We start from the raw sequence: 72,089 nt of genomic DNA on the forward strand, positions 1-72,089 counted from the left end.
ATAGAAAAAATGCAGCCCTGCCAATACCTTAATTTTAGCTCAACGAAATCTATTTTTGCTTTCTAACCTCCAGAACTGTAAGATAATATATTTATTTATTTTTATTTATTTATTACCTCAACTCCTTGGTTGCAGCATGTGGGATCTAGTTCCCCAACCAGGGATCAGACCTGGGGCCCCTGCACTGGGGGCATGTACTCTACCCACTGGACCACCAGGGAAGTTCCAGTATATTTGTTTTAAGCTACCAAGTGTGTGATAATTTGTTAGAGCAACAACAGGAAATTAATACAGTGAGTAAAGAGGCTCACTGCAGCATTATTTGTGACCAAAAAAAAAATTATAAGCAAACTTAACACCCATTAATAAAAGCCTGACAAAATATTGCATTGTTATCATGGATGTTGAGGATGTTAGGCTTTCACCAAAGAGCAAGCTGCTCCCCGGGAGGTACTCTCTCTTTCTGTTTTTGGCGGGGGCCTGCCCATCAATTTAAAATAGAAGAGAGGAGGCTGCCCTGGTGGTCCAGTGGTTAAGAATCCACCTCCCAAGGCAGGGGACACAGGTTCAATCCCTGGGGCGGTAAGATTCTACATGCTGCGGTGCAACTAAGCCCATATGCCCTAGAGCCTGTGATCCACTACAAGAGAAGCCACAGTAATGCACCCATGCGCCGCCACAGGAGAGCAGCCCCGGCTCGCCGCAACTCGAGAAAGTCCCAGTACAGCAACTCAGAGCCAGTGCAGCCAAAAATGATTTTTTAAAAAGTTTTAAATAGAAGAGAGGTAAAACATAGCAAAGAGATTCCAGTTAATCGTGAATGCATAACAAGTAGAACACAACATGGAGATTACAGTACTCTGGGCTCACCCAGTCTCATTTCCTTCTTATAATCGACCTGTAAATCCACCCAAGCACTTGTTAAACACTGGAAAATACAGAGAAAAGCTGACTGACTAGAGGAGGAAGAGAAGGAGCAAAAGGACTATCCCTCAGTCCAAGACATGGCAAAGCAGAGCGAAGCCTGGGTACCTCGGGGGCACAGGAGGTTCTCATGCAGGAAGTCGGGGGGGAAGGCGGGACAGGGACAGTCGCCAGGAGGAGGCAATGCCTGAATCCGATCCCACAGGAGGAGTGAGATTCAGCCAGACAAAGAAGACTTGGAAGCCCATCCCAGTAGAGGAAACAGCTTACAAAAGGCCAGTTGGTATGAGGTCCACTGTGGGTGTGTGACCTGGGTGGCATTTGAAAAAACCAGTCAACTTTAAAACCCTACACAAGGACTTTCACATAATTAGCTTTGTTACATTCTCTGAACCTCAGTATCCCCACCTTCATGATAGAATCACAAAATCTTCCTTTCAAGAGAGAATTAACGGATCTGCACAATCCTGGGTGGGAAAAGGAAGACCTGGCTCCCAGACGTCCCTCCCCTGCACTCTGCTCTGCAGGCCGAAGCCACTCCTAGTTCTCTAAAGCCCTGATGCATTAAAGAAAGGAAAAACATTTTATGGTATATTCTATATTTAACAGATCATTCGTTTTAACACATACAAAACACAACGAAATAACATTATGTATTAATTCACAGTTCATGACAGACCATGTGTTCTGGGAATGGAACAGATTTGAAATTTATATAATGAACATTTTCTTCTTTCAATCCTTTCCCTGTATCTGACTCTCTGTAAGGCCTCACGTAGAGGGAACACTTGGGAGCCTGGTGAATAAGATGTTGCAACAGACTGCCGCTGCCAGGCCCTGTTTATATTGACTGGAAGAAAGAAAGCCAAGTTGTGCCTCAAAATCATCTGGGCAGCTTTTAAAATAGGCTCTAGCCTGTGACCCACTTTCTAGATTTCGATTCAATCGGTCTAGAGTGGGGTCCAGGCATTTTTATATATATATATATATATATATATATTTAAAGTTCTTCAAGTGATGCCAGTGTAAAGCCAAGTTCAAAAAATACCATAAATGAAAGTAGGAGAGACTGACTCAGGAACTCCTTAAAGTTTTATCAATTCATTTGCGATATTCAAAGAAAATGGTAAAAACAAAACAAAACACAGATGAACAAATGGGAGCCAAAGGAAGTCTCAATAAAAAGTCTCACGAAGGACAGACAGTGGTACCACAGGGGCACCCTGGGTGCCCAGGGGGTGTTGATCATGGTGCAGGCCTGACCATGAACAGCAATGCATCTTCATGCATTTGCAGATGCATAGTGAGAAGGACTGTGAACACTCTGTTAAAGTTGTCAACTCAGTTTGCAAATATCATGTGGCAACACCCTGACTAAGCAACTGGGAGGTCCCCAGGGTGGATGGAGAGGCAAGCACTGGCCCCTCAACTCCTATGCTGGAGATCCCAGCACTGGATATGTAGTCTAGTTCCAGTCAAAGTTTTCCTATTGAAGGAGTGAAAAAAACAGCAGGGCAGTGGTGACTTCCTCATCTTATTTAGGGCTTCAGACTCCAAACAGCTTCCACTGTGGTGAGTTTCTGGTCTTGACCCATGAGACCCCCTCCATGGCAACCAGGCAGACATCACCGTGCCAACAGAGAGGCAAGATTCTCAGGCTGTGACCAGGATAGTCAATCTACTGCTGAAATACAGACGCGGGCATACAGAACCACGGAAGTTAATATTCTGTGTCAGAGCTCTCAGGCTCTTATACCTGGGGACAGTAATGAAGGGGCCCCTAGGGACTTCCATAGGGTATTCTCTGAGAGCTTAGTTACAAAATCAGTACTTAATGGGAAGAGTCATGGTAAGGAGAATGAATGGCTCTTGAATCAGAGCAAGCCAGACTGTGAAATTACAGAGTAAGAAGTTATCTAATTGGAAGGAGTGGTTGTCAGCCATGGAGCCACAGAAAACCAGGAAGGCACTGTACCTGTGCTTCATAAGCTCCATAGTGGGGACACGGCACCCTGGTCAGGGGTCTCCACCCAACTGTCCTCATCTCCCACTGCCTCCATGTTAGTGTGGCCTCCATTGTGGCTGCTGCTGCTGCTGCTAAGTCGCTTCAGTTGTGTCCGACTCTGTGCGACCCCATGGACGGCAGCCCACCAGGCTCCTCCGTCCCTGGGATTCTCCAGGCAAGAACACTGGAGTGGGTTGCCATTTCCTTCTCCAATGCATGCATGCGTGCTAAGTCGCTTCAGTTGTGTCTGACTCCCATTGTGTCTGGGCTATCACAAAGCCTCCCAACTTGTCTCCCTGCTTCAGCTTTTGCTGCTCCCAGCAAGCACCTAAAGTCACCCTGTCAAAATATGAGGCAGGTCATGCTCTTTTCCCTCAAACCTTTCATTGGCTCCCATCTCAGAGGAAAAGCCAAAGTCCTTACAACAGCCTATATATGGCCATCTATGACCTGAACCCACACCTCTGGGCCTCATCTCCTCCTACGCAGCCCTGTGTTACCTCTACCCCTCACCCCACTTCCCACTCCCACCCCACACTGCCTCCCTTGGTGATCAGTCATCATTTTGACTGTCAAATCCTCAAACATGCTGAGGCCGTTGCATTTGCTGTTGAATTTCTAGAATGTTCCTCCCCTGGGTGTCCCCTGAGCTCACTCTCAAGTCCTTCAGGTCTTTACTTCAGTTTGGGAGGCCTGTCCTGACCTCTTTATATAAAATAACAAATTCTCCCACCTCTCTCTACTTATCCCCACCCCCATCTCAGTTTATTTTTCTCCATGCCACTTGTCATCATCTAAATATACCATATTTCACTGATACATTTGATTATTACGTCTTCCCCACTAGAATGTAAATATGTGAGGGCAGAGATTTTGATTGGTTTTGTTAACTGCTATATTCCTAGTAAGTAAAGTAAAAAAGTAAAGTAAAGTAAGTAAAAAAGTAAAAAATTCCTAAGTAAGTAAAGTCGCTCAGTTGTGTCCGACTCTTTGCGACCCCACGGACTGTAGCCTACCAGGCTCCTCTCTGTCCATCGGATTTTCCAGGCAAGAGTACTGGAGTGGGTTGCCGCTAGAGCCTATCACAATACCTAGAAAATAGGCATTCAGTAAATATTTATTAAACAGTCAGGGTATCTCTATCGTGCCAACAGATTCATCAAGCTTTCCAAAAAGTAAGTGATGATGTTGGGGTGACTATATTTTCACAGCAACCTTTTGATGAGGGTTTGGTTTCCCAGAGTAAAGCAGGAGAGGATATGTAGTCTAGTTCCAGTCAAAGTTTTCCTATTGAAGGATTGAAAAACACAGCAGGGCAGTGGTGACTTCCTCATCTTATTTAGAGCTTCAGACTCCAAACAGCTTCCACTGTGGTGAGTTTCTGGTCTTGACCCATGAGACCCCCTGCCCCAACACTCAGAGGCCAGGAGGCCAGTTTTCCTCTTGATTCTGGAGCTCAGCTTGCGCCTTTGTGTTTAGGCAAACTCTGCCAGTTGTGTTTAGGGAAAACACAAAGCAGCAACCTGGCATTTATGGATTTGACAGTCAAAACAGCGGCTCATCACTGCTTTGGGCTAACTGCACTGCCATTCCCCAGCCCCCTCCTCCTGCGGCCACAGGCTCCTTCCTCCTGGAACCAGAACCCAGGTCTGTCTTTGTGGAAAACGGCCTTCACAAGAAGGCTAACCACTTGTGCTGGTAGTGTGAATGCAGAGGGCTAAGATTTTTTGGCCTTTCCTTTTTTCCTAAATTCAATTAGGTGTAATTCGTGAACCAGGCGAGTCTCACACATCCTTTGTTCTCTAAGCATAGTGCCCCTCCGCCCGCACTTACTGCCTGGGCCCTGCATGCTGCTTGCTGGGCCCCCAGGAGGAGGACAGGGCAGGTCCAGGGGAATGTCACGCCCCCCCTTCCCAGGCTCAAGCACTTGCACCTCTGTGCTCAGATAAGACCGAGCTGTGGGGTTAGGTGATCCCAGAGTCGGGTGCGTGCGTGTGTGCTAAGTCGCCTCAGTCATGGCCGACTCTTTGCAACCTCATGGACCGTAACCCACCAGGCTCCTCTGTGCATGGGGATTCTCCAGGCAAGATTACTGGAGTGGATTGCCATGCCCTCCTCCAGGGACTCTTCCCAACCCAGGGACTGAACCCACATCTCCTGCAGCTACTACGCTGCATGCAGGTTTTTTATTTCTGAGCCACTGGAAGCAGCCTTGGAATCAGGTGACCTGGGTTCAGATCCCAACTCTGTCTCTTTCTGGCTAGTGTAACCGTCACAGAACATCTAGAAGCCTGTATCCTTGTTTGCAAAATGGTTTTGTTTAAGTCAGTTCTATAGATAATGTACTTAATGGCCAGTGAGAGTACCACACCTAGAGCATAACACACACTCTAGATATAAGCAGTAGGAAAAAGAAATCCATCTCAGCCCAGGAGACATGTGTGCTTATTTGCTAAATGTCATCACAAAAGTGACAGGGGTTCAGGGAAGGGACCAGACACAAAGGAGCATTGTGGAAGGTTTCACTGGGCAGGCAGGAAGGCAAGAGAGTAAGCTGGACTGCAGAAAACAAGACTATGGTTTGGCCCTACCTCTCTTCACAGTCTGGCTTACCTAATAGCTTGGTTGGTAAAGAATCCGTCTGCAATATAGGAGACCCGGGTTTGGTTCTTGGGTTGGGAAGATCCCCTGGAGAAGGGATAGGCTACCTACTCCAGTATTCTGGCCTGGAGAATTCCATGCACTGTATAGTCCATGGGGTTGCAAAGAGTTGGACATGACTAAGTGACTTTCACTTCACTTTCTCTCTTTACAGTTTACTTTACCCATGCTGATAACAGTACACTTAGTAATGCTGTTGGATTTCAACAAGGAATATCACAATGAAGGCTAATTTGTCACTATTGTGAGTCCATTGTCCACAGATTGTTCCTTCTACATTTGAACAATCTGCTTCCAGGTCTCCGAGGTGTTGGCACAGAGTTATGGCTCTAATCTTGTTTATATATATATTTTTTTTGACTAGTACCTCTGTCAACTTTAAAATTTATCTTTATTTTTAAAATAAAAAATACATTCAACCTTTCAAAGATATAAAAAGTCATATAATAAAAAAATCTCCCTCCCACCCCTGTCATCCAGTTCCCAGACCCCAAAGCAAACAATGTTATTCTTGTCACCAATTGCTTGTCACTACTTCCAGAAATAATTCTCTTGGCAAAATTCTATATTAGTATATGAAGATATTTCTTTTTTTTTTTTTTAGATGTTTGATACCTATTGTCTTAATCCTTCAGGTAACTGTACAATTTTATCATGGGATCACCTATCAGCATGGGTATCTAAAACATCGAATTTTCTTTCCATGGATTCTAGAATAGAAGCTATTAAAAAGCACCACTTGTTAAGAAGGCTCCCCCCTTCCCCCCAAGGAAGGCTTTGCTTTTCCCATAGGTATTTGGGTTCAGATAAAGGACATGGACTTGGTCTCATGTGGCTGCCTCCTTGTACTAAATATGCAGCTAGCACCTCGCTACTCCAGGTGACTCAAAATGAGTTCATGAACAGAGGCCAGGACATAAGTGATCAAAACTACAGGCTCTGAACATCAACAGATACACTGAAACAATGCAGGATTTAAGCTGAAACTAATTTGCTAGATACTAAACCATACTCCATTTGCGAGATACTAAACCATACTCCAACTTTTAAAAAGCATTTTTCTCCCCAAGTGAACCATTTTGAATTAAAAATGAAAACTTTGCATTTCCTAAAACCATGAGGTTGAACAAAAGCTGAACTACCACGTTGTCTTAACCAAACTTGGTCTACATGGATGTCTTCTTTGATACAGGGCATGGTTGCTCCCAAAGTCATTTGAAGCTATTAAATTCAACTTCCCAGAATGAACACAATGATAGTCATTTAGAAATGTGTCTAAATGTGCATTTCATTAGGTCAGGGCTGAGACACTGACCAAAGAGCATGTTACCCCTCTTCATTCATCCTAGGCCTCAAGTACTTAATTTTAGGGTGTGAACACAGCAGACATCAATAAAACCATTATTAACTTGGTGATTGGTGAACAAAAGCAGAATTCTGAGCTGTCTTCTTCAGATATCTTAGTAAGAGCTACAGGACAATTTTGTAAACATACTGGTATTTAAACTCTTTAAAACCAAGTGGGGATCCTTATGGAAAAGGGTTGTTCTCTAGAGAGCTGAGCCCCTGCCCACCCAGCAGGAAGAATTTACAGTCTGAGAAGCAATGAGTTAGGCTTCTAGGCAGAATATGCAAGGATGCTGTGCTAGGATTCTGGGAACCTGGAGAGGGGTCTAGATCTGAGCCAGAGCTGGATGGGGGAGAGCTGGCCAAGACAGGTACATGGTTACAGTGGGAAGTCCTGTCTGATGGGGACCGGGGTGTGGGTTCCTTATAGCTTATACGAGGTCCCTATAACATCTCATCCCTTCTCACATAATCACAACCTATCATTCTTACTCTTGCCATGCACTGGGCTCAGGGCTCTTTATGTGTCATTCAATTCTTGCAATTTCTGTGAAGCAGTCTACCCTATTCACAGATAGAAAACTGGCTCAGAGAAGTTAAGTGACTACCTCAAGGTCACACAGCATTTGGGAACATTGCTATCATTTACTAAGTACCTACTTCTGGAATTTTTATCACTTCCCATGGTTGTCATTTAGAGAGGGAATACTGCTGAATGGTGAAGGACTGTACATACTGGTTAATCTAATACTCTCAATAATTCAATAAACTCTAAATAGGCCTATCTTACAATGGAGGCTCAGAGATGGGTTGGTGAGTTGCCTGAGGTCATTCAGAGTAGGATATAGGACATGACCCCTGGCTCCAATGCATTCTCTTTCTCACAGATATGCTGGGTCAGCTTCCCCACTATGTTGGCAGAGAAGTCCAGCAACTCAGCAGTTATTAAGTCCTGACAGCTATTTCTTGGAGTAACTGAAAATTCAAACCACTAGAAAAATAAGATCTGATGCATCTGGCCACTTCAAACTTAGAAATCATTTCCACATACACTGATGGGATGCACAGCAAAAGAATGTCATACATCTTGTGTCCTTCTAAGACCCTTTTAAGATAGCTTCACAGGTAATGCTGGCTTCTGACAAGTTCATCCAAGGAAATGGAACTTCCTCAATGGCTCAGCAGGTAAAGAATCTGCCTGCAATGCAAGAGACCCAGGTTTGATCCCTGGGTTGGGAAGATTCCCTGGAGAAGGAAATTGCAACCCACTCCAGTATTCTTGCCTGGAGAATCCCATGGACAGAGGAGCCTGGCAGGCTACAGTCCAAAGAGGCACAAAGAGTTGGACAAGGCTGAGTGACTAAACATGACTTAATAAAACAAGCCACTTTTGGAAGCTCCATCTCTGCCACAGGAATAATGGGATTGGGAAATCAAGACCAAGAAGGAGGAACTCGTGATCCCTAGAAAGGCTTTAGCTATGACTCAATCCTAGATTAACTGCCCACAAAGTCAGAGGCCTGGGACAGAGGCAAATCCCCAAGCTGGGTTTTTCCAGGGGCCTGCCCCCAGACCCATAGCATAGCACCCTTCCCTACTCTGCCTAGAAGTTTACTCCACCACTCCTCAGACTCACCACAACTTAGCACGTGGAAACATCATCTGTTGCTTCTACCTGTGACCAAGGGGAACTTGTCATAGCTGATTCTGACCCTGACCAAGAGGAATTAAATGCTGAACTTCACAGTAGTTCCTGTGGCTTCCTTTCTTCTTTCAAACACCCTTTAAGAGGCCCTCTCCTTCTCATGACCCACCCCCCAATCTTGGGCCACAGGTGATGTCTCCAGCTTGGGTCTGGTTTCTACCACTGGCCTAAGGAAATCTGTGAACTGCAAGATAGCTTGGCCATTTTAGATGTATCAGAAGAGGCTGAGAAAGCTAAGCCACAGGAAAATAAATAAATAAAATAGACCCATAATGATAAGAACCTGACAGATTACAAAGCCCACATGGATGGCAAGCTTAGTTCTAGATGGGAGTTTGGCCCTGTGTGGGATTTGCCAGGTCCCTGTACCCATCGTGACCCTTCACATTTTGGATTAGGCTTGTTGGAGCTGGCTTGCCAGCTGGCAACCAACAGTAACTATTCCCAACAGAGAAAGCACGTGAACTACTTAAGCACCTACTATGTGTGAGGTGCTAGACGTACAGTAGCTACTATTTCAAAACACCTCACTCACAATTTATTGTTATAAGGTCAGTAGTTACTGAAGTTACTAACAGAAGCAGATATTCAGTGGGACTTCCAAATGGCTTACGGATTTAAATTAATCAAACAGTACAGAATTTCATGAACAATTTATATGGCAACTGCAGATGGAAGCTTAAGACAGTGAATTCAGTCTTCTATTTTTCTGTTTAAGTCTTTCACATTAAATAAATGCCTCCTTGATTACTGGAAAAAAAAATAATTATAATATTCCACTGAGGCTGAGAAATAAAGCAACCTTTGTTTATTTTTTAAAAGATAAACATGGCTGATTTGCACTAATCTAATATTTTGAAGGAAATAAAACAATATTCAATATTTTTAGTCTACAAATAAATAATACCCTGTTTTGCTTATTCTGTAAGCCAAAGACAAGTTTGGAAATGAGGATATTGGATAATGCCTATGGATTTAAGAGTATCAACCATGGTATTCAATTCTGAGGAAATAAAAGCATAAATGGAAAAACTGACTTAGTAAATTAATAGAAAAAAATGAACTTAGGAAAGAATGACATTTAAAGGTTTATATATAAACTTGACATGCTTCACTTGAGAGACCAAAACATTTTTCAAGTCCTTAATGATGAGAACAGCAGCAGAATTCAAGACAACTAAAAACTGGCATTTAAGAAACTGCTGTATTGTTATGAATAAATGTAAGACAACAGTACTAGTGAAGCCCAAGAAAATCCCAGTTACAACTCCATTCAAGCCAATGGGCATTGGCTTTCCATTTCACTTTCCAATGTGTTCCCTTATTCCAGGTTTGAAATATACCTTCAGATAAGAGGATCTAGAAGAGTAACAGAGCTCCAGTGCATAGCTGCATTATAGTTACAGCACATAAACAACTACAACTGTTTCTAATTAAAACAGCAAAGCCAGGCTCAAGTGCACACCCTCTTCTAAATACATATTTAATCATAAATTATGAATTATAGAAAAAAAGACAAATAATGGCATGAAGGGCATGATAGTTTATTTTTTAAAAACTGTACCACACTGATCATAATGACCAGCATACACATTATGATGGCTTTTCTCTTGGGTATTAACATTGCAGTATTTTTGTATACTGAAATGTTTCAATAGGACCGAGAACGTTAGAGAGATAAAGATCTTAGATGAAAATGAACACTAATGATCCTGGTGTCCTACCCCATAGAATTAATTTAAACCCCTTATGAATCAGTGGCATTATGATGTTATGTAGTTCTGAAGAATGAAAGTTCTCTTCTAAATAGGCAGCATGAACCTATACCTTCTTGCTCTTTAATCTTTAGCTCTTACAATTTGAACTATGTCCACCCTGGCCAAAGCACAATCATACAAGACACCTCAGATAATTTCCATGCTACCATTGCACAAGTTTAGTGATTTTTACTTAAACAAACAAAAAATCAAACCACTGTCAAAAAAAGGAGGCAAATAAAAATGATTTTCCAATCATTTGAAAAGCATAGTGCTTATTTGTCCAATACAGACTCAAACTTAAATTAAATGCTATCATTATCATCTCTAAACTTCTGCAATAAAATTAACATATATATATATATATATATGGGTTTCATTTATAGAACTGTATCTTGCAATCAACAGGAGAAAGTTATTTTTGTAGAGAACAATATATTTGGTTACAGTTCCACATGTCGGTAGTAGAGACAAAGCCACATGATGTTAAATCTGGCTCTAAGTTACCTAAGGTATAAAATTTTGATCAAATCTGATCTTAAAAATTAAACCCATGTGAGATTACTTTTTAGAGTAAATGTGCTATTGAGAAATCATTTTAATAACCTTCACTTTGTATGACTATCTGCAAATTGACCCTTTTCTTTTAATCAATGTGACTCACCAACATTTCAAACTGACCTCTTTACTTCTATGTTACCACTTGAATACCCAGGGATTTCTGAGGCAGCATAAGTTTGACTTCATTAAAAACAGTAGACACTTTAACCTTTCAGTGACAGTTTTTAAACCTGTAAACTCAAGAATCACATTATTGAGCTCAGCAACTATAAAAACATTGAGATTCTGGTATTTCAAACCAAAATCTCTTTGTGCTTTTTAGATTAAGCTGCTTTTGAATATTTTTGGTATTTATCAGTCATTTGTATTTCCCTTATAGTAATAAAAGAATATACTTAAAGTAATTTTTAAGGTTAAATGTCCTGGGGGCTTATCAATACTTTAAAAAAAATTACTTTTTTCCATCAGCATTTGGAATAGTAGAAATTATTTCTGGTCCCTCATTAGATCAACCAACATTACTTTTCATCACGTATAACACTGAATTTTATAGACATCCCTGAAAAGTTTTTGATTAAGTAAACAAGTGAATCACAGTGGAGTCTCAACCAGTTAACAGTGTAGATCCATTAAAAAACACACACACACTGAATATTAAAAGAAAAATTTCAAGCTAAAAAAGAAGAAAAAGAAAAGAAAACTCTCTTAAGAATTAAAACCGAGTGTGTATTGTCACTGATTCTGTGCTCATGTCCCCAACAGATTAGACCCCTTCTCCGGGTTGTAAGACATGTTCGATTAAATCTCCACGTCAAGTTTCCAGGACACTTGAGTGAAGAGACTAGGCTTACTGCAGCATCTAAGGGAACAGAGTGGCACCATCTTCTTCGCTAACAGACACCCTCTCTGAAGGTGAACATGAGTCTCCCTCCACTGTGCTCGCCAGCATCGATCCCGGAGACAAAACTCGCTGGGCAAACTGATGACAGCTGATCCTCCCACCCTGCCCCCCGTGCCAACAGGAGGTTCCCAGCAGTTTGTCATTATGTGCACTGGCCTTTCACTCTTTCCATCAGAAAAGTTGTGGTTACTTTAAAAAGGGGTAGGGGGGGTGGAGAAATGAAAAACCAAGAGTCTAAAGGCACAAAGTCGCATAGCTGCTCTAGTTGGAGTTTGTAAACAGAGAATAGGCTGAATTTAGGTAATCCCAATCTATGAGAGTAAAAAGGCATCCACAGCAGGCTTTTAACCAGCCAGCTTCTTTGAGACCCTTCATGGGTTTTGAGGTCTACAAAGTATGCACTAAAATACCCATACTTCAAAAAGCAATAAGGCAAATAGTATACTCATTATTCCAAAAGTTACAATGGTAGTGTAGGCATACATAGTATAATTTAGTTACAATGTGTGGTACTGTTTCTATTATATAACCATATTAACTGCTTCTTTCCTACATAATTATATATTCAGCCCAGTTTCAGTTGAACACAAAACCATCCTTGTACCACTGCTGATAGTTGGCAATAGTTCTTTGATAGCAGTTTGTATTCTGCTATAGAAATTATCCTTGAACTGAAAAAAAAAGTCCACAATCCAACGTCCAGTCATTAAACACTATCATATTTGTGAAGAGCCTCTTCCAACTTCTGCGTCACTTTTTGGAAAAATATTATTTGTTGTTGTAAGAAATGCTGCATTTGTGATTTAAAGTCTCTTACTCGAATTTGATGGAAGTGGTGAATTTCAGCCAAAGTAGCAAAAGAAATAGTGTTACAGCGATCCTGAATGCCATCAGCCTTTTGGACTTCCATCTTCCCTTCTTCCACGTGTCGCCTACTCTCCTTTACTTTGGTAAGAGCTCCTGTAGTTTAAAAAAAAAATTAATTAAAAAATACATATAAAAAAATAAAAAATACATATGTATCCCAGTGTTACAGCTACACAGTAAACAGAATGTTGGGCATTATAAATACTTGCCTGAACTATTTTGAAGTCCTTTGGCATTTAAAGGGGTGACTATAATTATTTATTAAAAATGAAGAAATCTGGTAAAGTTTCTGAAAACACCTCCACTGCTACAAATTCACTTATCAAAACTAGCCTTTGCCATTGACCAAATAGTATGTTTCATCTCTTCCAGCAGCAGAGATACTATATACTACAGACAAAAAACTGCAAGGAATTTTTCCTAAAAAGACAAACCAAGAAACTCTGCAATTTTAACATCCTTAAGGGACAAAGTGTAACACCATTCTGTGTGAGTGTGTGTGTGTGTGTCTTAATTGTTCAGTCACATTCGACTCTTGGCAACCCCATGGACTAGTCCGTTAGGCTCCTCTGTCCATGGAATTCTCCAGGCATGAATACTAGAGTGGGTAGCCATTCACTTCTCCAGGGGATCTTTACAACTCAGGGATCAAAACTGGGTCTCCCACATTGCAGTTAAGATTTTTTTTTTACCGTCTGAGCCACCAACACCACTATATACACATATATTAAAAAGAGCATCTCTAAAGTGGAGCATACTGCATTGCATGCCTGATTCTGACTCCACGTTCTATCAGGAGATCCATACCTGTAGCATAATGGCCCTGTGCAGTAAACATATGCCTCCTTCTCTTTACAGGCTGTAAAGATCAGTGAGTGTTGAGTCTGCCCGAATGGTGACCTGGGAATGAAGCCGGAGGCGTCAGCCTCCGGCCAAGAAACATCACCAGAGGATGCAGGCCTGGGGGGCTGGGGGGGGGGGGGGCGTGGCGGAGGATGGTTTCTGTGGCAAGTGCCACACGAGGGCAGATCTTCCCCTAGACGCACAGTCATAAAAAAAAAAGCACAAAAGCCTGAGGATGCATAGGAGGCAGGAAAAATAAAAGACTATTCATGTGTACTTAAAAACGAGTGATGATAAAGTTTAAATCACTTGAGCACAGCCAGCTCAAGAATCCAGATTCCTGACTCCACATGCATCCATTCTACTAAACCATGATGAAAACCATGATGAAACACTTAGGACACCTGGCTTGCTGGTCTGAGGACGTGATGACGCTAATTGGAGGGAAAGGTAGCCTGTTTAGAAAGCTGTGTGGAAGCTGAGCAACTTTGTTGTGGAAATGTTGTTTTAGCCAATGGTGAAATACACAGGGGAAAAGTCCTGTATCTAAATTTCTTCAAATCTACAAAATAGAGTAAACCTACTATTCAATAAAATCCTTAAACACTGTTTTGTTTTGTTTTTGCACAACTCAAAAACCTGAGAAATTAAAACTCATCAACAACAAATGTCACAGATATAAATGTATATATGTTTGTATATTTTCATTTATTTATTCTAAAGAAGATCCTTACCTGAAAAGTGGGAGAGCCCTGGAGCAGAGAGAATACCCTGCTTCCCCCGTGACCACACAGTGGAGATGTCGTCCATGGTAACAAGGCTACAGGAAGACCCCTACCCAATCCCCTAAGTAGCCATCACCTCGAAAATGCAGCCCTGTTAACATTTCCCCCACAGCAGACAAGACTCAAGAAGCAATGCAACCTGCCTGCCTATAGTCTACATTAAACAGAGAACGCTCCTCCTCCTTAGAGACAGAAAAGAATAATTTCTTATAGCTAACTTAGGTTTATTATATTTGTACAAGTGTCATCATTTATATATAAAAATTGAAGTTGAATAAACTAGGAAAGCATCAGACAGAAAACTAAAAAAGAAAAGAAAAAACTACCTAAAAGATGGCTGAGAATATGAAACTATAAAATTTATGTTGAAAATGGTTGAGAGAGAGCATGTTACTGTTTAGTTGCTAAGTCGTGTCCGACTCTTTTTTTGCAACCCTGTGGATTATAGCCTGCCAGGCTCCTTTGTCCGTGAGATTTCCCAGGCAAGAATATTGGAGTGGGTTGCCATTTCCTTCCTCAGGAGATCTTTCTGATCCAGGGAAGGAACCTGCGTATCCTGCTTGGCAGGTGGATTCTTTACCAAGCCACCTGGGAAGCCCAAACAAGGCATCATGAGAGCAGAGTCTCAGGCAATCTGACTGTTCGTGTGATTCAGGGCCGAGGTGCCACTATTGAGCATGGAGGACAGGCATTGGCGCCCTGCCCTGCACCGATCCCTGGGCAGCCGTGAAGCAGCTGGGTACCGGGAATATGCTGCGAGTGTCACTTGTTCTAATCACTAGAGTCCAGCACAGAGGAGCTCAGAAACCTGGCCCTGAGCTCTGCCAGTGTCAATGAACCTGCAGCTCATCAGCCTCCAGATGAGATCACCACCTTTTCAGAAACGACATTCTATGACACACACCTGCAGACATGCATCCATAAAAACCAATTTACAAATGAACAAGCCTGAAGTATGATTCACAACCTGAATCACATCAGAATACATTTTCAAAACTCCTGGACACAGTACAAGTATTAAATCTCTCCAAGGCCTAAAGACCTTTTGGCATTTGTCAACTTGAAGCTTTCTGAGTGTACATACTAAAAAGGAGCTGTGAATTGAAGACTCACTTTTCTCCCAGCTGTGAATTTACTTTGTAAATAACACAGAGCCCTGAACAGCTGGGCTTCTGGGGCAATAATCTCAGCTCATTTACCAACATTCGTGGAGGGCCTGGCTTCCCCAGTGGCTCAGCAGTAAAGAATCCACCTGCAATGCAGAAGCTGCAGGAGACGCTGAGTTAGATCCCTGGGTGGGGAAGATCCCCTGGAGGAGGGCATGGCAACCCACTCCAGTATTCTTGTCTGGAGAATCCCCAAGGACAGGGGAGCCTAGCAGGCTACAGTCGATGGGGTTGTAAAGAGCTGGACATGACTGAGCAACTTAACATACACACACGGACAGCATAGAGCAGGCAAGGGGGACGCACGTGGTGGTGGGGGGGTGGGTCACATCAAGTGTTCAAGTCCCTACCCTCCAGAACTCTCAAGGAAGACAGCTCAAGAAAGCCCACTGAGGACAAGCACACAGCCGTGACGTGAAGTCAAACAGCGCCGCAAAGCACGGAATTCTGCATGGGAGCTGACTATGGCTTCTTCCAAGATAATGTAATCGTGTCACAAGGGAAAACACTTGGAGGACCTGCTTTGTGCCAGGCAGTGCTGAGGACAAAGGGTGCCAGGGTGGGGGCAGGAATAAGCGTAGAGAACAGTAAATGGTAGCTGCCTAAAACAGTCATCATATATTCGAGGCACTTTCTGCATACCAAGTCTAACCCTGCTGCAACTCTGCTACAGACATTACTGCTGTTTTACAAGGGAATTGAGAAAGCCACCCATATTCTTTGAGCCCCAAAGTCAGCAGGAACCCAGTGAGAGGTGGGAGAGATGGGATCTGAATGCAGAACTGACTTCAAAGCAGACACCACAAATATTCAGAAAAGAAACTGGAGCCTGAAGAGGCAAAAAGGCACAGTGGCCTGGTGAGCAGGGTGCTGGGGATAAGGACAGGGGCTCCTGCCCTGCTCCTCTCTCTTTTCACCTTCCTCACTGGTCTCTGGCTTTTATGCTGTCATACACATCAGGAGACCTTGTGAGTATGTAAAATAAACCATATAGGTGTTGAAAATTTCCCTCTGGAATCTTAGTAACCTCATTCAATTCATTAATTGTGCCTGCAAAGCCATTTAATATTTATAAGGTGTCTGATTTTCTTATCTTTGTAGCATACAATTAGGGTGCCACAAAAAAACATTGAAAAGGCAGCACGTATTTCATTATTTTGAAATTTAAACTCAAACTTACATGGGGGGTGGGGGGTTTTGTCTTCCCCCCACCTCCCCCCATCTCACCGACTTAGATCCTATTGGAAAATTATATAAGTCAAGAACTATCACCAAAACTAGTAACATACACTGCCTGGATGGGATTTGCCTTTGTTTGCTCTAGCGCAGTTGGATAGCCCAGCCAAAACTTATTTTGCAAAATAGGAAGAAAAGAACAAACTACTGAAGACAGTAAGTACCCAAAAGGCAATTTCACTTGGAATTTTGGTTTAAGGCACTTAATACAATTCAAATCTATTAGCATAATGCATCAGGATTGCAAGGAGCAAGGAAACAGGTGAAATATGTTTATTAGGGAGAGACATGGTTCCTATTTTAGGGACTCAAATTATTTTTTGAGGTGACAAGATTTACATGCCTGAAACCATTAAAGACCATTAAAAACCATATACAAGATAGAAAATGAAGGTATTGAACAGCATTCTATAAATGTACAAACTGGTAGAAGAGGGAGTGCTAGGTGTAATCAAGGAAGATTATGTTATCACAAAATTGGACCCATGAATTTGGAGCAAATTTTAAAACCACAACCTCTTTTAACTAAAATCTAGTTAAATTGGTTTCCCTCCAGACTCACCTTCTGAAGAAAGATGATTAACAAAAAACAGGCCGACAGCAATATACTTTTTGAAAAATCGAAAGAGTTTCCAAGTTGACAGCAATCCAGTTCTCTAGGCATCTGGCTGTTACATTTCAGGATGACAACCCCAAAACCTTCAACCCCAAGCCCCCCCAAAAGTAAGTTATCTTTTGTAAAATATTATTCACAGTTAAAAAATTATTTCCTTCAAGAAGAAAACCGATCGATGACGACACCCTCTCATGCATTCCTTGGAAAATCTGAACAAAATGAGTGAGAACTCACTACCGTCTCCTCATCGAAACTGAGGTCCAGCACGTTGAATAAAAAAAAAAAAAAAAAGAAGAAGAAAACCATTCTGCGTTTAAATATTCACCTCACAAGCCTCTGATTAGTTTTTCCCACACATTTTTAACAAATACTAAGGGTTTAGTGTGTTTTCTTATGAGAAAGATAAAGTCAAATCATTCAATAAGCTAATTATGGAAGTTAATTAGTCTACTGTCTGAGAGTATACAGAAAAAAAGAAAAAACCACGGGGGAACTGATGAACAGAACTACTTTCTCGAGTTTCCCTGAAGCTCCCCTCTACCCTACTTCTACCCACTGCACTTCTAAACTCTGGCTTCTCTCAAGGTCAAAGTGGGAACATACTTTTCCAATAGTAATGATATTACAAACATCCATCAGATATAAGTAAAATAGTTTTACTATTAGAACTAGGACCTGCATTTTTGTCACAGATGGTGTATTCTTGCAGTTTATTTGCCAATTCTCAAACTGGGAATTATCTGTACACACAACTATGCTTCCCATATTTCCATATCTAAAATATTAAACATCACAAGGCAGAGATAGCCACATTTTCAATCAGGTTTAGCTTCTAAAGATGGAAGAGTTGGAGAAAGAAAACTATCGGGGGCAGGGTTAGATCCCTACAGACTTGCTACTTCTAGGATAGCTTAAAATATTAACTTGTAGCCTAAGAATCAATTACAGAGGTACAATGTAACCAGCTGCAGAGTTGTAACAAAGATTACAGCATATTTTAAGTATTCTCTCAGCTGTACCAAACCCAAGAGGAGTGTAAATAAAAGCTAGAAACATGGCCCAGAATCTAAAGACCAACAGGAATTCATACTTTTATCATGTAGTCAATACAAAAACAGGCAAAGGTTTTCAAAACCTGTATTTTTTTTTAACTTTATTTTGTATTGGGGTAGAGCCGATTAACAATATTGCGATAGTTCCAGGTGAAGAGGGTAGGAGTTCAGCCATACACATACACCTACCCGCCTTCCCCCAAACTCCCCTCCCCCAAAAGCTGTACTTCGATAGTGGCTAATTTAGGGGGAATCTAACCCCTACCAGGCTTCTTCTGTCACAAACATCACACTGTCACCCTGCTTTTGTAACAGTAAGGAAAATCAAACAATAAGGGGGAGAAATTACAAAATAAAGTCTAACGTGAAAAGTGGTTGCTTCTGGATTAAACAAAAGACCCATAATACTCATGGATAGGGCAACTGTTTTTAAAGTGAAAGAAAATTAAAAATAGGAGAGATCAGAGGGAAACACATTTCAGAGTAGGAACACAAGTACAGAACTACAAAATTATTTCTCAGGCTAAAAGACAAACATTATATGGGGTAATATATGGACAAAATAAGATTTTATCAAGAAAGGAAAATAGAGGCAATTATTAAATTCTGACATTAAATAAGAGGAGGCTGACATTACAGAACAATGAACACACTCTTCATTAAGATACTAATAACCAATAACAAGACAAAATAACAAGAAGGTAATACATGAAAAATGGTGCAGCCTCCCCAAGTTACACAACTAAAAATAAATTCTTAAAGGGTATTAGAAGAACAGGAAAAGGTATTCATGAAAGTGGGCAGTCTATTTCCATCACACCCATGACTGTGCTGCCAACAGGCAAAAGCAATCTAGCTCCCATGCAGGACACTGGGCTGAGTTGGATACATTTAAGGTGTTTTTTTCCTCAGGGAAGCTCTGTGGCGGGGAGGCAGAAAAGAGTACAGAGATGGGCTTCCGAAGTGGCGCTGGTGGTAAAGAACTTGCCTGCCAATGCAGGAGACATAAGAGATGTGGGTTTGATCCCTGGGTCGGGAAGATCCCCTAGAGGAAGGCATGACAACCCAGTATATTTTCCAGTATTCTTGCCTGGAAAATCTCATGGACAGAGGAGCGTGGCGGGCTACAGCCCATGGGCCACTAAGAGTCTTTTCATAATACAGAGATACCCCTCCTAAAAAGACTTCCAGGCTGAGAAGGAACTTGCAGCTGAGCACTCAATCTAACTATTAAAATGGTTATTAATAGTTTAATAATTAAGTTATTAATATTTAATCTAACTATTAAAATAGTTGAACATCATTAAAGGATCTCCACAGGATAGAAAGTTCACTCAGGAACTGAACACCCTGAGCCTTTATTCCAAACGACGGAGCAGGACCATGACAGACTTCCTCCTCATCCACCACTCCACCTTGGCAAGGCACCCACTGGGGAAGCCGGGAGAACTCAGCCTTTGGTGAGAAGGGCAGAGTTGGGTCTCCGATTTTTTTTTTTTTTCCCCAATGAGCTATAAGGTTAGGTTAGATGAGTTTTGGGTACAGTTTTTTTTCAGTCTCTCTAGCAAGAGGCTGTGACTTGTCCAAAGTCCCACAGCTAATTCCTGGCAAAGAACTCACCCTTCCTACCTGCCTGCCAGCCCTGCCACTTAACATTCCAGTCAGGGCCTCTGCTCCACTCTGTTGAAAAGGGTCCTTCCCTTTCTACATTTGGAGTCATAAAAGGAAAACTAAACCAGTATTTCAACTTTGCTTTAGGACCTGCTGTTAACAAATTTCCCAGACTATTTTGGCCTTCTTAACTGACTCTGTACATGCAAAATTCCTAACTGTGTTCATTATGATACTTATTGAAATTACCCAGGCTCAGAAAATGGCATCTTGCCCACTTCCCCATCACCAAACCCAGCAGAACTCATGTCCTAACTTCACTCCCACTCCTCTCCTCCCATGTTCTCGGTATTTTACCAATGTGAGAATAATTTTAAAGCATGCTCAGGCCAGAAGGAGCATCCTGCTTCATAACCAACATGCACTCAATTTTAGAGGAATGATATTATGCATGTTTGTGGGGAACACAAAATAATTACACATAAAAGAATTCAATCACATTACAAAGTTCATTATTATTATAACCTTAAGGGGCTCAAACTCATAGATTAATTACAATCCAGGAAGTCAACACCATTTCAAAAGCATCACATTATTTACACAGAATGCCATTAAATTATGTACATCAGTAAAACTGTTCAGGAAGCATTTTATTGCCATTTTGGTTTTTCTAGAATGAGAGCACCGAAGCTCTGGTATCATCTAGTCAGTGAGAACATGTGAAGAAAAGCCAACAGTCATGAACAGTCTTCCACTTCTTTAACTTTTGAGAGCAATCGCTTAGGGAAATGTGTTTGGAAAATGTACCCAGTTTTCCTTTTTAAAAGATAATGTTTATTTTTTCCCTGGCAATTAAAAAAGTAATACACATTCATGTAGAAAATGTGGTAGGATTTCAGGCTTGGCCAGAGACTGCCTTGCTCTGGAAGGGATGTCTGCGCCCTAGAGAGCGAACAGTGATGCCAGGGCAGAAGAGAACAGGATGGCAGTTGGGGCGGTCGACCAGCCGGCTCTCTGTTGCCCTCAAACAATGACAACTGCTCAACCCTGCTTTCAGAGATTTGATCATTCCGTGTTACATTTCATCAGTTTTGATCAGTTCTGTGAGCTGAACTATAAAGCACATTAGCAAATACAGTTACACTACACTAAACTCTGCTGTATCATTTCCTTCTGATTTGCAGAAAGAAAGCACTGCCCTGGCAAAGTCTGACCCAGCAAAACCAGAAAGGGGGCAAAAAGAAAAAAACAAAAACCCAACCCACTCACATACTGCAGTGCCTCAGACATTTTCACCAGGGAGGCTCTAAACTCAGTTGAAGTTATCTGGCCTCCCTTCAGTTTCTCTGGTTAAGGTCCTCTCCTCCACCTTCACCTTCTCAGGCCCTACCCTACCCCCCAGGCTTGCTGGCTGCTCCAAAAGTTCCTAACCCACTAGTTTCTGCACCTGAACTTTGCCTTCCTTTCCTTAACCAAATCTCTTATTCTCTCTCGGACCAATTATACAAAAGGTTCAGTCACTAAGCAACAGGGGATCCAAAGGCTACATTTTCTTCCTTTAAAAAAAAAAAAAAGAATTAGAAGAAAAAAGTAAGCACTTCATTTAATTTTGAAATCATGAATGTGCCAAAAACATTAACTAGATTTTGTCTTCCTGGGGCCCTGCACCAGAAAACCCAGGCAATGAGGGACAGAACAGGAGACCGGCTGAAGGGCACAGAGACAGCTGTAGAGAAGCTGGGTGAACTAGACCTGTTTTTCCTCATTCCCTGGTACTTGTAAAATGTTGAAAGAAAATGCTAATTTGGCCAACATGGCCTATTTTGCCCTTATCCCCTCATCACTGGTACCCACCCCCCTGGGTTCCTGCTAACTCCCTATTAACTCTTTCCCCTTCCACTTTCCTCCCTCCTTTTGGTTTCCACCCACCCACTCGTTGATTCCTCCTTCCCCTCTCTCTGCTCCAATATTTACTTTTCAAATTTTTTTTTTTAATTAGTAAAATAGCTCCAAAAACAAAGGCTGACATCCATATAAAAGGGGCAGGATAGGATGGCCATCCATCCAGGTAAAAGAGTCCCAAGTGAGCACCTGCTCTATGCAAAGCTGTGGTCTGTACCCCGCAGGTCTAGTTTCTTTTTAATCTTTAACCTGGAAAGAAAAGCAAGGATGACTCTTGTTTTCAGAGGCGGACAAGAGGCTGAGGCAAGGGAAATAACTTTACAACGCGTCAGCTACATGTGCGTCTGGGTCTGCCTCCCAACCACACAGTCCCCTGTGCCTGCCCAAGTGGGGCTGCCTCCTGCCTGAGATCTCAAAGCCCCACGGACCAGGCCCCGAACACGGGGCACCACACCACACCAACCTCCAGAAACCTCATGGAGGGCTAAGCAACCCATGATCCACCTTCATGGAGAAGGAAATGGCAACCCACTCCAGTATTCTTGCCTAGGAAATCCCATCCCATCGACAGAGGAGCCTGGAGGGCCACAGTCCATGGGGTCGCAAAGAATCGGACACGACTGAGCGACCGAGCAGGCACGCACGAACCGCCTCCAGGCCCTCACAACTCTACTTATTCCTGCAGCAAGTCTGACTGAGTGGGCTCCAGATTTGGACCACATAAATAAACCTGAGATGGTGCAAACAGTACCACTGAACTCAAGTCAGTGAGAGCAACTTTTTGAAGGGACAAAATGTCCCTAGAGCCAAGAACTATCAAAATTCAAAGATATAAGTAATTTAAAATTCACTGTCAATTCACAAAGAGAACTTCTGAGTCATTTAAAAAAAAAGAAAGAGAGGGTCAGGACCAGGATAATAAATTACAAAAAAATTAATAAATAACAACAACAACAACAACAAAGACCTGATTATTTGATGATGAAAAAATCACTTAAAGAACTCGGGCCTCTAAGTTTTGGTCCTGAAGGTACAATAAGAAGCTGTTTGTTCTGGTAAACGTCTTATTATTTCCTAATTAAGCAGCCCTTTTAGCTCCATTTAGCAATCACCAGAAGTGTACAGGCAGGATGACATTTAGTATGAATGAAAACATTCACTGGAGTGCACCACATCTTAAAACATTTGATTACTTCTACTCACTATGTACATACATCCATACAGCTCACCTTGTTCCAGAAATGAAGATGGAAATCACGTGATTATATCTCTTGTGGCTCATTTGGTAGCATAGGTTGTTCTGTTCACAGCTAGGAAATGTGATACATAATAAAGGTTCTTGTGTTTCAGCTTATATTGAGTAGTAAATACGTGATAAAGATACTAGGATGATAGATTCAAGAGAATACTGTAAAAATAGTGCTTTTATTTCAGAAGATTCTGGATACAATGGTGAAAATGTTGATGTGCCTGTGGTCAGGCAAACAGAGACAAAGACCAAAATTTGAGGATAAGAAAAACATGTATCATTTTCTTTCTTAAAGGTTTTCTACTCACAGAACCATAATAAAATAAGGTAGAAGGAATATCCTTGATAATCATGAATATACAATAAAACTCGAATAAAACAACTGATGTTGTAAAACAGAATCCATAGTGTGGTTAAAATTCAGAGAATACACTTGATGCCTGAGGTGCACAGTGGATAGTTCCTAATTCCTAATCCTTTTGTTTCCTGATATACATGCATGGATATCAGTCTGTACAAATAAAGCGACATTAGGGCTATTTGCAAGCTGTCAGCACTTTGGATTTAAATGACCTTTGACATACAACAAAACATACCTACACCTAAGACTAAAATGGACTTTGGAAACTACCTTTAACCAAAGGTAAAACCTTAGTTTCTTTTTTTCTAGGAAGATAAAGGGAGGCCCAAGCTAAGAGGTGGCACAGTAGTAAAGAGTTTGCCTGCCAATGCAGGAGATGCAGGTGCAATCCCTGGATTGGGAAAGATCCTTGGAGAAGGAAATGGCAACCCACTCCAGTATTCTTGCCTGGAGAATCCCATGGACAGAGAAGCCTGGTGGGCTACAGTCCATGGAGTTGCAAAAGAGTCAGACACGACCGAGCACACACACACACAGACTAACATAAATCTAACAGAAGCTGCTGAGCAGACAGGCCCCTCTCTGTGGGGCAGGAATAGAGCGAGGTGGCACTGGCCCTTTAGAAAAGACACAGACACACGAGGTACACATCCAAAGCCAGATCCGTGATTCCCAGGACTGCTTCTGAGAGGGCTGCAGTTACTACTACAGTTAGAACAATATTTTCAAAGGACCTTTTTCTTTCTTTCACATATTCTTTCCAAATAATATCTGGTTTTTAACTTTAGAAATGTAATTGTAAACCCCAGTGTTACCAGCTGCTCCTTAAGCTACCGGGGGTACTAAGTGGTGAGCAGCCCAGCATTAATGGCTTCCCTCAGTGCTGTTCGCTGTGGCCATTATGACCAGCACTTCACATCACTACAATCACTACACTTTGGGGATGATTCCTAAGCCAACAGTTTTAAACTTAAGAATACTCTTGGCCCTGGGGTGTCCCTGCTTTCTGCCAATGGCGGGGACCAAGTTTCCACTGGCTATGAGTCTTTACTCTGGCCACATCTAGACTTCCTGAACCAATCATAAATAAACAACTGAAGTCAAAACAATCTAGAAATACAGTATTTTAAAACAGACATAAAATATAACTCAAAAAATATGAAAACTTATAGATTACCCATGCTGACATTTACTAGCATGTATAAAGATTTCTTACTGCAGGCAATAGGTGGGCTTTTGTGAAAATCACAAATGTCAATATAATGAAATATAATAAAAAGTCCAGAAAATGGGATTTTCTAAGGATCCCTTCAGCCCCATTCCTTCTCTTTCCCTCTAATCCTTCTTTTCTTAAACCTACCTGTTTCTATTCTTGGCATCACTACTTTCTGTCACTCAAATTTAAAACTTCAAAGGTAACTCTAGACTCAAGCTTCCCTGGTGGCTAGTGGTAAAGCATCTGTCTGCAATGCAGGAGACACAAAAGACGTGGGTTGGATCACTGAGTCAGAAAGATCCCCTGGAGGAGGAAACGGCAACCCACTCCAGTATTCTTGCCTGGGAAATCCCTGGATAGGGGAGCCTGGCAGGCTGGAGTCCATGGGGTCACAAAAGAGTTGGACATGACTTAGCAACGAAACAATAACTCTAGATTTAAGAGAGCCCCTCCTCACCAGTCCTACCACTCTCCCTGACAGGTGTCTTCAGGTCACCTGCTCTTTCAAAGCCCGCCTCAAGCCTGGTTTACTAACAAGCCTCTGCAGGTCTGTACTCAGCCAACAGGAGTAGCTTCCTGGGAAACAGGTTGCACTTGGGGGACGCATGCCAAGAGCTCACAGTTAGGTTCTGTGGCTCACTACCTTCCTGCCTGCAAAGTGGGGATAATGAGAGAATTTACCTCAAAATCTTCCATGAGGTTTAAATAGATATAATCCAGTGCAAAGAACCATGCCTGGCACACAAAAACCCTCAATTTATATTTGCTACTTTTATCTCAATTCAGAAGTCACTCTTCAGTTTCAAACCGTTAGTTGCTACTGACTGCCTATAGGATAAAACAATTTTCTAGCAGGCATCCTACTTATTGTAGCATAAAGAGTATTGATCTCAGGTCAAGGCTAAAAGTGAACTCAAATCCTAGGTCTCCTTATTAGCTGTGTGATTCTGGAAATCACTCAACTTCCTTAAGCCTCATCTGGCACCCAGCTGGGGAGTTAAACAGCTATCCTGGGTTGAACAGTATCTCCTCACAAAAATTCACATCCACCTGGAAACTGTAACTGTGACCTATTTGGAAACAGAGTCTTTGCCCACATAATTAGTTTGGGTGAGGTCATACTGGATTGGGCTTCCCAGGTAGCTCAGTGATAAAGAATCTGCCTGCCAATGCAAGAAATGCAGGTTTGATCAAAGATCCCTGGGGGAAGAAATGGCAACCCACCCCAGTGATCTTGCCTGGGAAATCCCATGGATACAGGAGTTTGGCGGGCTACAGTCCATGGGGTTGCAAAGAGTCGGACACGACTGAGTGAGCATGCAAGCACAAGGTCATACTGGAAGAATGGGCCCTCAATCCAATGTGGTAGTAGCCTTAAAAGAAGAGGAGATGAGCACAGAGGGAGAAGGCCAGGTAAAGATGGAGGCAGAGACTGGAGCCATGAGTCTACACGCCAAGAACAGCAAGGGTTGCTGGCAACCACCAGAAGCTGGAAGGATCCTCCCCTCCAGCCTCTGGAGAGTGGCGCTGCCGATGTCTTCATGTCAGATTTCTAGACTCCGGAACTAGGAGAGAATAAACTTGTACTTTTCTTAAGCCACCTTGTTGGTGGTAATCTCTTACAGCAGTCCTGGCAAACTAGTACAACAGCTAATCATTAACGCTTAGAGACATTTGCCGTAGAAAAATGGTTATTCCAGGTGTCACACAAAGAAACCGAGGCTGAATGAAGCTGCTGGTGGGAACTCAGCCCCAGATGGTTGAGGTCCAGGCTCACGACCTCTCTGCTGTCACACCCACCCCTGGATAGAGTCAGATGCAATGGATGTGACTGCATCTTGGATGTTACTGCTGCTCACACAGTAGGCATTCAAAAATGGTAGCAACAGCCACCCATACACCAACTCCCTAACCTGCTTGACCTCCAAGTCAAGGGTCAGCAAACATTTTCTTTAAGGGTCAGACAGTAAATATTTGACGCTTTGCAAGTTGAGGCAAAATTGAGCCTTATCTAACCATTAAAAAATAAATATAAAAAGCATCCTTAAGCTCAAGTGCTATAAATGAACAGGCACCTGGGTGGGTTTGCCAGTCAGCTGCAGACCCCACTGCATCTTCCAGCATCTTTGCTGGCAGCTCCACAGGCTCAGCATGCAGGGCATTTTTATTCTCCTCCCTGTCCCTTGCCCCACTCCTGTTGGCCAACACCTCCTTCTGTCTCCTCTTCCCCACCCCCACAGACATTTTCTCAGTTTAGTATTTCACCATGTCTTGCCTTAATTATTGCAAGAACTTCCCATCTTGCCCCACCCCGAGCCACCCTTCACACCTGTCACCAGGCCTGCAGGCCCGAGCACATCAATACCCCTGTTGATCTTCCATGAGGCTCCCTCCATCACCTCCAGTATCAAAATCTCATGAGGACCTTTCTTAAGAACACCAGTGTTTAGGCTACAAGTTCCCACCTTTCAGATTCAGTGCATCCAGAAGGGGCCCTCTATACAGCTGCAACCATGCCAAGGCTGATGTGAGAGGCGGCCGGGGTTTAGTCCCTGATTTTTGTACTTATGGTTCCCTCTGCCCAAAATGTCCTTCCCTGAGCTGCCCACCAGACAAACTCCCAACTGCTTTTCAAAACTCTTCTTCCACTGAGACAGGGAGAAGCCACCCTTGAACTCTGCATAGTTAACCACGCCTCCTCTGTCCTACTTCACACCATGGCACGTGCTACCATGACTGAATGGGTCACACTGTACAGTGACAGCTAACTCACCTGTCAGCCTCCCTCAGTGACCTAAGCTCTGGGCATGGAGTGTATCAGCTCTTAAATGCTTATCAAACCTATCCTAAAGCATTGCCAGGATCAACCACGCACTGTCCATGGATGTTCCTCCAAAAGGCAAAATACAACTATCTTTCAAAGGGAAAACCAATGCTACCACCCAAACCTCTAACACAACCCTGGACTCTCACGCACTATTATTATATAGGCACTAAATTAGACCCACCTCTGATTTCAGTTTTCTGCACACACATCCTCCCTCCCTCATGGAACTGCATCTTCCCTGAGGGCAGGCACCTCCTGCTCAACACCCACACCCAGCGCTTTGTGTATCCAAGTCACTCAACACCATGAACACACACGCTCTAATTCACATGTTTTAAATTAAGCAAAAGGGACCCCAGGGAAAGAGTAGTCTCATGAAAGCTTACCAAAAAGGAGAGAAACATACGATACACAAGTTTAAACACCAAGAATCAATATAAAGTTTAATCATGAGATACATAATTTTTCTGGCACATAAAATGAAGCATTTTCAAATTTCCTCTCCTCCTCCCCACTCCAATGAATTTTGGAAAGTCATTTCGTAGATACTTAAGACTTAAACTGCTCACATGTTCATGACTTCACCCATAAAACACATCCAGATCCTATCTTTATTTCCTGTACGCTTTTAAATCCTGTTATCCATCATCATATAAATAGAAAAACAAAAACATTCTATAAATCACAGGAGAAATCTATTTCAAAATTAACCAAGAAGTACTTTGGCGTGCCTACTTCATTAATTCCACAAGCATTCATTAAGTACTTACTATGCATGTATGAAACAGTGGAACTTTATACTTGAGGAACATAAAAAGACGATCCCTGCACACTAATCAACATACAGTCTCTGGCACACCAGTCAGCCTTCTATCAGCAAAGACGACTTAGAAAAGGGCTGGGATACTCCAAGGACAGGAACTTGACCTGTGGCTTGACTGTGAACGCGCTGGGTGGGGGAGATGTGGAACGGAATGTAGGAGCCTGTCTACCCTCAAGGATTACACTGAAGTCCTAATAGCCCATCCCCACCTCTGTGTCACTCGCAGCCTTCCTCATCTCAACTGATGGAAACTCCATTCTTAGCGTTGGTGAAGCCCAAACCAGAGTCACTCTGTCTCCTCTTCCTCTCAGGTGCCACATCCGATCCTTTAAGAAAACCTGCTGATTCTATCTTTAAAATAAATCTAGAGTGGGACCTCACTGTCTCATCATCTCTCAGCCACATTATCAGATTTACTGGCTCCTAGCTCCTACGACTGAAGCGACTTAGTAGCAGCAGCAGCTCCTACCTTTGACCTCCACCCTGCCTCCTCCCTGCCCATTCTCTTCTCAACAGAGCAACTGGAGTCAGTCTGTTAAAAGGTCTACTGGTACATCACTCCTTCCCTCAAAACCTGTAATGGCTCCTGTCAAACTCGGGCTTTCACTCCAAATCCTGACAATGACCCATGAAGCCCTGTAAGTGGAACTTTCTGGGACCTCACCTCCTACTCAGACCCTCTTAGCACCCATCACCTGGTCTCCCTGCAGTTCCTCAGCAGGCCCAGCACACACCCACACTAGCACCTTTACTCTAGCTGGATCTCCTGCCTGAAGAGCTCTTCCCCCATACCTGTTTGGTTAACCCCCTCACCTCCTTAAATCTCATCTTCTCGATGAGGCCTTGATCATCATGCTTTTCATTATGTACCTCATTCCGCCTCCAGCCTCCCCAAGTCCACTTGTTCTGTTCCACTTTTATTTTCCCCCTAACACATATCATGAGGCGGGTGACTGTCACTGCGCTCCAGATCCAAGCTCTGGGGTCGCCTGATCAGGTCGACCAGCATCTCCCTGTGCCCCTCCAGCCGCAGAGACCAACTGACCCAGCCTTACCTGGGCCGGGACACCCGATGAGCAGGGAGAAGGTCTTCTGCACCCAGAGTACCTGTGGCTTGGCGGTCTGGCCCTCAGGAGCAATCACTCCCCCTCGGCCCCAAAGCCCCCCAGTGACCTGCTCTGGAGGTGGGGACAGGCCCAGACTGTGGCGTTGGGGCAGGTGGTGGGCACACTTGGGTCCCAGTTGTCAGATTCTTTCTGACCGAGGTGTTTTTCCCACTGCACTCTGGAGGTGGGGACCAGCCTGGGTCATGAGGGGTGACCCAGAGAGGCTGGTGTGGGTGCCGGTGAGGTTCCCCAAGAGTCCCTTGGACTACAAGGAGATCAAACCAGTGAATCCTAAAAGAAATCAACCGTGAATATTCACTGGCAGGACTGATGTGGAAGCTGAAGCTCTAGTACTTTGGCCACCTGATGCAAAGAGGGACTCACTGGAAAAGACCTTGATGCTGAGAAAGATTGAAGGCAGGAGGAAAAGGGGATGACAGAGGACAAGATGGTTGGATGGCATCACCGACTCAATAGACATGAGTTTGAGCAAGCTTTGGGTGATGGTGAAGGAGAGAGAAGCCTGGCATGCTGCAGTCCATGGGGTCACAAAGAGTCAGACACGACTGAGTGACTGAACTGAACACATACCGTACTTGGACACACATTATAATTACTCAGTGTGTGTTTTTCCTTGTTGTCTCCACCCTGCTAGAATGTAAACTCTACAAGGGTGGTGATCTTTGCTTTGACTCCTGGTGCAACCGTAGCATCTTTACTAGTGACTGATCTATGATGGGCACTGAAATATTTGTTGAATAAAATCAGGTTTACCTTTCAGAGGATCCCATGAATAAACTGAATGATGTTAAGCTCCCCTCCCTAACCACTGTCTCCCTACCTGCTAAATAACACATAAAACTTATCAGAAGAAAAAAGTCACACCACAGTGAGAGACACAAAGTTCCAAGGAAAGGGAGAAGAAATGACATGAGGACTAAAATTCATCCACACTGAAGTTTAACTGAGCTACAAATGCAAGATCAACAATACAAGACTGGCTCTACGTCTGAAGAGGAGACAGTATTTAGAACTCAAGGTGAAGTACAGCTTGTAGGAGGGAAAACAGCCGATCACACCTTCTCTCTTTGGTGGCCCTATTAATTAAACCCTCATCTGGGTCAGAGGGAAGCTGCTCCAGCGGCCCAGCACGCCTTGGCGTCGGAACACCTGGGAGCTCTCATCACAGGCAGGAAGCCAGGGAGTCATCACTTTCACATTCGCAGCACCTGGCAGGGAGAAGCCCTGGATGCATGTTTGCTGATCTGAATTAAATGTGCGTGACTTCTTTCATGCCAACTGATAAAGGATTTTCATGCTCCTAGATTACAGAGTCACATAAACAAATAGAATGCTCTTGAAACTAGCCTGAAACAAGGTCAAAATGTTCATTATATGCTTTGGAATATTTTATTTTCATGTTTTTTTTGGGGGGGGAATATTTTATTTTCAATGCAGGAACAATGCTATTCAAAGAGTTAACCAACAAAACGATATCTAGGAAATCATGAACTGCATAGTTTCAGGTGATGTAACTGAAGCTCAGAAACGCCAACACTTGTGTGTACAAGGACACAAGTAATTTGGAGGAAGAGAGAGGCTGACAAGAAACAATTTACATAAACTCCTTAGTGTGAACAACAGCAAACTGCTGACTCCAATAACACTGATGATTATTCCTGTCACCATTTTTCCTGGTGTGCAAAACAACAGCTGCATTAAAATACAGCACTCAACTACTGTACTGATGATTCCATGGGGTTTTATACTTTGTCTGCAATTCTGGTGGTAAAAGGCCGCCTGAAGGGATGATAAGATCGCTGGAACTGTCTTTTAAGGGAGAGTATCTCCCATCTTAAAAGTACCTTTATACTTTGCAAAATCAATTGCTTAGTGAGCAATTACTAAGAACCGTAACATTTGGTCCCCATGATGACCTTATGAGGAAGTGTTCCCTCTCTTGTCAGCAAGAAAATGGGGCTCACAGAGGTTAAAACAGCTGCCCAAGGATCCCCTCACATCTGGTCACCCAGATGTCAGGCTGGCCCATGGTGACCAGACTCTGCTGTGGGGCCCCAGAGCCGAATCAGCCCCCCATCAGACCCAGACCAGCCCCATCTGCTCTGTGAAGCCCCGGGGATTCTCAGCACCCTGGCACACAGCTTCCCTGCCACCAGTCAAAACACTCCATGATGGGACTTCCTCTGCACCTCCACTGCAGGGCGTACAGGTTCGATCTCTGGTCAGAGAACTAAGCTCCTGCCTGCTGCCTGGCACAGCCAAGAAACAAAATAACAACAACAAAAACCTCCATGAGGATCAGAGTCCTGTCCATTCCTCCTGCAGATACAAATCAAGTCTGTGCTCTGTAAACATGGGACGAAAAACAGTTCAGGTCTTCTGGGCACAGTCTCTCTAAACAGAAAGCATTACTGTGCTATGTGTGTGTGTGTGTGTGTGTGTGTGTGTGTGTGATCATCATAAGTAGATAGCAAATTAAATCTAATTTGATATGAAACTTTAGTTGTAAAACACTTTGAGAAGACAGCAGATTTTTAGTTAGCTTGAAAAGAAGGAATCTGTTTAAGAAAAGTGTCATGTTGGTAAGGGTTGTTTGGGTTCCACACAGTCTTTGAAAATTCAAAGATGACCAGATAGGAGCCTGTACATATGACACTTCAAGAGGACAGTCCAGCTGAGTCCAAGATTCCTCAGAAGACCGTGAGTGGCAGTTCGGGTCCCTGCCACCTCTGGGCTCTACAGTGACTGACCTAACAGACCAGACTTCCTGATACAATTCTGCGGAGGGCTTCACAACTCAAAAACGAAGTCGGAAAAGACCAATGACAAGGTGATGTGAGCAGTGTCCCCACCTAGATTGTGACCAAGACATTCGGTGGCCAGTCACGCTGATGCTTTAACCCAGGGATTCAGCCATCTATAACAAGACAGTGGAAGAAATGTCAGACTTTATTTTTTGGGGCTCCAAAATCACTGCGGATGGTGACTGAAGCCATGAAATTAAAAGACGCTTACTCCTTGGAAGGAAAGTTATGACCAACCCAGACAGCATATTAAAAAGCAGAGACATTACTTTGCCAACAAAGGTCTGTCTGGTCAAGGCTATGGTTTTCCCAGTGGTCTGTATGGATGTGACAGTTGGACTGTGAGGAAAGCTGAGCGCTGAAAAATTGATGCTTTTGAAGTGTGGTGTTGGAGAAGACTCTTGAGAGTCCCTTGGACTGCAAGGAGATCCAATCAGTCCATCCTAAAGGAGATCAGTCCTAGGTGTTCATTGGAAGGACCGATGCTGAAGCTGAAACTCCAATACTTTGGCCACCTCATTCGAAGAGCTGACTCATTGGAAAAGACTCTGATGCTGGGAGGGATTGGGGGCAGGAGGAGAAGAGGACGACAGAGGATGAGATGGCTGGATGGCATCACCGACTGGATGGGCATGAATTTGAGTAAACTCCAGGAGTTGGTGATGGACAGGGAGGCCTGGCATGCTGCGATTCACGGGGTCGCAAAGAGTCGGACACAACTGAGCGACTGAACTGAACTGAACTGAACAAAAACCCCAAAGGCAACCTTGTCTCCACTAAGAAAATACAGATTGGGCCAAATCTCAAGGCTGGAACTGAAGTCTCCTTAAAAAATAGCTGGGAGTGGATGGGAGAGAAGAATGGTTCAGTTAAAGATGAGACTAAAGCAAAAAAGGTGAATGACCTCGGTTGCTAGTCCAGAGGTTTCAAAGTAAGGATGAGCTTGTAAACAGCCCGCTTAATAGACCTCTTCTCTGTACTTCTGGCACCATCTTCTCAGGGCTATGTTTAGACACAGGAGAATGGGGAGCAGAGAGGGAAGGGCTCACAGTGGCCCAGCCTCACCTCGAGTGCCCTGTCGGGACTCTGGCTATCTTTAATTAATGTCTGAGGGACATGAGACCAACCGCCCCTGTGCTGACAGGAAGCACAATGGTGAAATTCTACCCACAAGACTGCCAGGCTCACTACCGATGTACCATTCCTGAGGTCCTGGGGTTGTTTTCTGTTCAAAAGAAAGCTCCCTCTGGAACCTTTACAGAGGGCAGTGAAGTAGACCCTGCATGTTTAATTTACGAGCACAGAAAACAGGACTGCCTGTTTGTCTGGTTCTGCATCTCCACTTCACATACTCAGACTATACTTTACCAACCAATCACTTTTACATGACTTTATACCTTTTCTCTGGAATACAATTTCCCTTTAAGTCACTGCCTCTGGCTATCTAGTCCAATTCATCAACAAAGATGAAACCAACATTTCTCATCATCTAACATTACTGTCTTTCCCTTTCACAGTATTCCCCAAGAGATAAGCCCAAAGCTTTTAAACCACCATCACTCGCTGCCTTCCAGATTAAGCTTCATTAAATACCAGAGATTAATCGTATCTTTGGAAACAGAATTGAATACGCTAAGAAACTGATAGTGAAATATATTCTACACACCATACCAAACTCACTAAAACTGGCATTATAAAATCATACAGCAGGCAGGGACGATGAAGAGGAAGGGGATAAGCGGCTGCCATTTCAAGAAAAGAAAATCAAGACCACGGGGCTACAAAGCTCACTGATAGACCTGTGTAGGCTGGTTAGTCAGCAATCAATGAACCATCCATGAACAAAGAATTTAAGGGGCTCCTGTGACAACAAAGCAAAATATGAATTAAATTCAGACAGGTTCTGAATTCCATCTTCTGTCCCTCAGACTACAGAAAACTGCCTTCTTCCTACACTGAACTCCATGAACCAAAATAGGTCTGTTTATCTGAGACTTCATCAGTAGATTAAAAAAAAAAATCAGAATTCTAACATTCCCTTTTTGCTGAAGGAAACAGAAGGCTCTCTTCATTTTTGCAGAAAGCACTTATACTAAAACCATTATTAAGTGTAAGTGGTGGTTTTAGTACTAAGTACGGTCAGTAAACCCCAGCTGACCACACTGCAGGGCATTTATGTTCTCCACCCTCTTTCTGGAAACAGTTCCTTATGAGCCTCAAATGTCCATCTGGAACCCAGTTGGGTTTTCTGAACGGGGCATGAAGGCAGGATGCAAAGCCGGTGGACTTCCTCCCGCTGCACAAGTATTACTCGATGGTTGGGTACCCAGGATGTTCTGTAGAGAAGGATCTAGCAGGACCTGTTTCCCCACCTACTTTTTATCCCTTAAGTTCATACAGAGAGGGGATGCCAGGTGATGATCGAGAGAAAAGAAAACCATCTGGAAGTATGTGAAGAGATCATCGATTTGCCAGAGAAACCCATGACAGGATTGACAGTTAAACTCTGGCCAACAGTTCAGCTCAATACGGTCCAATGAGAACCTAGGGCAAGGATGGAAACAGACCTCACCTCTGTTGTCCAGTACGGTAGCCGCTGGCTATAAAGCACTTGAAGTATAACTAGTATGACTAAGGAACCGAATTTTTTAAATTTTACTGAACTGTAACTAACTTGAAGAGTTACGTGTGGCTTACAGACTCAGCATGGAAGAACTCAGGTCCAAAACTCTGGGAAAGCTGGCTGATGGCAGCAGTCTCCTGGCTAAGAAAAAGGCTCCAGAGGAGCCTAATGGTCCCGTCCTCTCCCCCAAGAATTAAGGGAGAAAAAGAACTAATTAACTCCCCTTTTTAACTGCTTTAGTCATTAAAAAGTACTTTCTTATAATTTTCTGACTCAACTGAATGTGGGTCTCCTTAATATATGATTGCGTGCGTGCTAAGTCGCTTCAGTCGTGTCCGACTGTGCAATCCTATGGACTGTAGCCTGTCAGTCTCTTCTGTCCGTGGGAGTCTCCAGGCAGGAATACTGGAGTGGGTTGCCATGATTTTCTCCAGGGTAATATATGATTAGAACATGTAAAATGTAAAAGGGATAAAACCACTTTTCTCTTACTGAAAACAACAAAGACTTAATATAAACTTTGGACCAAATACTTACAACAAAAGATCGCATAAACTGCTTAAAGATTTTCACTTTTTTTTTTTTTTACGCTCCTCTCAAAAGTCACAGTAAGGCCTACAATATGATTATGTTTTGAGATCCTGAAGGAAAAAACAACTTGTAAACAAAATTCCCAAGTGCTCAGATGAAGAAAGATTCATTCCAACAGCAACTGTGTAGTAGGAGCGGGAGGGGGCTGTTTCTTCTGCTCTGTACAATCATGTGAACATCCAGAACATGTTCAAAAAGCTTCAGCCGGGCTTAAAGCTCATCTGTATTCCTAAAACGGCCAACACTAGCATCCCTGATAAATGCTGGCTGTAAACAAATGCTTTTAGCTTTATGCACTGCACGCTATAGCTTTAAATGGCTGTACATTCTAAAGATATGTTTCCAGGGACACAGGCTCCCTGTACATCACACACCAAGGCTACAGCAGAAACAAACAAAAAGTTGATATGTTGAATATCAACTGATGTTCTTTCTGAAGTTCCTGAAGATTATGTTTAGGGCCCTTGAACTGTTTTAAACAAGGTAAAAATGGTACTGCTTTTAACGAAGGAAGTTTCTCAAATCCCAACAAGAGACAATTTTAGTTCTAGTGTTAAAAAAAAATAATAAACTATGTATATGGCTTGACAGACTATATATAAACTCAAAATAGACTTTATAGCAAACATCAAGTATTTTCTAATCACTTCGACAGCAGAGTCACTCAAGAAGGCTGAGTGTGTGGTCTGAAGACAGTAAAACCACTGAATGAACTGACGCTGCCCTGTAGTAGCCAGCCACCTGTGTGACTGCACGATCTGTACCTGGCTCCACCCTTTCAACTGTTTACCAACAATAGGCATAAACTCACAGAAACATTTAAAAAGGCACCCAGCGCTGGATCCAGAATGATGTAACAGTGGATTTAAATGTCAGATCCTGCATTAAAGGCTCAAAGAGTCAGTTGCACCAGCACCGACTAAAATATCAAGAATTCATAGCAATTTATGCAAAAAAGGGGGGTCACAGGGAACAAAGACGCAGGTTCAATGCAGGTCAATAGTGATATGTCTGCCCAAACAGCTAATTCAACCTTATATTCACTTACAAGATGTAAATTGTCAAAAAAGTTACTGTTCTCCACTGAAACTATTGCAGATAGTTACACTGAAAGTATTGTAGATGTTTGGGGCAGTGCATTTTAGCAGGGACTACCCCAGCATCAGCATATTTGCCGGACCCCTCTCTGGGGAGTTAGAAGCCTGTCACCTACTCGGAAGAGGCAGGAGTGCAGCAGAGGGGAAGGAAGCTGCTGTCCCAAAAGGTCTGATGGGCTGACATGACGAGGAAGAAACTTACTTTGTGTGTTTCCAGGGAACAGAAAGACAATCAAGAGAGGCAAACTTTAGTTTAATACCAGGAAGAACAGGTTAAAGATCTGGGCTGTTTGTAAACCGGCTGTCCCACCTCAAAGGGCAGCAAGCGACTCATTACCCAGGGCCAGACTCATTGGCCCAAGGAGGTTTCCACCCCCTCAGGAAGGTGGTTAGGTGACGTCTTCTTCCCCTCCCCCACAGCGAACTGAAGACCTTCTCAGCAAGGCTGCCTCCCCATTCCAACCCCTCCCCATTCCCCCTCTCTCCAGGCATGCTATCAGAATGCAAGCCAGCGAGTAACCTTAAGGCAGGAATTACTGCTCTAATTCTGCTCTAATTTATTTTCTAAGAAAACAATCTGCAAACTTCAGTCTTTAGGGACACTAACGACGACTAAATAAAACATGCTCTGACAGTTGGGCAGCTAACTCGCTGAGATACCAGAAACACTGCTCTCAAACACAATACTCAGACCCTATACATTCTACATGGCTTCCCTACACCATTTTCCTAAATAATATTCTTAATTTCAGTCGGTTAGTAGACACCAAATTCAAAATGACCAAGCTTAAAGAGAGTAATTTTCTTAAAACTTCCTGAAATTTGGCTGAGTCTTTTACCTTATTTTACAAAGCTTGCAAGCAAGAAGCCTGTGCAGGAAATTCCTACGCCTCCCCATTTAAGTGGTACCTACAGAGAACTGACCCTACTTTCTCTACCAATGCAGGGGCTGAGACGAGAAGAGGGGCAAAAGCAGGACTTACCTTTATCTGCAGATATCCACTCTTGCCCCTGATTTCCACACTTCCCGAAACCCACAGCTAAATGACACTGCCAGTGTTCAAATGGATGCCTAACATGGCTTGGGTCCCCTTCTAATTCTACCCTAGACACAAGATGACCGATCCCAGAAGCTCAATACCCAACTATTCACACTCCAAAATGACAGCACTGTCGTCAAAAGTGCCCTCCCAACCTCCTCTGAAGAGTGTACCCGCAGCCTGTCTGGAAAAGCCTGTCTGGAAATACTTTAAGGAGGAAGCCACCAGCCCACCATCCGCCCTACCCTTGGGGCACCGCCTGGCTGCCCACATCCCTGCTGGGATCCCGACCTGTGGGATATTAATCTGAAACAGACAATGGGACTTCTGTCAAAGTGACCCTCTCAGCCTGAACAACACATCCCACACCGTCCTCTCTTAAGGCCAGGCTTTACCTTTCTGGACGTGGATGATGTCGGGGAAGTTGGCCAGGTGGCCCTGATACAACGCCAACAGGTCCATGACCGGGTCCAGGTCTTGCCTGGGCTGCTCGGCGAACAGCTCGCCGATGGCGTCGTAGGCATCTCCGGTGAAGGCGATGGCCTGGTTCAGGCCGGCCGAGAAGGCCTGCTGGTCCAGCTCAAAGGCCTGGCTGAGGCCGCGGAAGGACTGCCCCACCCTCTGGTACTCCTTCTTGAAGCCGGTCACCTGCTTGCGCGCGAACTCGTTGGCTGTGTGGTTGAGCTGCAGCGCGCTGTCGTCCATCTTCTTGGTGAAGCACTTGAAGCCTTCGATCTTGCTCTCCACCTCCTGCAGGTCGAGGGCGGCGGCGGGGGGCGTGCTTAGGGTCAGGAAGAAGTTGGCACCCACCATCTCATCCTTCTCGGCCTTCCTCTTGCCCTGCTTCCAGGCCTTCTCGTCGGTGCTGCTGGGGCAGGTCAGGAAGTGCTGGAAGACGTCGCACTGAGCCAGCACCGGGTGGCTGGCCATGTGGTTCATCCACCAAATCAGGCCTTTTCTGCGCTTGGAGATGAAGTCCTCCTCAAAGCGGCCGGTGGCCTGCTTCTCGGGCAGGTGCGGCACCGAGATGACCGGGAACTTCTCGGCCAGGCGCGCGTACAGCCAGTCGAAGTGCTTGTAGCGCCGGTGCACCGGCACCTGCGTGTGCGTGGGCACCAGCTTGTACGAGATGTAGCTCTTCATGCCCTTGAACTTGGTCTGCTTGGTGGGGTCGTCGATGGTGCACTGGAAGGGGTAGGGGTTCTCCTGCCACTCGGGGCCATAGGGTCCCAGCACCACGCACAGCTTGTCCCCATCCTTCACGAAGCCCGACGCCTCACCCAGCACGAAGGCCTCCCCGCCCGACTTGACGAAGGTGGAGAAGCGGTTGAGGTTGCGGCTCACGGTGGCCGAGCTCTTGGCCCCCGACGGGTGGTGCTGCGGGGGCGCAGAGCCGCCGCGGGAGCCCAGCGACAAGTCGGAGCGCGTGGACAGGCTGTAGCGGCCAGCAGCGCCGACGCCCCCAGACGACGAGCCGTCGAGGTCCGGGTAAGCGCCGCTCCCCAGTGCGCCCGGCTCGTCAGCCACGGTGGAGCTGTCGTCCCACTCATCGTCCCAGTCATCGTCGCTGCCCTGGCTGGCCTGGTAGCCGCCGCCGCCGCCGCCGCCGTAGAGCTGTTGCGGCGACGGCTGCAGGGCGCTCCCGCCGTACGAGAAGCCCTGCGGCTGGAAGGTGCTCACCGGCGGCGCCTGCTGCGGTTGCAGCAGCGGCTGGAAGGCGTCGGGCTGCGGCTTGAAGGAGGTGGGCGGCACGGCGGGCAGGGGCTCGAAGCCGCCGGGTGGCACGTTGGCGTAGCGGGCCGGGGCGCCCGGGGCGCCCGGGCCGCCGTCGCTCGCCGGGCCGGGCTCGGGGGCGCGGATCACCTGCACGTAAGAGGCCGGGAAGAGGCCGCGGTCTCCGCGGCTGTTGATCCCCTCGAGCCAGCCCTCGATGTCCTGTTCGCTGCACAGGCTCAGCACCTCGTGCTCCCGCAGCGAGATCTCGCCCGGGTTCTCCGACCTGAAGTCGTAGAGCGCCCGGGCGCGCAGCGCCATGGTCCCGGCACCCCGGCGGGCTGCCCCCCGACTCCCGGCGCCCTGAGCCTGGCGCCCGCCCGAGGGGCCCGCGGTCGTGCCCGCGCCCTGGCGCGCTGAGAGGAGCTCCGAAGGCAGCACACACTCCTGGGCCCCCACCCTCTGGTCGCGCCCTCCGCGCCGCTCCGCTAGCAGCGCAGACTGCCGCGCTGGGCCGCCGCCGCCGCCGGTCGGGGGCGGGGCCCGCGGCCTCCCACGTCCCCAGCTGCGCTAATCCACGGCCGAGAGCCGCGCGCTAGGCGAGAGCAAGCGATGGCCGAGCCGCCGCGCACGCCCCCAGGTTCGACTCCGTGGCCGCCACTGCCCCCTTGTGGCCAATGCCGTTCAATGAGGCGCAGGGGTGAGAGCTTGAGGGTGAAGGTTTCTATTCAGAAGTGAACTGAGATCTTTCTTTTTTAGGCTTTTAAGTTAAAAAAAAAAGTATCTTAGAAAGTAAGTTAATATTTTCATTGCTGATTAACGTTCCCACTCTGAGCGCTCAGTGAATACTCGTACAATGACATAACCCACGCGTCTGTTGAAGGATTTTCAATGAATGTTAGCTATTGCGCTAAGAAAGACGGGATGCCGGGAGGTGCGCTGTAAACTGACGGAGAAGCTCCCTGACATCTTCTACCCACTGGAGGCTTTTGGTCAAAAAAGAGAGGAGAGTGACAAGAGCAAAGTAAGGAAGGCGCTGCGTTTCACCAATTAAGAGCTAAGGGTGGTGTAGCAGAGGGAGGCACTGGAGAGTTTACACTAAAATAAATTTGCTGAGAGAGCTTGCATTTTGCCTGTGTCCCGTCCCCTTCCTAAAACACGTGAATGAGAGTTTAAGCTTCCGCTCCAGGCTACTGGGGTCGATCTGTCTTCTGATAATCCCTGCCTGTATGACCTTGAGCAAGTCACTTTTTGCACTCCTGGATTTGTTGTGGGGATTTGATAATCGTGGAATCTCTATTTACAGATGAGGAAAATGAAACAGATAGCTTGCATTATAGGTGGGAAGCACAGTTTAAGTGTTTGCTGCTGCTGCTGCTGTTATTTTGAAAAGCAAAAACCTTGTCCTCTTTCATAAAGAGAATGCTAAATCGCTTCAGTCGTGTCCGACTCTTAGCGACCCTATGGACTGTAGCCCACCAAACTCTTCTGTCCGTGGGATTCTCCAGGCAAGAATAATGGAATGGGTTGCCATTTCCTTCTCATCATAAAGAGAATAGGGTTCCTAAAATTACAGCCCCCGGATATGTGCTGGAGGAAGGATACCAGTGTTCAGACCCCTGCTCCTAGCCTGGACTCAGTGACCACCCCGCTCCATCCATTTGTCTCACTATGTTTATACTATTTTTAAGATAAGTAGATAAAATCACTTCCTGAAGTTTTAATCAACTCCAATCTCCTAGAGTTGCCTTATTTCACATCTTCTTTTCTTTCAGAGTGTAATTTGCCTAAAGCTTTTTCTTCTCAGAATCCCCTCTTATTAAGTCTAGCCTAATTATTCCTTTGAAGACACCTCTAATTGGGTGTTAGCATTCATATGTCATTAATTTCATCCTGTCCTCTGACCCTTTTCAAGCAAATCTGGGAAAGGAGCCAGAAGAGTATACAATCATTATAAGAGCTGTGGTATTCTAAACTTCCTGCACAAAACCACCAACCCAATATACCAGAATTACTCCCACAGTATTTATCCCTAATACAAACCCTTAATTCAATTCAGTAAGCAAATTCTGAATTACACCACTTGTAGCTAAAAATTCTGGGTTAGGACAGTTCTCACAGCAATTAACAGAGGTCACTGAATTTTGATGTCAGCAATTGATGTGGTCAGAATCATGATGTCAACAGGTATGAACCATCAAGAATACAATTTATTTTACTTATTAGCTTCTGAGAAGCTAATCCAAAATATTTAAGATAAATATATTCTGTTTCACCTTTTCTATTCATCTGGTAGTTAACTTTTTAGATTAAAAAGTGATTAAAGTAGCATGAAACTTGCAATGCTTTGGGATTTCAAATAGGGAGGGAGACTGGAAATCTGTTTCAGGTGTGAATGTTGCTTAAATTTGAGGGGATGGCATTTATAGACAGGTTGGGCTTCTCTGTAGAGTCATGGCTGGGGAACTGCTGGATTCCAGAGATTGTTTACAGAACCAGTGCAGGAGCAAATGTTTAGGGGTCATGAATGACAGGGACATGGTTCCTAGCCCCATGGCACCTTAATAGCAGGAAAGACACCACCCCTTAAAGGCCATGGATACCTAGAAAATATACTCAAGTATTAAAAACTTGTTACTGTTCACTCAAGGAAGTAGATACAGTAATACATTATAAAGAGATTTCTCTAGAAAATGAAGCATATTATTTATAATTCAATTTACAGAATCATCATTATAACCATCAACTTTCCATTTCATTATGCTTTTCTAAAAACAAGTCACTAGGGAATACTAAATGGCTCCAAACAACCACATTTTCACACTTCTTTCCTTGGCCTCAGAGGCCTTAGGTGGCTGGGCTCCTGCCCCTCTTTCTATCCTTCTCTTCCACTGGAGAGAAACCACAGTGGTTTCTTTGCTATTTCTGGAACAAGACAAATATGCCTTGCTTTTTTTTTTTTTTCCAGTAGACTTTGTTTTTTTAGAGCAGTAGTAGGTTCATAGCAAAACTGAGCAGAAAGTAAAGAGATTTTTCCGTATACAGCCCGTCACAACACCACTACCCCCACACACAGCCTCCCCATGGACACATCTATCACCCAAAGTCCATAGCTTCTGTTAGAATTCACTAGTGTTGTACATTCTATGGGTTTGGACAAATGTATAATGACATGTATCCACCATTATATTATCATATAGAATACTTTCACTACCCTAAAACTCCTCTGTGTTCTGCCTACTAATCCTTTCCCTCCTCCCTCCCTCCCTCCTAATCCTTGGTAAACACAGATATCTCTTCTACTCCAAAGTTTTGCCTGTTCCAGAATGTCATATAGTGGGAAACATACTATGGAGCCTTTTCCAATTGGCTTCTTTCATTCAATAATATGCATTTAAGATTCCTCCATGTCTTTTCATAGCTTGGTAGCTCATTTCTTTTTAGCACTGAATAATATTTCATTGCCTGGGTGTGCCACAGTTTATCCACTTACCTACTGAAGGACATCTGGGTTGCTTCCAAGTTTTGCCAATTATGAATAAAGCTGCTGTAAATATCTCTATGCAGGTTTCTGTGTGACTATAAGTTAGAAACTCCTTTGGGTGAATATCAAGTAATGCGATTACTGAAGTATGTGTAATTTTGTAAGAAAATGCCAATGGTCTTCTGCAGTGACTGTACCACTTTGCATTCCCACCAGCAATGAATGAGAGTCCCTGTTACTGTAAATCCTCACTATCATTTGGTGTTATCAGTGTTCTGGACTTTGGCCCTTCTAATACTTCGCAACAAAGGTCCGTCTAGTCAAGGCTATGGTTTTTCCAGTGGTCATGTATGGATGTGAGAGTTGGACTGTGAAGAAAGCTGAGCACTGAAGAATTGATGCTTTTGAAGTGTGGTGTTGGAGAAGACTCTTGAGAGTCCCTTGGACTGCAAGGAGATCTAACCAGTCCATCCTAAAGGAGATCAGTCCTGGGTGTTCATTGGAAGGACTGATGCTGAAGCTGAAACTCCAGTACTTTGGCTACCTCATGCGAAGAGTTGACTCACTGGAAAAGACCCTGATGCTGAGAGGGATTGGGGGCAGGAGGAGAAGGGGACGGCAGAGGATGAGATGGCTGGATGGCATCACTTTCTCGATGGACATGAGTTTGAGTAAACTCCGGGAGTTGGTGATGGACGGGGAGGCCTGGCGTGCTGCAATTCATGGGGTCGCAAAGAGTCGGACACGACTGAGCGACTGAACTGAACTGAACTGAACTGAGTAAGCTTGGAGTGGTATGTCATTGTTGTTTTAATTTGCATTTCCCTGGTGACATATGATGTGGAGCATCTTTGCATGTGCTTATTTGCCATTTGTATATCTTCTTCAGTGAGGTGTCTATTAAGGTCTTCGGCCCATTTTTAAATTGGGTTACTTTCTTATTTTTTATTTTGAAGAATCTTTTGAATATTTTAGATAACAGTCCTTTATCAACTGTGTCTTTTGCAAATATTTCTCCCAGTCTGTGGCTTGTCTTCTCATTTTCTTGATGTAATCTTTCACAGAGCAGAAGTTTTTAATTTTAATGAAGTCCAACATCGATTATTTTTTTTTCATGGATAGCACCTTTGAAGTTATATCTGAAAAGTCATTGTCATACCCAAGGTCATCTAGGTTTTTGCCTATGTTATTTTCCAGGATTTTTATAGTTTTTCATTTTGTACATTTAGGTCTCTGATCCATTTGAGTTAATTTTTGTGAAGGGTATAGGATTTGTGTCTAGATTCATTTTTTTGCATGTGGATGTCCAGTTGTTCCAGCACTATTTATTGACAAACCTATCTTTGCTCTTTTTTCAAAGGTCAGTTGAGTCTATTTATGAGTTTGTTACTGGGCTGTCTGTTTCACTGATTTGTCTGTTTTGTCTTTCACCAATACTACACTGTACTGATTACTGCAGCTGTAGAGTAAGGTTTGAAGTTGAGTAGTTTCAGCAGTCTTAACTTTTGTTCTTCTCCCTCCACTTTGTGTTGGTTTTACTAGATTTTTTACCTCTCTGTATAAACTTGAGAATCAGTTAGTGGATATCTACAAAATAACTTGCTGAGATTTTGATTAGAATTGCATTGGATCTATAGGTCAAGTTGGGAAGAATTGACATCTTGGCAATATTCAGTATTCCTATTCATGAACATGGAATATCTCTCTGTGTAATTGTTCTTTCATTTCCTTCCTCAGTTTTTGTAGTTTCTTCATGTACATCTTGTGCAAGTTTTGGTATATGTTTGCCTAAATGGTTCATTTTGAGAGGGTACTAGTATAAGTGGCATTGTGCTTTTAATTTTAGCTCCACTTGTTCATTGCTGGTATGTATAGGAAAATAGTTGGCTTTTGTATATTATCCTTGCATCCTGCAACCTTGCTATAATGTATTATGAATTTCATGGGGGGGGGGGATTTGTTGTTGATTCTACTGGATTTTTCTGCATAAATAATCATATCCTCTGCAAACAGTTTTATTTCTTCCTTCCCAAACTGTATAACTTTTCCTACTCTTCATTACCTTAGCTAGGACTTCCAGTATGATGTTGAAAAGCAGTCATGAGAGGTGGAAGGATGGGGACAAGTTGTGTATGGTGCTCGGCCCCTACGGCCCCAAGCGGCAGGAAGAACCCCTACCCCTTCCAGTGCACCATCAACAACCCCACCAAGCAGACCAAGTTCAAGGGCATGAAGAGCTTCGTCTCCTACAAGCTGTACCCATGCATCCTTTCTTCAGTCATGTGCAATCTACTATAAGTCCATCAAAGGCGTTCTTCATTTCTTTACAGTGTTTTGATCTCTAGCATTTCTTTTAGTTCCTCAAATTTCCATTTCTCTGCTTGCACTACCCATCAGTACTTGTATACTGTCTCCTTTATTCATCAGAGCCCTTAACTTTTTAATCATAGTTGTTTTAATTTCCCAACCTGATCATTCCAACATCCTGGCCATATATGAATCTGGTTCTGATGCTCGATCTTTCTCTATTCCAGCTATATTTTTTGCCTTTTAGTATGCCTTGTAATATTTTCTTGCTAGCCAGGCATGATGTGCTGGCCTTTAGTGATATATGGTAAGGTGTAGGGGGCTGGGAAACATTTTAGTCTAGGATTAGGTCTCAAACTTTTAGTGAGGTTGTGTCTCTGAATTGTGAACTTCACATGTGCTTCTCTTAGGTGAGGCTAGAAGGCTAGAGGGTGCTGGAGTTGAGCAGTTCCCTGCCCCCAGATCAGCTGGGCTGCATTAAAGCCCAGGCAGCTTAGGCTCTGGTGAAAGTTTCTCCTGAGGGAAGTTCTTGTTAAAAAGGACAGAATGCTCTGGAATATTTCAAAATGGTTCCTTTTTCCCTGCCAGAATATTTCTCTGATATTCACTGTGAGCACGTGGTAGAGATCCAAGAGGTAAAACTCACAGATGTGTGGGACCCTCTGATGACTGGGTCTCCCTAGAGTTTGTGACTCTCAGAGTTGCCCACGCTAAGCCTCCAGCAATTCCTGAATTACAGTTCAGGTTTTCCTATCCAGCCCTGGTTCCTGCAGAGGTTTCTACTTTAGGAAGTTGTGATTCTCTATATTCTCCTGTGGGTCTCTCCAGTTTGGGGAGTTTGCCCTGTGACCCCACTTTTCTTACAGATCTAAGAAGGGTGGTTGATTTCCCACTTTGCTCAGCTTCACTGTCTTTGCTGTTTTCTCTGTCTGGATTCCTCTTCCCCCAGATCCACCATACTGCACCTTCACTTCATTCCAAATCAGCATGGATCCTCCATTGCTCCTTCCTTCTCCTGCCTTGGAGAACCTGGGAGTAAGACGGAGGGAGCCTGGGCCCCTGAGTCACAACCGCAATTGGATTTTGTGAGAGGAAAAAAAACCTTTTGTTGGGTAAGCTAGTGAGATTGTGTGATTTGTTTATTGAGGCACCTGGCTCCAATTACTCTGACAAATACCACCTCCCCTTTCCCCATCTCCTTCTTTCATCCTGTGCTATTTTTCATCATAACACTTACTACCTAATATAAACACACTAATATAGTCACTGTCTCTCCCTGTTAGAATGTAAACCTTTTTTAAGGCAGCAAGTTTGTTTGGAGGTACTAAGAATACAGCAATGAACAAAACAGACATGGGAGGAAACCCACAAATATTTGCTCAGTGCACAAATGAGGGGATGTCCACTTATCTCCCTGGAGGTCAGCTCTTCTCAATAGCTCTTCCTGTGTCTGGCTCTACTTGCCCATGCCTCTCAGCTGCTGGCAGAAACTAAATGTTTCTAAGGACAGCTAAATATATTTATGGGCTTCCCCGGTGGCTCAGTGGTAAAGAATCTGCCTGCAATGCAGGAGATACACGTGTGATCCCTGGGTTAGGAAGATCCCCTGGAGGTGGGCATGGAATGCACTCCAGTGTTCTTGCTGGGAAAATCCCATGGACAAAGGAGTCTGATGGGCTACAATCCATGGGATCACAAAGATTCAAACACAGCTGAAGCTACTGAACACACACACTCACACACATATATATGTGCATGTGCTAAGTTGTTTCAGTCGTGTCCGACTCTTTGCAACCCTATGGACTGTAGCTCACCAGACTCCTTTGTCCATGGTATTTTCCAAGCAAGAATACTGGAGTGGGTTGCTTGACCTCTTCCAGGAATTCTTCCTAACCCAGGGATGGAACCAGCATCTCTTAGTTCTTCTGCTTTGGCAGGCAGTTTCTTTACCACTAATGCCACCTGGGGAACCCATATATGTACATATATATGGTGGTTCAGATGGTGAAAGAAAAAATCTGCCTGCAATGTGGGAGACCCAGGTTTGATTCCTGGGTCAGGAAGATTCCCTGGAGAAGGAACTGGCAACCCACTCCAGTATTCTTGCCTGGAGAATCCCATGGACAGAAGAGCCTGGCAGACCATGGAGTCACAAAGAATCGGACACCACTGAGCAACTAGATGATGTGACATGATCTCTCTCTCTCTGTCTCTCTGTCTCTCTCTGTCTCTCTCTCTCTCTCTGTATATATATATATATATATAAATTATTTATTTATTTATTTGGCTGCAGGTCTTAGTTGTGGCACACGGGATCATCCATCTTCCTTGCACCATGTGGGATCTTTAGCTGCGGCATGCAAACCCTTAGTTGCAACATGTGGGATCTGGTTCCCTGACCAGGGATCAAGCCCCCTGCAGTGGGAGTGTGAAGTTTTAACCACTGAACGATGAGGGGAGTCCCAAATGACACCTCTTTAAAGCAACAACATTAAAGCTAACTCAACCACCTAGAACACCACTCCACATTTTCTGAGACTGCTGAAAATTTCACAGCTGGCTAATCTATGTTTGTATCCGGTTATTTGTATAATATTATATCAAACACTGCATTTACAATTTACTTAGAAGCTCTTCATTTACTGTATCAAGCATTACACATATATGTACATAGGATTTTCCAAGCACTCCCATCCTTCAAAATCTTATTTGCTGGTGTATTTTCACAGAAGCTCTTCCATGAACAGAGCAGATGTAATCTCCACTGTCACAGACTGCATGGAGGGCTCTCTGCTGAGGTCATGAAGCTGGGGAGAGGCCCAGAGGTTACTTAGTTGCCCTGAGAACTTCCATTGTCATAGGTCTGCCCCCTGCTGACTCCTCAAAACTGCTATTGCTAAAGAGTACTGACTATTTGCTAGATGTTTTGTAAAAGATTTAACAGGAGGCCTGGGTTCAAGGACAGCTCTGTGTCTGAAAGGAAGGCTAATTATTATATCTCTGTGACTACTTGATTTCACCAGGAGAATAAGTTCCATGAGGGCAGGGATTTTTTGTCTGCTTAGTTCACCGTTGTATGCCCAGCTGCTGCTGCTGCTAAGTCACTTCAGTCGTGTCCAACTCTGTGCAACCCCATAGACGGCAGCCCACCAGGCTCCCCTATCCCTGGGATTCTCCAGGCAAGAATACTGGAGTGGGTTGCCATTTCCTTCTCCAGTGCATGAAAGTGAAAAGTGAAAGTGAAGTCACTCAGTTGTGTCCGACTCCTAGTGACCCCATGGACTGCAGCCCACCAGGCTCCACAGTCCATGGGATTTTCCAGGCAAGAGTACTGGAGTGGGTTGCCATTGCCTTCTCTGTGTATGACCAGCGTATTAAATCAAATAAATATTTGTCACATGAATGAATGAATGAATGAACGAACCTTTCTGATCAATTGTTTCTTAGTGTGAAAAAATGAGAATAAAAATAACTCAATTCATAGGTTTGCAATAGGATTTAATGAAGTACTTAGTTCATGTGGTGTTTTATAATGTTCAAAGTATAAAAGTAATTTTAATATAATTTAAAACATAGTCCAATTCTTAGTTAAAATCAGTTTCCCAAAATTGTGCAATTCATTCCTGAGGTGAGCAGAGAGCTGACTGACTTAGATACACTTTCATATTTGGATTCTATGTTATTTGCTTCTTCTGCAATGTTATTGAATATAACACAAGGACCTAAAAGCTATTGAACAAATCCCTCTTTTTCAGTACTGGACCTCTTTAATACACAGCTCATTCCTACTCCAAAATCAAATCAAGAACCTGATTCAATATTCAATTCAATGACATCTTTTATAAATTTTCCATTTTCTTCAAACGTGTTTCCTAAGTTAACTCAGCTATTGACTGATAAGGTTGTTCTTATAGATAGATTTCCCCATTTGCTTTTTAACTTTTCCCTTTTGAATTGTGGCCTCTGTCTCATTTCCAATATATACAAAAATTGATAGTGTTTCATTTTGTTTTTGGCCATATGGCATGCAGATTCTTAATTCCCTGACCAGGGATTGAACCCATGCCTCCTGCAGTGGAAGTATGGTATCCTAACCACTGGATCACCAGGGAATTCCCCACAATCTGATGGTTTAAAATTCAACATTCTTCAATGTTTTGTACTAGAGCTTACAACTCGTCAAGCTAAAGCCTGAATCTGGCCTAATGTTTGGTTTGACCAGCTTTTCTGGTAGCTCAGCTAGTAAAGAAACCCCTGCACTGCAGGAGACCCTGGTTCAATCCCACTCCAGTATTCTTGGGCTTTCCTGGTGGCTCAACTGGTAAAGAATCTGCCTGCAATACAGGAGACCTGGGTTCTATCCCTGGGTTGGGAAGATCCCCTAGAGAAGGGAAAGGCTACCTACTCCAGTATTCTGGCCTGGAGAATTCCATGGACTGTATAGTCTGTGGGGTTGCAAAGAGTCAGGCACAACTGAGTGACCTTCACATTCTTTAGTTTGACCGGCATTTAAAATGTAGGAGATTTCTCATTTATCCAGAAATATATTTATTTCTGATTTCTTTGGGGAAAAAAATTTTAAAAAGATCAGAAGCTCTGGGTACCCTGGACTAGCACTTCTTCAAAGCAATTGTTTTTTAGATAGGGACATTCTTGCCAGTCCTCATTACTCATTACTGGAGAACACCTTCCATCTCGGCTCCTACAGACATGGAAGAGTATGTCCCTCACACATCCTCCAGGGCAGAAGCAATCACCCCAGTGGCATCAACATGGGTAATCCACATCTGTCTCTGCCATAGACTTCTTCCAAGCCCCATACTCATTTTTAAATGCAAAATTCCTGTCAGTTTGTCCTTCCTTCTTTGCTTCCTTCCAGCAAGTAAGTAGGCAGTAGGATATAAAGAAGATACCTACTTCATTCTTTAGGGAGTTGGTGGATGAACTTGTCATGGAAGCCATCTGCTATGAACTATGACTAGGGCATATGCAGGAAATTACAGCACTTAGCAGATCATGGAGGGAGGTGGGATGATAGTTAGGGAAGTCTTTCTAAAGCAAATGGTGCTTGGTTTGATCAATTCAGACCAAAGCGGGATAGGAGGAGGGTAGAGAACAGTTTTTATTCCAAGAGGATTGACAGAAGTCTGAAACCTAAGGACCCAGTCTGCCTCCTTCAATTATTGTACCTATACACATCTGCTATGTGTGGGCCTCTCACTGTGCTAGTGGTGACCAAGACTGACATGGTCCTGTGAAACTTAGAATTGTGAGAAGCCTGGGCAACCAAGTGGATGGAGGAGTCATCTGCTGAGATGAGTCATATGTGGGAGCAGGTTTGGCTTGGGAAGATGAGAGTGCAGTTTTGGACGTTGAGTTTGAGGTGCCTGTAGGACACCCAGGTGGAAATGTTCAGTAGGCAGTTGCCCAAAAAGGTCTGGAATCCAGAGAGAGATGAGGGATGCAGATGTGGAACTGGAAGTCACCAGTTCATAGGTGGTGATTGAGGAGCTGTAAAATGGGAAATTACCATAGTAAGAGAGCATAGACAAGAGATAGGAACGATAGCCTATTCCAGATAGTCTCTTTCAGGCACCTCTTTTTGTCTACATACTTGAGAAGGAGGGTTTGGATAGGTAAGAAGAAATGCAAGAGAGTGATGTCTTTGAAAATGAAAGAAAAAAATTCACAGAAGAAAAGGGGAAAGTCATATCAGAAAATGAAAATGAAGAACATCCATTAACATTTAGCCAAAGGGGTCATTCAATGGGATCAAAGTGTCCAAACCTGCTGGCTGACCCCAGAACCTGCTCACCCTGGGTTTTCCTCCTCTAGTGATAGTGTTAGAATACAGAAGTGCTCCCAAAGTGGAAACTTCAGTTCAGTCACTCAGTCGTGTCCAACTCTTTGTGACCCCATGAATTGCAGCTTGCCAGGCCTCCCTGTCCATCACCAACTCCTGGAGTTTACTCAAACTCATGTCCATCGAGACGGTGATGCCATCCAGCCATCTCATCCTCTGCCATCCCCTTCTCCTCCTGCCCTCAATCCCTCCCAGCATCAGGGTCGTTTTCAATGAGTCAACTCTTCGCATGAGGTGGCCAAAGTACTAGAGTTTCAGCTTCAGCATCAGTCCTTCCAATGAACACCCAGGACTGATCTCCTTTAGGATGGACTGGTTGGATCTCCTTACAGTCCAAGGGACTCTCAAGAGTCTTCTCCAACACCATAGTTCAAAAGCATCAATTCTTCGGCGCTCAGCTTTCCTCACAGTCCAACTCTCACATCCACACATGACCACTGGAAAAACCATAGCCTTGACCAGACAGCCCTTTGTTGGCAAAGTAATGTCTCTGCTTTTTAATATGCTATCTAGGTTGGTCATAACTTTCCTTCCAAGGAGTAAGTGTCTTTTAATTTCATGGCTGCAATCACCATCTGTAGTGATTTTGGAGCCCAAAAAAATAAAGTCTGACACTATTTCCACTGTCTCCCCATCTATTTCCCATGAAGTGATGGACCAGATGGCATGATCTTAGTTTTCTGAATGTTGAGCTTTAAGCCAACTTTTTCACTCTCCTCTTTCACTTTCATCAAGAGGCTTTTTAGCTCCCCTTCACTTTCGGCCATAAGGGTGGTGTCATCTGCATGTCTGAGGTTATTGATATTTCTCCCGGCAATCTTGATTCCAGCTTGTGCTCCTTCCAGCCCAGCGTTTCTCATGATGTACTCTGCATATAAGTTAAATAAGCAGGGTGACAATATACAGCCTTGGCATACTCCTTTTCCTGTTTGGAACCAGTCTGTTGTTCCAAGTCCAGGTCTAACTGTTGCTTCCTGACCTCCATACAGGTTTCTCAAGAGGCAGGTCAGGTGGTCTGGTATTCCCATCTCTTTCAGAATTTTCCACAGTTTATTGTGATCCACACAGTCAGTTACACTTAATTCCTGCTGCTCCTTCCTCCCTCACCTGTGTCCTGAGGTTAACCCCTCTCCTCCATCCATTCTACCTTCACTTGAGTTTAGGCTCATTTCTCACTGTCAGTTCAGTTCAGTCACTCAGTTGTGTCCGACTGTTTGCAACCCCATGAACGGCAGCATGCCAGGCCACCCTGTCCATCACCAACTCCTGGAGTCCACCCAAATCCAGGTCCATTGAGTCAATGATGCCATCCAACCATCTCATCCTCTGTTGTCCGCCTCTCCTCCTACCCTCGGTCTTTTCCAGGATCAGGGTCTTTTCCAATGAGTCAGCTCTTTGCATCACGTGGCCAAAGTATTGCAGTTTCAGCTTTAGTATCAGTCCTTCCAATGAACACCCAGGACTGATCTCCTTCAGGATGGATTGGTTGGATCTCCTTGCAGTCCAAGAGACTCTCAAGAGTCTTTTCCAACACCACAGTTCAAAATCATCAATTCTTTGGTGCTCAGCTTTCTTCACAGTCCAATTCTCACATCCATACATGACCACTGGAAAAACCATAGCCTTGACTAGACGGGCCTTTGTTGGCAAAGTAATGTCTCTGCTTTTTAATATGCCATCTGGGTTGGTCATAACTTTCCTTCCAAGGAGTAAGCATCTTTTAATTTCATTGCTGCAATCACAATCTGCAATGATTTTGGATCCCAGAAAAATAAAGTCAGCCACTGTTTCCACTGTTTCCCCATCTATCTGCCATGAAGTGATGGGACCGGATGCCATGATCTTAGTTTTCTGAATGTTGAGCTTTAAGTCAACTTTTTTACTTTCTTGTTTCACTTTCACCAAGAGGCTCTTTAGTTCTTCTTCACTTTCTGCCATGGACTGTAAATGCCCTGGTATTACTTGCTTCCCACTTCAGCAATACTAGCATTCCCATTGTTTCCTCAATAGGCTCTGTGCCTATCCAGACTTGGGACTTTTACACAGGCTCTTTCCTCTACCTGGAGTAGTCACCTGTCTTAATCTGCTTAGCACAACTGTTGCTCATACTATGAAATCCTGTTAACTTTCTCCCAAGAACCATCTCTTGGCAACCCTGGCAGAATAATTTATTCCTTCCCTTGTGTTCTCGCAGCATTTTGTTTATACCTGTTTTATGGCATCTATCTCATTGTGTTACAGATTCATCATCAGTCTGTCCCCTTACATGGATTTCAGAGTGAAAATTCTAGGAGTTTGAGGTGATGGTTCTTACAGACTAGGTTATCCTTGGTTCACACCTATATTCTCTGTAGCTATCCTAATGGCAGGAATATAGGAGACACTGAAATATTTCATGTTGGAAGTCAACAAATATGTAGTAGCTATAGGGAAGCAAAAAACAAAGGAGAAAAGGAAAGACATACCCATTTGAATGCAGTGTTCCAAAGAATAGCAAGGAGAGATAAGAAAGCCTTTCTCAGTGATTAGTGCAAAGAAATAGAGGAAAACAATAGAATGGGAAAGACTAGAGATCTCCAAGCCAGGCTTCACCAATACAATGAACTGTGAACTTCCAGATGTTCAAGCTGGATTTAGAAAAGGCAGAGGAACTGGAGATCAAATTGCCAGCATCCGTTGAATCCTCAAAAAAGCAAGAGAGTTCCAGAAAAACATCTATTTCTGATTTGTTGACTATGGAAAGCCTTTGACTGTGTGGATCACATCAAACTGGAAAATTCTTCAAGAGACGGGAATACTAGACCACCTGACCTGCCTCTTGATAAATCTGTATGCAGGTCAGGAAGCAACAGTTAGAACTGGACATGAACAACAGACTGGATCCAAATCAGGAAGAGAGTACATCAAGGCTGTATATTGTCACCCTGCTTATTTAACTTGCATGCAGAGTACATCATGAGAAACTCTGGGCACAGCTGGAATCAAGATTACTGGGAGAAATATCAGTAACCTCAGATATGCAGATGACACCACCCTTATGGCAGAAAGCAAAGATGAACTAAAGAGCCTCCTGATGAAAGTGAGAGAGGAGAGTGAAAAAGTTGGTTTAAAACTCAACATTCAGAAAACTAAGATCATGGCATCTGGTCCCATCACTTCACAGCAAATAGATGGGGAAACAATGGAAACAGTGAGAGACTTTATTTTCTTAGGCTCCAAAATACCTGCAGATGGTGATTGCAGCCATGAAATTAAAAGACACTTGCTCCTTGGAAGAAAAGTTATAACCAACCTAGACAGCATATTAAAAAGCAGAGACATTACTTTGCCAACAAAGATCCATCTAGTCAAAGCTATTGTTTTCCCAGAGGTCACGTATGGGTGTGAGAGTTGACCATAAAGAAAGCTGAGCACCAAAGAATTGATGCTTTCGAACTGTGGTGTTGGAAAAGACTCTTGAGAGTCCTTTGGACTGCCAGGAGATCAAACCAGTCAATTCTAAAGGAAATCAGTCTTGAATATTCCTTGGGAAGACTGAAGCTGAAACTCCAATACTTTGACCACCTGATGCAAGGAACTGACTCATTGGAAAAGACCCTGATGCTGGGAAAGATTGAAGGCAGGAGGAGAAGGGGATGACAGAGGATGAGATGGTTGGATAGCATCACTGACTCAATGGACATGAGTTTGAGCAAACTCCAAGAGTTGGTGATGGACAGGGAAGCCTGGCATGCTACAGTCCATGGGGTCACAAAGAGTCAGACATGGCTGAGTGACTCTACAACAAATAGAAAATACATAGTTCTATAGTCAAAGCTATGGTTTTCCAGTAGTCATGTACGGATGTGTGAGTTGGACCATAAAGAAGACTGAGTGCTGAATAACTGATGCTTTCAAACTGATGCTGGTGGTACTTTCCCAGACCCTGATGCTGGGAAAGATTGAGGGCTGGAGGAGAAGGAGCAACAGAGGATGAGATAGTTTGATGGCATCGCTGACTCAACAGACATGAGTTTGAGCAAACTCTGGGAGATAGTGAAGGGCAGGGAAGCCTGGTGTGCTGTTCATGGGGTCTCAGACAGTCGGACATGACTTAGCGACTGAACAACAACATAGGAAATATAAGCATAATACGAGGAGACCATTAGCCAACTTAGGTAGGAGAATCAAAGGAGATGTTTGGGATAAATATGGTGAGTTTCAGTTCCTGAATAGAAGTAGGAAGAGTTTACCATTTTCATCCTTTAGCTCAGGAAAGAAAAAAGTCATCCTGTAGAGAGAAGCCCTTGCATTCCTCAAACCATAGTGGCTCTCCCTAGAGCAGTTGTGTCCATCTCTCTGGCCAATTAATTCTGATGAAGCTTTTATCTCATTGACATTTCAGAACTGCATTCATCCACCTTTGCCTGGACATCAGAAATTGCAGGAAAATCTAAAATTCAGAGAAATAAACCAATAAGCAAACCTAAAAGGATACACCGCCAAACAAAACCTAAGTGAAAATTTATTCAGGATTGGTTTTCACAATATCTTAACTCCTCCAAGATACCTATCAAAACACACTAACAAATGTCTCTAAGATGAGGAAATAAGTTGGAAGGAAATGAATATGTTTGAAATAGAACATTTATCTCCCTGAGAATTTAAGCAACATAGCAGTCTAGAAGGGCGTTGCCATTTTTTATAATACAAGGGTAAAACTTTGTGCTAATCCAGTAATCTAACTTACCTGAGGTGGGTACAGAGCAGACCTATTGTTTAAATGTGAAACATAGATGCTGAAGTATGAGAGAGAAATAACATTTTAGGTGAGAAATCATCCATTTAAGTGCCCACATGAAACAGAGAAGTAGCGTAAATGGGACTGGTAGGGGCCGGGGTGGTGAGTGCTGGAAGTTGGGGGCCTATGGTGAAATGAGGGACTCCCACTTCTTCTAAAGGGGACAGTGACACTCAGCACTGCCTCTTGGAAACATGTCTGCTCTAATACAGGCCTTGTATTGCCGTATGCCTTAATTTTTCTAAAAAGTCAGAAATCTTGGTTTGGATGTAAAATGTTCCTATTTTGAAAACATGTGAATCTAGTAACATGTTTCTAAGGGCAACATTTGCTCTATTGCCTTCCAGTTTGCCGCCACGTGTTTTGAAGTCCAAGTTACTTCTTACCTGCCTAAATCCTGGCTGGAGAAAGAACATCTGTGCCCTGTTGAAGAGAAGCTGTGTAGCATGAACTATGCTTCTCCTGAAACATATATGTATGTATTTTATATGTATCTGTGTATATGTGTGTGTGTGCGTGCACATGTGTGTGTGTACAGTTGACTCAAAAAGCATGGATTTGAACTGCAAGGGTCCACTTATATATATGGATTTTTTTCTCCCCAAAATATAGTATCTATATTTTCATTTTAAAGATCCTTATTCTTTTAAATTTTTTATTGAAGTTGATTTACAATGTTCTGTTTCTAATGTACAGCAAAGTAATTCAATTATATATATATATATTTTCATATTCTTTTACATTATGGTTTATTATAGGACATTGAATATGGTTCCTGGAATCAAGATTTCTGGGAGAAATGTCAATAACCTCAAATATGCAAATGATACCACCCTTATGACAGAAAGCTAAGAGGAACTGAAGAGCCTCTTGATGAAAGTGAAAGAGCTAGCTTAAAACTCAACATTCAGAAAACTAAGATCATGGCATCCAATCCCATCACTTCATGCCAAATGGATGGGGAAACAATGGAAACAATGACAGACTTTATTTTCTTGGGCTCCAAAATACCTGCAAGATGGTGACTGCACCCATGAAATTAAAAGACACTTGCTCCTTAGAAGAAAAGCTATGACAAACCTAGACAGCATATTAAAAAACAGAGATATCACTTTGCAAACAAAGATCCATCTAGTCAAAGCTATGGTTTTTCCAGAGGTCATATATGAGTGTGAGAGTTGGACCATAAAGAAAGCTGAGCACCGAAGAATTGATGCTTTCGAACTGTGGTGTTGGAGAAGACTCTTGAGAGTCCTTTGGACTGCCAGGAGATCAAACCAGTCAATTCTAAAGGAAATCAGTCTTGAATATTCCTTGGGAAGACTGAAGCTGAAACTCCAATACTTTGGCCACCTGATTCGAGGAACTGACTCATTGGAAAAGACCCTGATGCTGGGAAAGATTGAAGGCAGGAGAAGGGGATGACAGAGGATGAGATGGTTGGATAGCATCACCGACTCAATAGACATGAGTTTGAGCAAGCTCCGGGAGTTGGTGATAGATAGGGAAGCCTGGCATGCTGCAGTCCATGGGGTTGCAAAGAGTCAGACACAACTGAGTGACTGAACTGAACTGAACTGTGCTATGTAGTAGGAACTTGTTGTTCATCTATTTTATATATAGCAGATGGCTAATCGCAAACTCCTAATTTGCCCCTCCACCACCCCCTTTGGTAACCATAAGTTTGGTGGGTTTTTTGGCCATTCTACATATCTTTAAATGTGGGCGAAAGTTTGTTTTCAAATAGTGATCACCGTATCTGGAATCAGCAGAACTAGGATTTGAGTCCTGATTCTATCTAAACTGTTACAACTTTAGATGAGCCATTTACCAATTCTTTTGTTTTTCAGAGATAGCAGTACTTGGGTTTTTGAGTGCAGGGGGTTTCAGCACCCCTCACCCCCGTGTTATTCAAGGGTTAACTGTGTGTATATATCAGTCAGTTCAGTTCAGTTCAGTCGCTCAGTCATGTCCGACTCTTTGTGACCATGAACTGCAGCACGCCAGGCCTCCCTGTCCTATGTGTGTATATTATGTAGGCGTATGTCAATATGTATGTATAAAATGCCAAATGCTGATTTTATTTAAAGCACCGTGTTAATTACACTGCAAACATCATTGCAATATATATCTAAAAGTGTTGCTTTGAGGACTGTTATTCCCAAATTATAAGGGAGAAAATTGAGACCCAGAGAACACATGACTTTCCTCAGGTCAAAAAGTTGTTAAGTGGAGGCATGGGATTAGATCCAGACATGTTGGACACCAAGCCTCTGCTCCTGGCCACTGCACTGGACTTCCTCTCATGTGAAGGAGACATAAAGGAGCAGAGATACTGCTTGAGGTTTTGTTTTTTGTTTTTGTTTTGAGTCTTTTGAATAAGCTCATCTAATTAAAAACTCAGCAATATAAAGCGTGCAGTGGGAAGTCTTGCCCCTGTACTGTTCTGTCTCCTTCCAACCCTCTCCACTATCCCTGTTCAAAAGCAAAAACTTTTAGTTAATTTTAATTAATATGGCCGCATCAGGTCCCAGTTGCAGCATGCTGGATCCTCCTTGCATCATGTGAGATCCTTTCTCATGCACACAGATTCTCTTTAGTTGTGGCACGTGGGCTCCAGAGCACATGCGCTCAGTAGTTGTGGCCCGAGGGCTTAGTTGCTGTGCAGTATGTGCGATCTTATTTTCCCAACTGGGAATTGAACTCCTGTCCCCTGCATTGCAAGGCAGATTCTTAACCACTGGACCACCGAGGAAATCCCCCAAAGCAAGAACTTTTATAATTTCTTATTCTCATTCAAGAGTTTCCTTCAGTTCAGTTCAGTCTCTCAGTCGCGTCCGACTCTTTGCGACCCCATGGACTGCAGCACGCCAGGCCTCCTTGTCCATCACCAACTCCCAGAGTTTACTCAAACTCATGTCCATAGAGTCGGTGATGCCATCCAACCATCTCATCCTCTGTCATCCCCTTCTCCTCCTGCCTTCAATCTTTCCCAGCATCAGGGTCTTTTCCAATGAGTCAGTTCTTCTCATCTGTTGGCCAAAATATTGGAGTTTCAGTTTCAGCATCAGTCCTTCCAATGAATATTCAAGACTGATTTCCTTTAGAATTGACTGGTCTGATCTCCTTGCAGTCCAAGGGACTCTCAAGAGTCTTCTCCAACACCACAGTTCGAAAGCATCAATTCTTCGGTGCTCAGCTTTCTTTATGGTCCAACTCTCACACCCATACATGACCTCTAGAAAAACCATAGCTTCGACTAGATGGATCTTTGTTGGCAAAGTAATGTCTCTGCTTTTTAATATACTGTCTAGGTTTGTCATAGCTTTTCCTCCAAGGAGCAAGTTTCTTTTAATTTCATGGGTGCAGTCACCATCTGCAGTGATTTTGGAGCCCCTTCAAAAAAAGTCTCTCACTGTTTCCATTGTTTCCCCATCTCTTTGGCATGAAGTTATGGGATCAAATGCTATGATCTTAGTTTTCTGAGTGTTGAATTTTAAGCCAATTTTTTCACTCTCCTCTTTTGCTTTCATCAAGAGACTCTTTAGTTCTTTGCTTTCTGCCATAAGGGTGGTGTCATCTGCATAACTGAGGTTACTGATATTTCTCCTGACAATCTTGATTCCAGCTTGTGCTTCATCCAACCTGGCATTTTGCATGATGTACTCTTCAATAAGTTAAATAAGCAGGGTGACAATATACAGCCCTGATGTACTCCTCTCGCGATTTGAAACCAGTCTGTTGTTCCAGACTTTGAGTCCACCTATCCAGTTCTAACTGTTGCTTCTTACAGAATTTCCTTGCACAAATATATTTATCCCTCCTCCTTCTTTACAGAGGTGGCATATTATATACATTGTAAAGCAACTTTTTTAAACAACATATCTTAGAAATATTTCCATGTCGAGATATAGGAAATGCCCTTGTTCTCTTACTACACCATCACAGCACACTATATGGATGTACCATAATACACTGAAACATTCCATCTCCCATTTGATGGATGTTTCTGGGTACTATTTTGATCAAGCTACCTTACTGAATTCTCTTATTGCTTATAGTTATTTTTTCTATTGATTGTTTTGAGTTTTCCTGGGTTATAATATCAGTTCCAATTTTATACTCCTAATTTCCTTTCCTTGTATCATGTCATTAGCTGTTAGAAGACCAGAGTTTTTAAAGGAATGGGGCTTAGATAGGGAGGATTGTCATTCCAGGTAGGAAGAACATCAAAGACTCAATGATTTAAAACACCATGCTGGGAGCTAAGAAATACAAGTAAGTAACAATAATACAAGGTAAGGTACAGAAGGACTTAAGGAAAAAACATGCTGTAGGGGGATGTGACTGGACAAGGATGAGAGGTATTTGAAATGAGCGAAATGAAAAGACCAGGCAGTAAGTAGTAAGATGGTTCTATTGAAGGACAGTGAACCTGAGGCCAGAAGCTCCTGCGGGAACTATTGAATGATTCCAGGTGAAACATGATCAAGATGAATAATGTCACTGAGAAGAGAGAGTAGAGGATGAAAAGAACAATACTACTTAAAAGGTAAAGCTTGCAAGCTTGAGGCAGAGGCATGGAAGATAAGAATCTAGACAGTTAGATGATGTCCCTAAGTGAGATAAAGAATGCAGTGGAACTCACTCTGGGAGGAGAAGTTAGACTTTCAAAATGAACATCTTGAAGTGTACTTCACTAAACAAAGGAAAGGTATTATGTTACCCCAACTTTGAATTGCCTGACAGCCATGTTGGTCTCCTGTTTGGCAAATGATAGAGCTTGGACCTAAACCCAGCTTTCTTAATGCCAAGATCAGCAAACATGCCACAGTGCACACTGCTTTCAAAATCAGCAGAGCATGCAAAGAACATGATTGAAAACATGTACAGCGTTGAAATGAGGCAGCAAACTTCAGGAGAGAACAGTGGAGGAGGCTGTGCTAACTGGATAGATGGGATCCCACAAGTAGCAGAACCCTAACAATTGGGGCTTTCACCCCCAAGTTTAGAGATTGCAAATGGAAAGTAAGAATTTTTTAAGGTTATGCACATTTTAAGTTATCCCCCTATAGCACCTCTGTCTGAAAAGGAATCTACCATGAAACCTGAAAGGCCCTTGGGCATTTTTGCTGGCATGTGGAGGAAGCAGGGCAATGATTTTCCCAGCTCATTTCTCAGGGTTGTTTGCTAAGGGCAACCTTGAGGAATGAGATCAAGTGTCCCCATGGAGCAAAGGGGAGGCTGTTCACTGCTGGTTCTTAAACAGCAGGTTTCCCAAGCTCAGCATTCTCTCCTGTTACACCACTCACTGCCTGCGCAGATGGCCATCCCAGGCCCCTCTGTTACCCCCAAGGGACTTGCAAGTGGCAAGAAGTCCTTGCCAATGTGGCAGTGGTCATGCTATGCCATGGGTACTAAAGTCCCATCTCGGTGAAACACAAGTCAATGTCTTCCACCAGCATTCATTAAATACTTAGGCTAATTTGTTAGCTTAGAAATAGGATAAAATCAAATCCCAGATCATGACCATCTCCCCTCTGCTAATTTTTATTTTATATTGAAGTGTAGTTGGTTTACAATGTTACATTAGTTTCAGGTGTACAAGAAAGTGATTCAGTTATATGTATACATATAGTGATTCTTTTTTTCTGATTCTTTTCCCATGTAAGTTACTGAGTAGAGTTCCCTGTACTATACAGTAGGTCCTTGTTGATTATCTGTTTTATATATGGTAGTGTGTATGTATGTGTCAATCCCCAACTCCCCCACCTTCTCCCTTTGGTAATCATAAGTTTGTTTTCCATGTCTGTGAATCTGTTTCTGTTGTAAATAAGTTCATTTGTATGATTTTTTTAGATTCCACATAAAAGTGATATCGTATGGTATTTGTCTTTCTTTTTCTGACTTACTTCATTTAGTATGATAATGTCTAGGTCCATCCATATTGCTACAAATGGCATTTTTCCTTTTTATAGCTGAGTAATATTCCATTATATGTGTGTGTATATAAGCTATTACTTTTATAGCTGAGTAATATTCCATTGTGTGTGTATACGTGTGTGTGTGTGTGTGTGTGTGTGTGTATACACCCCCTATCTTCTTTATCCAAATTATCTTTCTTAAGCTAGCTTATAGCTTAAAAACAGGATAAAATCAAATCCCAGACCCTGCCCATCCCCACCCCTTCCAATTTTGAGTCACGGTACTTAGTCTGCCCTCTTCAGCTCCTGGGAGCCCCCTTCACAGCCAAGAGAAGGTCTGGTGGGAAAAGCAAGGTCAGGGAGCCCACTGAGCTGGGTCTTTTGTTGTTGAGCAAGGACCACCTAACTTCCTCTCCCCACCTCATTGTCTCCTCATGATGTGGGTGATGTCACAGCCCTTGGCACCCTCATGACTCATGTTGACTCTCTAGAGAAGCAGAGAGTGAGTTTAGATTGTTCAGGGTATTTCTAAAAGTTCAGCATTGAATTTACACTCAACCATTTCTATAGTTCTCTGTCTAGTTTACTGATTGTGACTCCACCCTGAGCTTTCCCCACATCACCTGCCTCAGTCCACGGCCCAGAATCAACAATCAACAAAAGTTCATAGGAACAGAGAAAGCAGAGGTCTGAGAGGAAATGCAGCACCAACTCGTGATAAATGTACAGCAATCCATTCACTGCTTCCTTATTATTTTTATAACACTTTTTCCATGGTAAGTAATCCTTTGCTATGGCCTAAGACCCCAAAGACCTCTCCCATAACCACAAGAGAAAGAGTAAATCAGAAATAAACCAGCTTACACCAGGCATAAGGTTTATTGTTACCTGGTGGTTCAGAAAACCCCAGGCCTTGAACTTGAAGTAAGCTGATCCCAGATTGCCAGCACTTCCCAGAAATAAACAAAAGTCTTTTTTTTGAGGATAATTAACACAAGCCTAGACTTAAAAATATTTTCATAAATTATTTTTTCAAGTACAACTCCACCTCTCAATGAGTGCCAGAAACATGAGGAGACAAGGCCCTGAATAAGAACCAACAGACACAACAGACCACAGATCCACAGGGAATCTAGCTGTTAGAATCGTCAGACACAGACTGGACGACAGTGTTCCAGCTTGGCTGATGTAATCTCAGTGCAGCGTAGACTTTCTCATAGAACCACTCACTTGTCCTCTCCAGCCCTTCCCGTCTTCTAGGAGCTCCCTCCCTCATCTTATCTTTTCCAGAATCTTCTCTCTTTTCCCAGAGACATCTTCTCTTTTCTTTTTCAAGGTTCTCAGATTTTCTCAAAGTGGTTAAACATGCAGACTCTGGAAACAGCCTGCCTAAAATTCAGTCCTGGCTCCACAATTTACCTGGGGCGAAATTACTTAACCTTTAAGCCTGATTGCCCCATCTGTAATCTGCCTCATAAGGTTGTTACTAGGGTTAAGTTAATTAATACAGACAGTGTATATAAAAGGGCATAGAGTTAGACAGTGCTCAATAACTCTTAGCTGTTAAAGAAAACTCCACATAGAACTTCTCTGACAGTCCGATAGTTAAGACTCTACACTTTCACTGCATGGAGCACTGGTTCTATCCTCGTTTGGGGAAGTTGGAGCTGTGGCCAAGAAAAACGAAACAAAAAAACTCCAAATCACTAAGCTTTCTTGTTGTTGTTGTTCATTTGCTAAGTCATGTCCAACTCTTTGTGGCCCCATGGATGGCAACATGCTAGGCTTCCCTGTCCTTCACTACCTCCTGGAGTTTGCTTAAATTCCTGTCCATTGAGTTGGTGATACTCTCCAACCATCTCATAGGGTTATATAGTCAGGCACACAGCCAACTGCCTGCCTCTGCCTGGAGCTTCTGTTCTGGATTTCACTTCCGCCCGGGTTTCTGCTCCCATGACCACCAGCCCCAGGAATCCACCGCCCTCTAAAGCTGTGGCACAAGCTTGAACAAAACTCCACCCCCCTCACCCATCTCCTCAACACCACCATCACATGTAGGGGTTTCAAATGTCTTTCTTAATTTATCAAAACACAGAAAGAAAACCAAAGAGAGAGTATGGGATACATATAAACCTTCTGGCTTACAAGGTAGAGGCCTCTATTTCTATCACAACTCAGCTCCAGCTCGCCCAGTTTTGTCCCACTCTGCTCCCCATCACAGTATGTTTCTCACAGCTTCTAAAGCGGGTAGGGAGTGCTCATGGGATCCCCTCCCTGACGCTTTACTCTCTACCTCTCAGCTTGCCTCCCTCCATCTGGGAGAAACCGTGTGCCCACACGAGAAGCACCAATAGGCACCTTGATTCTTCTGGAATTGAGGCTGAAGAATGAGTCGAGTTGTTTCTTACAGAAATGACATCACCCTCAGATGAGCTGCAGCTCCTTGGTAAGGAAGAGACCATCCCCACGATGGGCCAGATGTTACATGAGCACAGGTCAGGACTGGGATGTGTTTGCCCTCAGGTGCCCCCTCCCCCTGGCCAGTCCCCTCCTTTGTTCTGTGTCCTGGGGCCTGACCCCTCCTGGATGAATTTCCCAGGCTCCCCGTCAGTGAATGTCCCACTGGACTCGGTCATGGGAGGTGCTAGAGGGAGACTGGAGTGGGAGGAATTGAAATGCTAGAGGCTCCTCCCGCCCCCATTCTGGGGATGCTGTGGCAGCAGTTGCATCTCTTCTTTGTCGAACTTTCCCACAGGCCCACCTCTACCAGTTTCTGCAGGTCAAACTGGTCTCTGCTTTACTGGTCCAGTAAAGCAGCCTCTTCCCTTTGACCCCCCAAATCACAGACTTGGCAAAGAAGTGGCTTCCTGCTGTTGCTAATTTCTAAGTTGTCCCACTGTCCTTTATTTGGCTTTTCAACTTTTTCTATCACCTACATAAGTAATATACATTAAATCCCCCAGTTTCAAATAGTCATGATGGTTTCTGCTTTTCTGGTGGGGTCTGGACTGATACACAGATCTTGATAACGTAATCATGGCATTTTTATAGGAATAATTAAACACATATAATACCATGACTTGGGCATTCTGTTAAATTCTTTTATCTTAAAAGATCTTTGAAAAATCTGCTACCCTTTCCTGATTTCTTTTTATTGCCAAACTTCTCAAAAGTGCCCATTCACCACCACCACCAGCATCATCATAGCCAGCTTAAAACCCAGGTGGCTCTGTGGCAAAGAATTCACCTTCAGCCCGCCAAGCAGGAGATGCAGGTTCGATCCCTAGGTCAGGAAGATCCCCTGGAGAAGGAATGGCAACCCACTCCAGTATGCTTGCCTTGGAAATCCCATGGACAGAGGAGCCTGGCGGGCTATAGTCTATAAGGTCACAAAGAGTGGAACATGACTTAGCAACTAAACAGCAGCAAGCGCAGTGCCCCAGGAGAGTAGTGAACAGTATGGAGCATCACACAAACCAGCTGTCCGTTTCCTTCCCTGATGCACTAATGATGTAAGGGAAGAAGCCAAGCTTCATTTCCTCTCTTTTATGATTTTCAACTCATTATTAAATTTCCTGGCTTTGTCCTCCTCTTCTACCACTACTTTAAAGTAGCTGACCAGGAAATTCTCACATTGTACAGGTCAACTAACTTCCACAGCACTGGGTTGCCCATGTTCCCTCCTCTACCGGTATTTCTCTTCTTCCTCCTCTACAATCTATTTTTCAGGGAGCTTCACATGTCATGGTTTCAGTTCTTAAATATATCAACATATTAAATCTCAAACTCATACTTCCAGCCTTGCTTGTCTTCCAGGCAGATGCTTGGAAGGCAAGGCTGAATGAGGACATGTTTCACAAGCCCTACCCATCGGTGGCCCAGCTGATGCACAGAGGATCAGGGTCTACTTTTGTTCTGTCAGGGCTTCCCTCACAGCTCAGTTGGTAAAGAATCTGCCTGTAGTGCAGGAGACCCTTGTTTGATCCCTGGGTTGGGAAGATCCCCTGGAGAAGGGAAAGGCTACCCACTCCAGTATTCTGGCCTGGAGAATTCCATGGACTGTATAGTTCATGGGGTCACAAAGAGTCGGACATGACTGAGTGACTTTTTCACTTTCACTTCAGTTTTGTTCTGTCATATCCTCATAAATACATAATGTCCATTCTGCCAAACTGAAACCCTTGAAGCCCTCTTTGGAGCTAATATGATGAGCAATATAGAATTGTTCTTGAGCAGGAATACCATGGGATTAATCTCCCTTTTTCTTTTTATCTCTGAATCTAAACTCTGGTATCTGGCTTTTCAACCCTTCCATTGACCAGCCCTGCCTCCTGTACAATGTCACAAACCTCCATCCATAGTTCTTCAGGCACTCTGTCTATCAGATCTAATCCTTGAATCTATTTCTCACTTCTATTATATAATCATAAGGGACTTGATTTAGGTCATACCTGAATGGTCTAGTGGTTTCCCTACTTTCTTCAATTTAAGCCTGAATTTGGCAATAAGGAGACCATGATCTGAGCCACATTCAGCTCCTGGTCTTGTTTTTGCTGACTGTATAGAGTTTCTCCATCTTTGGCTGCAAAGAATATAATCAGTCTGATTTTGGTATTGACCATCTGGTGATGTCCGTGTATAGAGTCTTCTCTTGTGTTGTTAGAAGAGGGTGTTTGCTATGACCAGTGCGTTCTCTTGGCAAAACCCTATTAGCCTTTGCCATGCTTCATTCTGTACTTCAAGGCCAAATTTGCCTGTTACTCCAGGTGTTTCTTGACTTCCTACTTTTGCATTCCAGTCCCCTATAATGAAAAGGACATCTTTTTTGTGTGTTAGTTTTAGAAGATCTTGTAGGTCTTCATAGAACTGTTCAACTTCAGCTTCTTCAGCATTACTGGTCGGAGCACAGCTTGGATTACCGTGATATTGAATGGTTTGCCTTGGAAATTCACAGAGATCATTCTGTTACTTTTGAGATTGCATCCAAGTATTGCATTTTGGACTCTTTCGTTGACTATGATGGCTACTCCATTTCTTCTAAGGGATTCTTGCCCACAGTAGCAGATATAATGGTCATCTGAGTTGAATTCACCCATTCCAGTCCATTTCAGTTTGCTGATTCCTAAAATGTCGATGTTCACTCTTGCCATCTCCTGTTTGACCACTTCCAGTTTGCCTTGATTCATGGACCTAACATTCCAGGTTCCTATGCAATATTCCTCTTTATAGCATCAGACTTTACTTCTGTCACCAGTCACATTCAAACCTAGGTGTTGTTTTTGCTTTGGCTTCATCTTTTCATTCTTTCTGGAGTTATTTTTCTACTGATCTCCAGTAGCATATTGGGCACCTACCAACCTGGGGAGTTGATCTTTCAGTGTCCTACCTTTTTGCCTTCTCATACTGTTCATGGGGTTCTCAAGGCAAGAATACTGAAGTGGTTTGCCATTCCCTTCTCCAGTGGACCACATTCTGTCAGAACTCTCCACCATGACCCATCCATTTGGGTGGCCCTACATAGCATGGCTCATAGTTTCATTGAGTTAGACAAGGCTGTGGTCCATGTGATCAGATTTTTCTGATTTTTCTGTGACTGTGGTTTTCAGTCTGTCTGCTGCTGTTGGAGAAGGATAAGAGACCCAAGAAAAAGAAATGTAAAAAGGCAAAATGGCTGTCTGAGGAGGCCTTACAAATAGCTGTGAAAAGAAGAGAAGCAAAAGGCAAAGGAGAAAAAGAAATATAAACCCATTTGAATGCAGTGTTCCAAAGAATAACAAGGAGTGATAAGAAAGCCTTCCTCAGTGATCAATGCAAAGAAATAGAGGAAAACAATAGAATGGAAAGACTAGTGGTCTCTTCAAGAAAATTAGAGATACCAAGGGAATATTTCATGCAAAGATAGGTACAATAAAGGACAGAAATGGTATGGACCTAACAGAAGGAGAAGATATTAAGAAGAGGTGGCAAGAATACACAGAAGAACTATACAAAAAAGATCTTCACAACCCAGATAGTCATGATGATAATGATCACTCACCAAGAGCCAGACATCCTGGAATGCGAAGTCAAGTGGGCCTTAGGAAGCATCACTACAAACAAAGCTAGTGGAGGTGATGGAATTCCAGTTGAGCTATTTCAAATTCTAAAAGATGATGCTGTGAAAGTGCTGCACTCAATACACCAGCAAATTTGGAAAACTCAGCAGTGGCCACAGGACTGGAAAAGGTCAGTTTTCATTCCATTCCCAAAGATAGGCAATTCCAAAAAATGCTCAAACTACCTCACAATTGCACTCATCTCACACTCTAGTAAAGTAATGCTTAAAATTCTCCAAGCCAGGCTTCAACAGTACGTGAACTATGAACTTCCAGATGTTCAAGCTGGATTTAGAAAAGGCAGAGGAACCAGAGATCAAATTGCCAATATCCACGGGATCATCTAAAAAGTAAGAGAGTTCCAGAAAAACATCTATTTCTGCCTTATTGACTATGCCAAAGCCTTTGACTGTGTGGATCACAAAAAACTGTGGAAAATTCTGAAAGAGATGGGAATACCAGACCACCTGACCATATTGCGAAATCTGTATGCAGGTCAGGAAGCAACAGTTAGAACTGGACATGAAACAACAGACTGGTTTCAAATAGGGAAAGGAGTACGTCGAGGCTGTATATTGCCACCCTGCTTATTTACAGGGTACATCATGAGAAATGCTAGGCTGGAGGAAGCACAAGCTGGAATCAAGATTGCTGGGAGAAATATCAATAACCTCAGATATGCAGATGACACCACCCTTATGGCAGAAAGCAAAGAAGAACTAAAGAGCCTCTTGATGAAAGTGAAAAAGGAGAGTGAAAAAGTTGGCTTAAAACTCAACATTCAGAAAACTAAGATCATGGCATCTGGTCCCTTCACTTCATGGCAAATAGATGGGGCAACAGTGAAAACAGTGACAGACTTTGTTTGTGGGCGGGGGGGGGGGGGCTCCAAAATCACTGCAGATCATGACTGCAGCCATGATATTACAAGATGCTTGCTCCTTGGAAAAAAATATATGACCAACCTAGACAGCATATTAAAAAGCAGAGATGTTACTTTGCCAACAAAGGTCCATCTAGTCAAAGCTATGGTTTCTCCAGAAATCATGTATGGATGTGAGAGTTTGACTATAAAGAAAGCTGAGCACTGAAGAATTGATGGTTTTGAACTGTGGTGTTAGAGAAGACTCTTAAGAGTCCCTTGTACTGCAAGGAAATCCAACCAGGCCATCCTAAAGGAAATCAGCCCTGAATATTCATTGGAAGGACTGATGCTGAAGCTCAAACTCCAATACTTTGGCCACCTGATGAGAAGAACTGACTCATTGGAAAAACCCTAATGCTGGGAAAGATTGAAGGCGGAAGGAGAAGGAGACAACAGAGGATGAGATAGTTGGATGGCATCCCCGACTCAATGTACATGAGTTTGAGTAAACTTTGGGAGTTGGTAATGGATAGGGAGGCCTGACATGCTGAAGTCCATGGGGTTGCAAAGAGTCAGACACGACTGAGGGACTGAACTGAACTGATTGACCAGCCCCACCTACCTCTTAGCCTCCTGTTGCAGCCTCTAAGGTGTAAACCTTCACCCTGATCAGGCTGGTTCTTTACTGATCACCCTCATAAGGAAGGATCACCCCAACCCCCTCTCTAGGACTGACTGAGAAATCACAAAGCAGAGAGATGTGAGAGAATGGTGTCTAGGGTCAGACTGCATGGGTTCAAGCCCTGGTTCTATTTCTTACTGATGTTGAACAAATTACTATGCTTCCCTGGTGGTTCAGATGGTTAAGTGTCTGCCTGCAATGCAGGAGACCTGGGTTCGATACCTGGGTTGGGAAGATCCCCTGGAGAAGGAAATGGCAGCCCACTCCAGTACTCTTGCCTGGAAAATTCCATGGATGGAGGAGCCTGGTAGTCTACGGTCCATGGGGTGACAAAGAGTCGGACACAACTGAACAACTTCACTAAGTGAGTTTGGAAGAGGATTCACTGTGGTTAGTCAAGCTTCCAGATGAGGACTGAGCCCTGGTTGATACCTTGATGGCACCTTACAGAGGACCCAGCTGAGCCATCCTCTGATTTCTGACCCACTGTGAGGTAGTAAACATGTTGTTTTAAAGCCACTAGTTTGCAGTAATGTCTTGTGCAGCAATATATACATATATATATATATGTATATGCTTAGATACCCTCAGCCACAAAATGGGGAAAACATAATATCTGGATCTCAGGGTTGCTGTATGGAGTAAGTGATTGGTATGTATAAAGTCTTTAGAACTTTCCTGGCACTTGGGTGACATGTGATTGGAAAATCAGGCATTGAGGAACTACATCACCTGTTTCTCTTCCCTAGCTTGGCTGTAGCACCATGGAGTCATCAAACAGGAAATGACTTTCTAATTTTAACCAATATTTTATATTTTATTCCAATGGCACAGAAGTGCAAATTGCTGCAAGTTTTAGGAAAAATTTGCTCTGCTAGCAGAAGGACTCTTTTTTCCTCCCTCCTGCCACCCAAATTCTATCCCATTCTTTAAGAGCCAACGTAAGTCCCACTTTCATGAAACTTTTCTGTTACTTCAGACTATAACAGACTCTCATTTCTGGACAGGTTAGCATTGAATTGTTTTTATGGGTCAGTATGTTCTGTTGGGGTCTCCAAGGGGGTTCCCTTGATAAGTAGGTCTCCAGAAATTCCCTGGTGGTCCAGTGGTTAAAAATCACCTGCCAGTGCAAGGGACTCGGGTTCAACCCCTAGTCTGGGAAGGTTCCACACGCTGCGTGGCAACTAAGCCTGTGTGCCACAACTACTGAAGCCCGCGTGCCCTAGAGCCCGTACTCTGCAACAGGAGAAGCCATCACAATAAAAAGCCCGTGCAACTAGAGAGTAGCCCCCACTTGCAACAAAGACCCAGTTCAGCCACAAATAAATAAATAAGTAAATACATATTTTTAAAAACTAGCTCTCCAGTTCTCAGACTGAATTCTGAACAAATGGAGAACTATACCAAATGGTTGGCTGGCAGAATCCGATCAACACTTGAATTGTTGACCAAGCTAAGTTGGAGGATGCGCTGTAGAGTGAGAGTCCAGTGACTCTCTAATGTACCTGCGTTAGAAAAATGTGTCTCTTGCTCATGGGGTTGCCCCCAAGGTTACCCCACTCCAGCTGAGTCACTCCACTTCTCGTGGAAAGGAGAAGAGCATGAGTGGCCCTGGATATGTTTCAGGAAAAGCCCTCCCCTTGCCAACCAAGAAGTGGGGGAAGGCCCACCCCTCTAGCATGGCCTTCCCATGTAAACCATAAATTCTTCGAGGGCCTGGCCTGGATCTTAAACTTATGATACATTTTCTGTAGTATTGAGAAGGATGGGGTACTTAAGAGCTGGGCAATAAGAATAATTCCAGGATCTGTTCTAATTTCTTTCCGCATATGAGCTTAGTCAATCCTTGCAGCAACACTATGAAGCAACTGGTATTAACACCCCTGTTTTCCTCAATGAGAAAACTGAGGCATAGAGCTGAACCCCATCTGACTGCAGTATGTATGTGCATATGTGCTCAGTCATGTCCAACTCTTTGGACTGTAGCCCGCCAAGCTCCTCTGTCCATGTGATTTTTCAGGCAAGAATAGTGGGGTGGGTTGCCATTTCCTCTGCCAGGGGATCTTCCCAACCCAGGGACTGAACCTGCATCTCCTGTGTCTCCTGCATTGAAGACAGATTCTTTACCGCTTGAGCCATTGGCGAAGCCCTGTCTGGCTTCAGAGTTCATGCTTTTAACCACTTGCTGACACTGCCCTCATTGAATTGCAAGGGCCCTAGTGTTGGTAGATGTGGAGATTGTGAGAATTCAGGAGCTAGATGGGAACAACATCATTAATGTCCAGCTAAGGGAAGTTCTGTAATGACTAGTGCTGAGAGAGAATTCTAAGAATTGGAGAGGATTCTATAGCACATGTCCTTTTTTCTAAACTGTCAGAAACTACCAGAAATCCTGTGAAATGTTCAGTTCTGTACTACTATATGAACTTGGAAAGAAGTCTGTTCATTCATCCTGCTGAACAACTGAAATAATTTATGTAATACTAGTCATGAATGCAAAAGTGTATTAAAGTGGTCACATATGACTGAAAGGTAGTCTCTGACTCTGTTTTGTTGCTCAGATGATTAAACTGCCATTTGTTTTATAATAGATAAGGTTATCCTTTATTTCATTGTTTTATAGGATGGCCTGAGAGTTAAAATTCTGTCCAAATATTGATTATATTTGACCCCATAATT

At 43.5% G+C, this 72,089-nt stretch overlaps 1 protein-coding gene and 1 non-coding gene across 2 annotated transcripts; one reads left to right on the plus strand and one right to left on the minus strand.

Moving 5' to 3' along the window:
• Positions 1-10,165: 10,165 nt before the first annotated feature.
• On the minus strand, positions 10,166-39,942 carry SNX18 (sorting nexin 18). Its single transcript, XM_043488525.1, has 2 exons — positions 38,093-39,942; positions 10,166-12,821 (listed from the first exon to the last, which is right to left on the minus strand). The coding sequence occupies exons 1-2, from the start codon at positions 39,729-39,731 to the stop codon at positions 12,568-12,570; spliced, it is 1,893 nt and encodes a 630-aa protein (XP_043344460.1). The 5' UTR covers positions 39,732-39,942; the 3' UTR covers positions 10,166-12,567.
• LOC122454651 lies at positions 17,544-17,636 on the plus strand. The gene has a single exon (XR_006273469.1). It is a non-coding gene; the product is annotated as a small nucleolar RNA SNORD116 (small nucleolar RNA).
• Positions 39,943-72,089: the final 32,147 nt, after the last annotated feature.

The sequence above is a fragment of the Cervus canadensis genome, chromosome 16 (genome assembly GCF_019320065.1).
Source record: "Cervus canadensis isolate Bull #8, Minnesota chromosome 16, ASM1932006v1, whole genome shotgun sequence".
Taxonomy (NCBI): Eukaryota; Metazoa; Chordata; class Mammalia; order Artiodactyla; family Cervidae; genus Cervus; species Cervus canadensis.

Coding starts and splice junctions, on each gene's coding strand:
- SNX18 (XM_043488525.1), bottom strand. CDS start 39,731: ATGGCGCTGCGCGCCCGGGCGCTCTACGACTTCAGGTCGGAGAACCCG. Junction 12,822..38,092: donor CATCATCCACGTCCAGAAAG/GTAAAGCCTGGC, acceptor TTTAAACTACAG/GAGCTCTTACCAAAGTAAAG.